The sequence below is a fragment of the Garra rufa genome, chromosome 11 (genome assembly GCF_049309525.1).
Source record: "Garra rufa chromosome 11, GarRuf1.0, whole genome shotgun sequence".
Taxonomy (NCBI): domain Eukaryota; kingdom Metazoa; phylum Chordata; class Actinopteri; order Cypriniformes; family Cyprinidae; genus Garra; species Garra rufa.
The window spans coordinates 31,068,156-31,139,990 of record NC_133371.1 but is presented as its reverse complement, the minus strand read 5'-3'; the positions used below and the strand labels follow the sequence as shown (position 1 = coordinate 31,139,990).

Genomic DNA, 71,835 nt, shown 5'->3' with positions numbered 1-71,835 from the left:
AAATTCTTTCAAAAAGATAAATAGAACTATAGTGAATGTGTAAATATGATTCACACTTTTTATTATTCTTTTTTAGAGCAATACAAGCTGCTGTGTGACCACATTGAGCAGATGGCTGCAGAGTGAATATCCGAAATCATCTAAACTCTACCGTCCACATCAGCACATCCATTCAAGCTCTAATGATCAGTATTTTACAGATGCCAACACAGTTTCGCCTCTATTATCACCCCAATGTCCTACCACTATCCTTACCAACCAAGAGCTGGCACAGATCAGCCACATCCCATGATCCTTCAGTGTCCAGCTGCAGTGTAAAACGGTTTATTTTTATCCAACCTACAACAATGTGAAAAAAGTATGCACATACTCTGGCATAGCAGTCTTCAGGCATCATAAGACATAAGTCTTTTTGTGATGCAAATCACCATTTAAAATATTTCCTGCTACTTTTATGTACAGAACTATAGTACTAAAAGTGTCTTTTGAGCAAATACAATAATGAACAAACAACATCAGTCTAACAATATCAGTATTTCACTATATCAATATAACAAAATCAGTGTATCAATATTAATAGTCATCTGCTCTCCAGAAATCTACTACTCTCATCCTGTTATGTGTTCCCATCTATTGCACTTTTCTGGTTTTGTGTTCTTCCTAGATGGATAAATTGAGTATTACCAGTGTTTGTGACATCTTCATGTGGAGACTATGTCTGTTCCCCAGTTTAAAGTGCCTTTAGTCATTTATTAAGCGGTGATCTTCCCATTTTAGTGCGAACAAACCTGTGTCAGCATGCTGTTATCCTCCCATGACTCTCTGGGGTAGTGCTCATAAGTTTGTGCACCCTGACAGTTGATGTGTTAGTGTTGTATGGATAATGCTTGCGGTTCGTATTTGAGTCAGTTGAAGAAAAGTATCATGCTGCAGCTGTTTTGATGTCGTACAATGTTGTGTCTTTAGCGCATGGTTTGCATGCAGATTGTTTACCATCTACTTACACTGTTGTGCAATTACATTTCAAGCCAATAGAGGGCAATCATAACCCTCCATTTCGACTGTAGATCGGTGGAGGTGAATGTCAACCACTGAGTGGGGTCTTCAAGAGCTTGTATCGAATCATACTTCCTCCATCTGAGGAAAAAGAAAAACAGAAGTTAATATATTTGGTTTGTAAATACAGATTGTTTTGTTCACAGAATAATGAAGAATATGGGCTGGTTTAAAGGGATCGTCAGGTTGTCGGTCAATTATTTATTCAGTGTCTGTATGTGTTGTTGTACATGAGCGCATGGTTGTATCAGGAATGTGATGGATCCAATATGGTCTAGTCTTTGCATTTCAGATGATGTTGTTAATATTGTGCTGTCTATGTAAATTTATATTCATAGTAAGCTCAATGGTCTGCATTGTATTTTTCCCAAGTGCCCTGAATTTCCTATTGGAACGTATGTGGAAACCAATAAGAGAGGTGTTGACCTGTCTCTGTGTAAAGTGTTTATAATAAAAAAAATACAAATGTAAATTTTTCTTTTTTGGTTATATCTGTCTCATTCTAGATTCTAGATTCGCCTATGGAGCGTGAAAGCATCCTTAAAGGAACACTCCACTTTTTTTGGAAATAGGCTCATTCTCCAACTCCCCCCGAGTTAATAAGTTGATTTTTACCGTTTTGAAATCCATTCAGCCGTTCTCCTGTTCTGGTGATATCACTTTTAGCATAGCTTAGCATAGATCATTGAATCCTATTAGACCAATAGCATCGCGTTCAAAAATGACCAACGAGTTTCCATATTTGATTGTATTTAAAACTTGACTCTTCTGTAGTTATATCGTGTACTAAGACCGGTGGAAATGCAAAGCTGCGAGTTTCTCGGCTGATAAGATTAGGAACTACATTTCCATTCTGGCGTAATAGTCAAGGAAGTTTGCTGCCGTAATATGGCCGAAGCAGGCGGAGTATTATCAGAAATGAGTTCCCAGCTATTTTAGCATTTGCACATGGGCTGCGTGGTATTACTGCTCCTGCTTCGGCCATATTAAACCTATAAGGTTTAATTCCTTTGATGGAGCCTCTGAATTTTTAGCAGCTATTATTTCTAGTCTTCTATGTCAGATGATCTTTAGATCATTCTATTATTCTGATTTGGTGCTTAAGAAACATTTCTTATTATTATCAATGTTGAGAACAATTGTATGATGGTGCTCTATGCCTGATAATGTGTTGCTGAATATGTCTGTGCAGATTCAGCTCAATGTGGGAGTGTTTAAGGCCTCTTCAGTGAAGAAAACTGCCAAATGGCTGCCACGGCTGGCTGTGTGTATAAATAAACAGCAGTCACACTGGCCTGCACTGATTGGACACACAGTAATGAGCTGTGAAAGGCCAAGCACTGGTGTCACACAATGAGAGCTCTACTACTGCTAATTAATCCCAGACCCCATCAAACAATGGATAAACTCTCCTTATCTTGAATGGTTAGTGATTGATCACATCCTTCTACACTTTTGGTCTTTTTTGGCTCATTTTTTTGTATTTTCTCTCTTTTATTCTATTTATGGGTAATTCTCAGAAAGCACGGCCATTTGTGCAAAAAAAAAAAAATATTTTCTTTTTCTTGATTATTTATGTATTTTCAATTTGTTAATCAAATGCATTTATTTATATGGAATCCTTAAAGGAATATGGTGATGGGGAAAAATTATGAGATAGGAAGATGTGATATTTTATGAATTTTATTTTTGGGTTCCTATTAACTTCCATTGTATAGATAAAAAAATACAGTGAAAGTCAACAGGAACCAAAAGTGTTTGGTTATCCACATTCTTCAGAATATCTTTCAGGTTCCGCAGAAAAAAAGAAAGTCATACAAGTTTGGAACATCATGAAGGTGAGTAAATGACGGAATTGTAATTTTCTGGGGAACGCGTTCACATCACAGATAATATCAACTATACAGTTTCTAATTTTTTTGGAATAGGGAAGTCCACACCACAACTATAATAGTGTATACACACTAAAACGGAATTTAATTATTTCCATGAGTAGACTGTATACAAACTCAATGCAAAGATGCAAATTGGCATTGGGTCTTTTGCACAGGTTGCGAAATTTCTAGTCCAGCAGAAAATTTGATATGTTAAAGGTGCCATAGAATGGAAAACTGTATTTACCTTGACATAGTTGAATAATAACAGTTCTGTACATGGACATGACATACTGTGAGTCTCAAACACCATCACTTCCTCCTCCTTATATAAATCTGGTGTTTGCAAAAGACCACTGAAAAATAGGCCAATTCCAACATAACACAGACTATTATGTAATAGTTGCGATCGTTAATAGTTATGCCCCCAACATTTGCATAGCCAAATTATCAGAAGTTCTGCAGCTAGGCTATTGTGAAAAAACAAAAACAAAACGAGGACAATAGCGAAGATGGCAGATCACCGGAATAAATGTTATGTTTCAGGTTGTGCAGGAGATGTTAAGTGCAGGGATGGGTTGGTGTCTGTACTGAAAAACAAATAAGGCGTTCTAATAAAACAAGGCGAGCCAGTGAAGGGACATGGTTAGCTTAATGCTAGTAGTAGCCTGTTACATTGCAGTACTTAAGATTTCACTTACCACATAAACGGAGAGATGACTGCGCGAACGACGGCGAATGATTTACAGATCCTGAGCGTCACTAACAAGTTTCTAAACTTGTAAAATATGTTAAGTACTGCCGCTGTAGTATAACGTTACACAGAGCATGTGCGATCACACAAGTAAAAGTAAAATGATGGTGCGTTCAAAACGGCAGTTTTATTGACCCACATAATAGCGGCTCGAGCTCCATGATTAAATATATATTTTCCTCCATGTGCAAACTACTGAAATGAGCTGCTCTGTGAAACAGCCAATCAGAGCAGAGCTCATCATTATTATTCATGAACATTCCAAATAAGGTAATAACAGACCATTTCATTCTAGGGACAAATCCTAGAGTTGTAAACGGACCTGTAAAACCGTTTCTGGAGCATTTTTGCCCTTTCCTATGCTATATACCTTCTATGTCGATATCAGAGAACAATTTAAAATATTGTATCAATGCATTCTATGGCACCTTTAAGTTTGACATGTCCGGATGCACCAGAAAATAAAGGACAGTATTATGCAATTACTTTATTCACACAAGTAGATTACATACAAAGTCAATGCAAAGACACAAATTCACGTCATGTGACGCAAATGATGCTAACATGCGAGACAAGCCAGTCAGCAAGTTTGATGTGTCCGGTTGTATTAGAAAATGAAGGACAGTATTACGCAATTGTTTTATTAGTGCAAGTACATTACATTTCAACTCGAGCAGAAAATTTGCATGACGCATTGTCGCACAAGCCAATCAGCGAAGAGTTTTTTGATATGTCAAGTTTGACACGTCCAGTTGTATTAGAAAGTGTAGGACAGCATTAAGGAATTATTTTATTTGCGCATGTAGATTACTTACAAAGTCAATGCAAATATGCAATTTTGCGCTGGTTTTACGCCTTAATTGCGCAAAATTTCAATTGGAGTGGAAAATTCACAACACATTGTCATGCAAGCCAAAAAATCTGGTGAATGATAAAAACATTGACGTTCATTTAGGTTAAGTCATAAATCCACCAGATTTTAACAAGCTTTAGCGTTTAAAATGGCAGACATTTTGAAATAAATGGAACATTACTGCGTATTGGTGTGAACGCTAATTTTGCAGTACCTTATAGTTTACAGTTATCATTCTTGGTGTGAAGGGGTCTTTAGGGGCTGTATATACCCTTTTAAGAAATCATATTTTTCAACAACATACTAAAAATACCAAGTCTGCCACCTTTATAGAAATATGTCAATATTCAGGTTAGTAATTATTAACCATGTGATTAGAGTTACCAAGTTATTTACTGATATTAACCCTGAAGTGCTACATTATTTCTGTTTTGCTGCAGTTTGGAATTCATCATTTTAATAGTCAACTGAGCAGAAAATCTTACTTTTTGGTAAAAAAAAAATTCATTAAGGGTGACACAAATGGAATACAAATGGCTCTGTTTCCTGACTGTACGTCCTGTGTTTATCCATAATATCTTTGTCTACCCCTTTTTTAAACACAGAATCTCATAAACACACATATACATCCTCTCATGCGTTCATAAAGAGCTTCTCTGTTTGAACCCCTGTGCTATTTACTCTGTTAGTGTGTCTGTGTGATGTTTGGCTACAGACAGTTTGCTGTAGTCGGTCAGTTGGAGTGGACCTCTGAGGTCAGCGTACTTTTCTAGCCCTCTTTGGGAGGCTAAACAGGAGTCAAGTTTCTCCCCGTAGGTTAAGTGTGAACCAGACAGCCGGGTGGTCTGTGACAGGGGCCACAAGCACACACTAATGGGTCTTGGGAGCTTTCATAGACACGTACACACACAACTGTAAAGGTATGTGTAGACATGCATAGACACTTTCAATTCAGACGACATTTGGCCAGCACATCTGGCTTTTAGAACTTGAAACGATTGTTTTCAGGATGGCTTATGTTGCTCAAAAAGTTTCCTCATTATAAGAAGTGTGTGAAACACATGTAGGTCTTCATGATAATCCCACCAGCAGACAGTATGGCAGATTTAATGTCATTTGTCTGTACGGTCTGCTTTCTTAGAGTTACACAGTGGTCCATGATGTGATAAATACAACCTAAAACCCTCATTTAATAGCATATGAGTCCCTCAGATGTCCTCAGTATGAAAAGACGAACCTCAAAATCATACTGTCATTGTTGGAAAGGGTTCAAATACACAAAAATGCTGAAAAGCTAAATAATTTGTTGGACCTGGATGATTTTTCTGAAGAACAGCAGGCAGACTGTTTAGGACAAACAAGGGACTCATAAACAACTATCACTAAACAAACAAACAAACAAACAAAAAACAGTTGTGGATCATTCAGGTAACAACACAGTGTTAAGAATCAAGTGTATGTAAACTTTTGAACAGGGTAATTTTTATAAATCCAACTATTATTTTTTCTTGTGGACTATATGTAAACATCTTTTCTGTGAAACATCTTATTCAGGTCAGTACTAAATAAACAATCACATGCATTTTATATGATCCCTCTTATTTTGGTAAAATTAACATTTTGCAGATTCTGCAAGGTATATGTAAACTTTTGACTTCAACTGTAATAGTGTAAATAGCAGTTAAAAACAATTATATTATGACAAAATATGACATTAAAAACACATTACGCAAATAAAATCAAAATAAATATGAGAATAAATAAAACTGTTTAACAAATATTAAGATTTTCTGAATTTATTTAGAAATGTAATTGTGTTTCATGTAGTTTACTACCCTTAATTAGGCTTACTATTTTACAATTTAGGCTCATTTTGCGCACAAAAGATGTGTTTTAGTCATATGGGGGTGTGCCTTCACCATTATAGCTAAGATGTGTGGAATTTACAGCTTTGTGATGGCAGAACTTTCCAGAACATTTAAAATGGTCTACAAGACAACCCCGCGCCCTGTTATAAAACATATACAAACAGAATTATTTTTATTTAACATTATTAGTTTGTATGTTTCTACCTTGAAAGCGATAACGATGTCTTACTTGATAATTGATGATAATAGTGCTCTCCTCTCGTCCAGATTCAGTTCTTCATCACTGAACCAGCGGCGCGTGTCCGTTCAAGTGGTCCAAGTAATCAGTGTAGATTGCAGCGCCTTCTGTTGGTGAACATTATCACTACCCGAATACTCCGATCAACAGACTTGGTCGATCCTTTTGCCAGCGGGTTATTTTGAAAATCCCATTTGCAGAAAACGGGAAAGTCTGGTGACCCTAATTTATACTGGTGTCTAAAAGGTTATATTTTCAAAATAACAATTTTGAGTGAAAAGAAAAACATTTCATAATTTTACAATAATTTTACCCGTGGCCTTTTTAGAGTGTTTTCACGAGGCATCATCAGTTGGCCATATTGGCAGCACTGAATGTAAACAACGCCACTGAACCGAACGAAACTCGCATATTTTGCTGATTATTGCTGCTAAAAAACGGTCAGTTATTGCCATGTTTTGAGCTGTACTAATTGCTCGGACTGGGAAAAACATTTGGAGTACTATAGACTGCCAAAGGTTACAACAAATCAAGGAGAAGAGTGCAAAAAACTGTCTGAGGAACAAAAGGCATTTGTGGTTGGCCAAACTGAACCAGGATTTCCAGGACAAGAATCTTAACATTCATGTTCGTTCTTATCACTTCCAGTCAGGTAGGGTAAAATATTAGGCTAATATCTTAATTAATACTGCTCGTACGTATCTTTACCACCTATTAACTTTAGTTTGTCTAAATATTTGACCCTTACATGCTTACGGAGTCATTCTCTATATGATTTAGCAGCTTCCACACGTTTTTTCCGTGGTTTAGACAGCATAAATTAGCAGAACAGTGTTTTCAGTAGTACATTAACTGTACCATGCTGTCGTTTACATCTGAGTATCGCCAATATGGCTGCACATCCAGGTAATTGACATATGTGCAAACCCTCTATTATCGTAAAGCTTCAGCTGAAAAAAATAGTCCATTACAACCATTGTTGCCAGGTATTTAGTTTTGCCTCAGGTTGAAGTAACCCAAGTAATGGGATGCGAATTGTACTCTGTCAAAAACTTGTATTTTACCGCCCAGAGCACGATTTTTATCAGGGGACACCCTGTCAAAAAAAATAGGGGTAGTTTTGGGCTACTTGTATGTAACAATTGAGTGAATTTGGTAGTGAAAACCTGGCAACCCTGATTGCAGCATACAAAACAATCTGCCTAGCAACAAAACTAACACTGCAACAGTGATACACTAATGTGCTCTGAAACACGCAGCGTTATTCTATGTGTTAACTTAATTTCAGCTGAAACAGAAAGACAGAGTGGAACATATCCAGCAGTCTCCCTTTTTTAAATAGCGTTTAGTTTATATCACAGCTTATATCAAAGCCGAATTTGACAGTGTATGACAGCCACAATCTCATCCATATCGCATTATCTATATATAAAATAGCATTCTGTGTGAAATTCAAATGTGTCTGATACGTTTTGTGGACTGGGCCGTCTCGTGCATATGATCCGCTTCATGCTATCCTCTCTCTGGACCAGAGCAGGCTGTTTGTGCATTGTGGCTGTTCTTGTGACACCCTGCGAAACCAGACTTCATTGGCCCAAATGGAATGCATATTTACACTGTCTGATTTGTTCCCTACGCCATATAGTGCACTACATGTCATTTACCATAGAGAAAATACAAATTCTGTAAACAAGTTAATGAATTCAGCTGCAGCTTCAGCGTATATTTATAGTGTAGGGGCGGGACACTCCAGATTCTAGACAGCATTTGATTGGACAGAAAGTGCAGAGTGATGTCATCAAAATCGCTGATCCATATTGGCGGAAGTCAGAGACTGTACGTTTCGAATGCCTTTATCTTAAATGTGAATTTGTCATTGTTTTGGAGCACACTAGCTTATAGATAACCTTAAGGCTAACATAAAACCCAAAAAACTTCAGTTGTGATTTCATGGGGACTTTAATACTGAATTCCTCTGTTTATTTTCACTACAGTAATTACAATAATTGAGATGCACAATGGTACCAGTTGCATCTGTAATGTGTAGGTAGTGCCGGATGGCGAATATTAGGAAATAGTTGCGTGATTGATCAATCAGAATCAAGTATTTCAGGGAGCTATGTAATAAATCTCAATAAAATAAGCAAAAATGCATGCTGTGAGGGAAACTGTATAACAGGTAGTAAATATTTAGTATCCTAACTATGATAGGTTGGCATAGTTAGCGAGCGCCTCTGTGCCAAAAGCCCAAAGAAATAAATAAAGAATTGTTTGAAATCAACAGAAAATACACTCAGTTAATAAAAAAAATGCAGGTGTGCCTAAACAAGGAAACACCTGAAAAGCTATAGTCGGATTGCTGGTCCTCAACAATGTATACGTTCCTGATTTAGTTTAGGTTTAAAGATAGGAATGCTCAGTGACAAGGGTGGGCTATTGCGAAAATTGAGATAAAAAGTGTTCATTCAGCAGCTGTTAGTCAATTTAAATTCCTTGGTTTGTGTGAGCTAAACTGGAGGAAAATGACCATGTCCAAGCCAGCTGGTGCATAATCCACTGAGATGATGGTTATATGTGTAATATTTAGTTTGGCGCATAGAACAACACTTGAAAGTTTATTTCTAAATGGCTCTTTGTTATTCCCTCAAAAATTGTATTTTCACGGTATGAGTCACATGAGTAATCATGTCAATTACTGTGCGCGGCCATATGTGCGGGTGAGAGAGATATTTATTGTGCTAACCTCCTATTACAGCTTCTCAGTCAGGCATCTGAAAAGATATGTAAACACATAATCATCAGCGAATACTTCATGACGCAATTTCAAACCAAAGAGAGCATTTTACATTTCACTCAAGAGCAGCGGGTGTCCATCTGGGTTTTTCATGTGGCATTTGCAAATATGGTTGATATGAGGATCACTCGTGCATCAACTACAGTGTGTCTCACCAGGCTTGCATTTAGTGCCCTGCTGAGTCTCAGCTTTTAAATAGCCGAATGAGGGCATGAAAGTCAAATAAACGCTAGATTCCTAAAATAAGCATCAAACATTTACATTATGATAAAAAGAGCGTTTGTGGTAAAACAGTACATATGGAGTCATAGGCCTGGTTTACCTCAAATTAAGATTACTTGCATGTGGTGCGGATGTTCAGAAAACGGAAGTGAGAAACATTATGTTTAGGCCCTAAACTCACTATCATTTTTAGGCTAGTGGCTTTTGTGTTGTTTTTATTTTATTCTCTTACATTTTGGCTCATCTTGAATTGTTATAGTTTGACTTGACTAAACTGTACGGTGAGGCGAAGTTTGGTTGATAGTGAAAGTGTTTGTTTATCATATTAAACAGAGATTAGTTAATGCATGAAGGTGTCTCCTAACATTGCTATCTCAATCGGCAGCACTGACTTGGATGTATGAGTGTGTTTCATAAGCTGGCCTGATAGCAAACATGGATCTCATGCTCTTTGCATGCAAATAGCGATGTATAAAACGGAGCGCCAGGAAACATAACTTGATTAGCAGCTAATGTTCCTCCCAGAGAGACCATCAATCTTCATCAGAGCCCCACCCCTCCCTCAGCGTTGAGAGCGTATTTGGACAACTGAGTTTGGTTTACGCTAGGAGTGAAAATATATAATAAACACACAGATTAAAACTCTTTTGATGCCGGCGGTTTGAAATTGTATGATTTAATGCTGCCTGGAGACGTGATTGCACATGAAACAAGGGTGATGACGCTTCTGCATTATATGGCTTCTTTTCTCTCTTTCTTGATTTGACCCCTGTCTGATCTATCAGGCCCTGTCAGATGAAATCCAAGTTCTGAATCATGGTTTACTGACCTCTTTATGACTGGATTTATGGTACGTGGTTTGAATCGTTCTATGTTAAAACAGTATATTTTATTTCTGAACTTATGTTCAGCTATTCTATTTAGAATTTTTTTGGATAATCAATCATAAAAGCTTGGTAAATACTGGTCACAGATATGGAGATTTACTTTAAATTTCACCAAGCTGATTACTCACTCACTAAAAATGTCCACATATCATGTTTTCATACCATTTTAGGTCTTATTTTGTGGTAACAAAGTGGTAATATCTAAGTATGCGAGTGTCATGATCTGGGCTGTGGGTTTTCCCTCAGCCACCTGAGGTCGCTGTTTCCCTTTCCCTTGCACTGCACTTCCCTGATTGTTTACACCTGTCTTGTTGTCATTAGCACTCATCAAGCTTACACCTGTTCACAATCATATGGACTATAAGAACTCTCACTGCCCACTATTCCTTCTGGCTGCATTGTCTTCTGTGTGATTTGTTTTCTGTCCTTCTCGTTCCTGATGTTCTTGATCTTGCCCTGCTTGTGTTTTGTTGTGCCGTGTTGGCCTTTTGTTTGTGTTTTGTTTGTTTATTTATATTAAAACTCCTTCCCTGCATTTGGACCCAGATCTCCTCCTTCCCAACGTGACAGAATGCAGCCAGCACAAATGGGTCCAGCGGGGAAGTTTTTTTTTTTTTCAAAGCGGCGATGCTGCTCACTCTGTTCCAGAAGCGGCGGCGAACGCTCACTGTGTTCCCGAAGCGGCGGCGACCGCTATCTCCGTGCCCGATGCGGCTGCGTCCGCTCACGCTATGCCTGAATGGATGGCGACCATTTACACTTCTCTGGCATCGGTGGACGTTCACTTGGCAGCGGCACGGGAGGCATACTTTCGGGGAATTGCAGCCGCTGATGTTCCTCTGGCGGTGATGCCAGTTCACGTTCCTGTGGCGGCGAGGCCCGTTGATGTTCCTCTGGTGGCGAGGCTCGCTGACGTTCCTGTGGCGGCGGTGCCCGCTGACGTTCCTGCGGCGGCGTCTGCCCACTCTGTTCCCGAAGCGGCGGCGACCGCTATCTCTGTTCCTGATGCGGCGGCGTCCGCTATCTCTGTTCCTGATGCAGCGGCGACCGCTATCTCTGTTCCTGATGCGGCGGTGTCCGCTATCTCTGTTCCCGATGCGGCGGCATCCGCTATCTCTGTTCCCGATACGGCGGCGACCGCTATCTCTGTTCCCGATGCGGCGGCGTCCGCTATCTCTGTTCCCGATGCGGCGGCGACCGCTATCTCTGTTCCTGATGCGGCGGCGACCGCTATCTCTGTTCCTGATGCGGCGGCGACCGCTATCTCTGTTCCCGATGCGGCGGCGTCCGCTATCTCTGTTCCTGATGCGGCGGCGACCGCTATCTCTGTTCCTGATGCGGCGGCGTCCGCTATCTCTGTTCCCGATGCGGCGGCGTCCGCTATCTCTGTTCCTGATGCGGCGGCGACCGCTATCTCTGTTCCTGATGCGGCGGCGACCGCTATCTCTGTTCCTGATGCGGCGGCGTCCGCTATCTCTGTTCCCGATGCGGCGGCGTCCGCTATCTCTGTTCCTGATGCGGCGGCGACCGCTATCTCTGTTCCTGATGCGGCGGCGACCGCTATCTCTGTTCCCGATGCGGCGGCGTCCGCTATCTCTGTTCCTGATGCGGCGGCGACCGCTATCTCTGTTCCTGATGCAGCGGCGACCACTATCTCTGTTCCCGATGCGGTGGCGTCCGCTATCTCTGTTCCTGATGCAGCGGCGACCGCTATCTCTGTTCCCGATGCGGTGGCATCCGCTATCTCTGTTCCCGATACGGCGGCGACCGCTATCTCTGTTCCCGATGCGGTGGCGTCCGCTATCTCTGTTCCTGATGCGGCGGCGACCGCTATCTCTGTTCCTGACGCGGCGGCGACCGCTCACTTTGTTCCTGACGCGGCGGCGACCGCTCACTCTGTTCCCGACGCGACGGCGTCCGCTCTCTCTGTTCCCGAAGCGGCGGTGACCGCTATTTCCGTTCCTGACGCGGAAGTGACCGCTCACTCTGTGCCCGATGCGGCGGCGTCCGCTCTCTCTGTTCCCGAAGCGGCGGCGACCGCTATCTCTGTTCCTGATGCGGCGGCGTCCGCTCTCTCTATCTCCGAAGCGGCAATGACCACTCACTCTGTGCCCGATGCGGCGGCGACCGCTATCTCTGTTCCTGATGCGGCGGCGTCCGCTCTCTCTATCTCCGAAGCGTCAATGACCACTCACTCTGTGCCCGAGGCGGCGGCGTCCACTCGCTCTGTTCCAGAGGCGACCGCTATCTCTGTTCCCGAAGCGGCGGCGTCCACTCGCTCTGTTCCAGAGGCGGCGGCGACCGCTATCTCTGTTCCCGTGGCGGCGGTGCCCGCTGACGTTCCTCTGGCGGCGAGGCCGGCTCACGTTCCTACGTTCCTCTGGCGGCGAGGCCAGCTCACGTTTCTCTGGCGGCGAGGCCAGCTCACGTTCCTCTGGCGGCGGCACCCACTGGTGTTCCTCTGGCGGCGAGGCCAGCTCACGTTCCTCTGGCGGCGGTGTCTGTGGGTTTTCCCTTAGCCACCTGAGGTCGCTGTTTCCCTTTCCCTTGCACTGCACTTCCCTGATTGTTTACACCTGTCTTGTTGTCATTAGCACTCATCAAGCTCACACCTGTTCACAATCATATGGACTATAAGAACTCTCATTGCCCACTATTCCTTCTGGCTGCATTGTCTTCTGTGTGGTTTGTTTTCTGTCCTTCTCGTTCCTGATGTTCTTGATCTTGTCCTGCTTGTGTTTTGTTGTGCCGTGTTGGCCTTTTGTTTGTGTTTTGTTTGTTTATTTATATTAAAACTCCTTCCCTGCATTTGGACCCAGATCTCCTCCTTCCTAACATGACAGCGAGTTGTTTACTTACTTTTTTAAAGTAGTCTTCCCATTAATGCCATTATGTTGTTCATTCAAACATGAACACAAAAGGCGGGATTTATCGTATGAACCAATCACAGCTGAACAAAACCAGTCATATCCAATCATATCACGGTGGAGGCATTGCCTCTTCTCATGTGACTTTCCCCCATTCATTCTCAATTACCTCTCCTGCTTGTGCCGCTGTTGGACAATGGTTTTTTTTTAGAAAAAAAGAATGATTTGTACATTATTTAATGATACATTTTGTAATTAGGGATTCAAGCGTGTAGCACTGAAAGCTTATTGTAATTGTTAGAATGGACAAGGATCAGCAATCTCCATATAAAACTGATCGTGCAGACCAAACCATAAGTTGCAGAGACTTGAAACTTGAAGGGATGGTAGTACTCACACAACCGACAACGTCGCCAACAGCGATCAAAAGTATAAATTTGCTCATAACTCCTTATAACTGTCATTTGCAGGCTCAAGTGTGTTACACTGCCCTCCAAAGGTTTGGAAACGCCCTAGAAAAGTGGGGTTTTGGACAATATTGGCATGAATCCTTTTTAATTTGTGATAATTGCACTGATAAGCGACAAACTACAAAAAAATTATTAAAGAAACAGTTTATAGCCTACATAGAAAAAACTTACATTTTCAAATCATCAAAATATCCACCATTAGCAGCTATTACAGCTCTGCATAATCTGGGCATCCGAGCTGTCAGTTTATTCAAACATTGACTTAATATATTACTCCAAGCCTCCTGAAAGATTGCCCAAAGATGATTCACACTATGCTGATATCGTCCAAAACCACACTTTGCCAGGGGTGTTTCCAAACTTTTGGAGGGCAGTGTATGTTGGAATCTTTGGGTCGTGATCCTGGCGAAACTTTTTTAAATCATTGACATTACTTTTAATATATGCTTATTCATTTATGATGAAGTTATATTCTCAACTTGTGGGTGAATAAATAAATTAATTCATTTCTTCCTATTTTATCACTTTATCTATATTTAATTAAATACTGTTACACCATACAATGACACCTTACAGTAAACAACTACTATTACCACTAATATTCTAATGATGCTATAATACAAAAAAAAGTAGGCTACATAAAAAGATATTCTTATTACTTTTAATATTACTCTTAAATACATCAAACTGGAAATATATCAAACTGAATGGTAATGATTTCATAAAATGAACCTCTAAATTATATTGAATTTACTGCAAGGCAGTGTGCAAAGCATTTTACTTTACTTGCTTGTGGTCTGAAACAACTGTGGATCTAAATCAGTGCTGGTTTTTGTCATTTTCAGTAAACAGAAAAAGAAGTGAGTAATTGTCTGAAGTCAGCCAAACAATATGTTTGTGTTTCTGTGACAGAAATATGTTTTTGTTTTTTAATTAGACGACTGCTGTTTATCAAAATCTGCTCTATAGTCAACGCGCCTTCATTTGGCGCCTCTCGCAGTAGAGCACTTGTGGTTACGGCCACAGAAAGTGTGCTCTATTTCCAGTCAAAATAAATGAAAATGTGGCGGCGGTCCGCTCTCGGGTGTGAATTTTTTACACTTTAAACACTTAGGAAGATAATCTTTCTCCTCGTGTTTATTTTAATATAATGCTTGAGAAGGACAGAACACAAACTGAGAATGTTGTCATTAAAATTCACATCCAGCTCTGCGGTCCATCAGCTTCAAGCTGTTGAGGCAACATTTGCCTTCTGTGATACTGTTTTTGTGGTTAACAAACGAAAAAAAATACCAGTCTAGCCAGATATCCAGCAGTTAGATATTTAGCAATCCATCTGTATTACATAACGACATCTTTGTAGAGATGAAAATTAAAATGTATTGATAAAACACAGACTGGTATGTAAAATGAATGAAAATGTGATGAGAATTTCCTCAGCAATACCTCTGCAGTGAATGGGTGCCATCAGAATGTGAGTCCAAACAGCCGATAAAAACATCACCATGATCCACACGATTCTAGTCTATGATTTAACATCTTGTAAAGCTGAAGAATATTGAGGCATTTTAACTCTAGCCAAACTATTAAGATGTTACTAAGATGTGAAAATTCATGAGATCTATTTTTTTAGAACTGTTCTGGACTATCTTTACTTGTGAACAGTATGTGATCTGTACATACAGTCAAACCAAAAATTATTCAGACACCAAATACAATTTTAGATTTTTTTTTTACTAGTGGGTGCAAGACACTATTTATTAATTTATGTAAGTAAGGATAGCAAAATAAAGTAAACTGTGACATATAATACCCAAAACTTCATCATGTTGACTTGAGTTCTTGCCATATTTTATTACCATTTTTTAAACTATAGCGAATAAACTGAAAATGTGAGAAATGTTAAAGATGTTGATGAGACAACTTTTTATTGGGAAAAGTAATATGGATAAGAGACTTTATTTTTAAAAAAATGTCTTAATGATAGATTTGTTTATTAAAAAGGAGAGCTTTTGGATTACTTACACTATTTGTGGATTATTGTGATGCTTTTATCAGCTCTTTGGACTTTTATCTGACGGCACCCATTCACCGCAGAGGATCCATTGGTAAGTAAGTGATAAAATGCTACATTTCTCCAAATCTGTTGAATAAATATTAATTTTTGGTTAAACTATCCCTTTAACCATTTCATTCAGCATGTGTGTTAATTGAGGTTGAGTATTGCAACTGCATTATAACACTAGAGGGCACAATTATCTTTAGCAATGTAAAGAGACAATGAGATATTTATTTTTGTATGCATTCCTCACTGTAAGAAAATAAAATAGCTTAATAAACATTAAACAACCTGCACTATATATGCAATACTTAATGCAATAAAGCAGTATCAGTAAAGGTCACACTAAAGCTCATACTTAAAATGTATCCAGTATTCTATAAATTATGAGAAATATTCTAAGAAATTCCGCTGAATATGAAAGAGCATTCTTTTTATAATCTTAAAGATCACCTTAGAGATAGCAGTGTTTTATAATGATCATGGATGGCAAGTTCAGGGCTGCGGTCCAGCAGAGTCCTGCGGACTGCTCCATCTAAGGAGCCCATCTGTGAAGAGGAGGACAGATGGAGGCAGCAGATTGAGAGATGTAGTCTCTTTCTCTCTACAAACCTTCAGATGGATGACGCTCTATTTACACTTCTGACCAAAAGAATCCTATACACAGGAAATGCTTGTGGATGTGAGTTCCTCTGCTTGAATGTGGGGAAGCTTATTTATTTCCACAAGCATTCCTGATTTGCACTCAGTGAGGCTTAGACCTTTCAGTTCAAAAACCACTTATGGCTATATATGGTGGCAAGGAATACATGTGGTAGACTACTTTCACAGTTTGGGGTTATGCAAAGTCCTAGCAACAGGTATAGCTGTTGAGTTTCATTCATTGATAGATACATACACACTCACTCACTCACACACACACACACACACACACACACACACATACATCAGTTTCAGTTTGGGTTAATATTTTCATATATATAGTATATCAGGTTCAGGTTTGTGTATGAAATTGATGTTTATTTCAACAAGGTTTTGCTCATACTCACTGTTCATTTAAAGAATTGAGTTCTCTTACAAGGTACAAACCTATTGATTTTCTTTCCTTTCCACAAATGCATTTGTAAGCAGTAAATCAAGTTTGAGTTTTTGTGTGTGTATATACAGTTGTAGAGGAGAGGACAAGAACAACAGCACATTGCAATTTGTCAAGTATCTGTCATAAGCGCTGAGAGGAACATATAAAACCCTTGCTCACATAAACATTATCATTTTACAAAGACATCTGTGCTCAGGATGATTTGCAAAAGTGCGTTCTTGATCATAGTACACACATCATTAGAATTAACTACTGTTAGTATACTGTACAGTATACTGTTCTTCAGAGTGGCCACCCATGCTGAATTCCATAATAACGACAACAATAATAGTAGTAGTAGAAATAATAATAGACCTAATAGTTTCAGTCTGAACGCTTGATAGATGTGTTTTTGGTTGCAATTAATAATTAAAAAAGAGAAAATACGAATATTACTGAGTCTGAATTTGTTCAATCTTTCTAGACATAAAACGAATGGTTCGTTGAGTTTGTTTGCTATGTCTGGGATTCGAGTCATAAAAAAGTCGTCAAAAGAATAATTTCTCATCTGCTTTCTCTCTGAAGTTCAGTATTTTGTCAGGACAGGTGAGAGACAGGTAGGAGCAGAGCGGGAACCCGCGCGGGTACAGCTGTGGATGCGCGTGTGCGATCAGCGAGGACGAGAGCGCGTAACCGCGGGACTCCAAACACGCTACAGGCGCTCCTCCGGCAACGCTGCACCTTCGTTGGAACTGGTTTTCCTTTTTTGACAGAATGCTGTCAATGCTAAACTCTTTTGATTTGTCTGTCGTTTTTCGTGGGTGCGTCTGAGCATTCGTTTCTTTGGATTTGGCGTCTCCGGTTTGCGCGTTTCCAGTGTCATTCATCACGGGTACCGGCGTCTCTTGCGCGTTTAAAGGCGCATTTGTGCCATTTAGATTGTTTGAGGACACCGCACTGGTTTGTTCGGGCGTCGGGCATCTTGGGTTAGTGCCTGCGGTGGTCGAGGAAGCCAAACACCAGTCTTTCGTGGAGTCTGAAGCGTCGTTACTTTGTGGTTGGATGTTTACATCTCTCTCGGGATGTTTTTTGCTTATATCTGAGTCCTTCAGCGGTGCCTCTTTCTCCAAATGGGCGCTTTGGTGAAGTTTAGAGTTCAGCGCTCGGGTTCTCCTATGTCCCATTTTGGTCTCTCCCATCTCCTGAGACCTGCACTTTCTCTTCCGTCGCCGGTAGTTTCCGTTCTCGAACATGTCCAGGCATTTGGTGTCCAGCGTCCAGTAGCTGCCCTTCCCCGGTCGTCCCTTTTCTCTGGGCACTTTGATGAAGCAGTCGTTGAGCGAAAGGTTGTGTCGAATCGAGTTCTGCCATCCCTGCTTGTTGTCATGGTAATAGGGGAAGCGGTCCATGATGAACTGATAGATCCCGCTCAGCGTGGCTCGCTTGTCCGGTGAGTTTTTGATCGCCATGGCGATGAGCGCGATGTAGCTGTAGGGAGGTTTCTGCGGAGGTTCCTGGCGGCTTGACGCGAATCCCAAGGCGGGAATGATGCCTCCGACTTCGCCACCGTAAACATAGATTAGGGAGGAATTCGATAGAGTGAGAGCCGATGCAGCCTGTGGCACGGAGCTGTGGTATAAACTCATGACTTCGGAGGAGAGTTTCAGTCTGGGGAGATCGCCACCGGTGTGTCCGCTTCATGAGTCTAAAATGTTAAATAATTGTTGTCCGTTTTGCTGTTTTATGTTGACTTAGCGCTGGAAAATAAATTGTCTATGATAAACACTCGTTGTGTTCCCTCAGCCCACCCACATTAATTAAATTTTCATTGCCGAAAGCCTAGAGTCTCTCTCTCTCCCCGCGTGTCCCCTGCCTACCAGCCAATGGTGTGCTCGCTTATTCCTTCATTTGTTTATAGAATTAGTCTGTTGATAAGTCTGCCCACCCAAGTTGAATCAAGCTGTGTTTATTTGGAAAAATTTCCGGGCACCCAATACATAAACGCACTGATCTGATGTTTGAAATATCACGTCCACCCTTAACGCTGAAAGTTGCTCGCACAGAGAGAACAAGCAAACATGACAGAGCTCTTTCTGGGAGTTGCTTTGGGTTGCTAGAAAAGAAAACAAAGCAGGCTATGTAAAGGAAAATAACTTCATTTCTTTGGAACTCGGATTGTGGACACCACAATGGACATGCATTTGCTAAGTCCATTTAGCCTAATTTGACATTTTTGTGTCAGATGAATCTGTAATTACACACATTGTTTGTAACGCATTGGAGTTGTATTTTGTGGAATTCTACACTATTAAACATGCACTATTTGCAAGTTTAACAGTTAGATTTTTAATGTTTTTAAAGAAGTCTCTTCTGCTCACCAAGCCTGCATTTATTTTATCCTAATTTAAATATTTTTTACTATTAAAAAATAATTGTTTTCTATTTGAAAATATTTTTAAATGATTTATTTCTGATTTCAAATCTGAATTTTTAGCATCATTACTCCAGTCACATGATCCTTCAGAAATCATTCAAATATTTTGAATTGCTGCTCAACAAACATATTGTTATTATGCTGAAAACAGCAGGGTATTTTTCAGGTTTGTTTGATGAATAGAAAGTTCAGAAGATCAGCATTTATCTGAAATATAAATCTTTTGTAACTTTATTATAATTATTTATTATAACTTTTGATCAATTTAAAGCATCCTTGCGAAATATAAGTATTAATTATTAAGTATTAATAATAATTTCTTTCCACAAAAAGAAAAAATATATATACTGACTCCAAGCTTTTGAATGGTATAGTGTACAATGTTACAAAAGCTTTTTATTTCAGATAAATGCTGATCTTTGGATCTTTCTATTCATCAAAGAATCCTGAAAAAAATTTACTCAGCTTAGGGGTGTGCGATCGTCTGTGATAATATCGTAATTGTTGTTTCAACAATGTGCGATTTGACATTATCAAGTATATCACAAAAAACAAATAAACCACACCTACAGAGTGATGCTAGTAAGTACGCATTTCCAGTGCGTTCTTTCACTGTATGATTCAGTTTATTAAAATGCATTTAAAATGATCACATAATTCAAGATATGGGGGCAGAAAATGTATATATTTATATCTTTTCATATAGTTAATATCACACTAAGAGTGCCGTTTTTTCCTTCAAAAATAAGCATGACTACAAATGTACCGGAATATTGATTTTATACAACAGTTCAATAAACAAGAAGTTAATATTAAAAGCATATTTGCTGTTTTTGCTCAATTTTGTCAACAAAAATCATTCCAAACACAGCCACAGTACTGTTTTGCGTCTCTGAGCAACATGGCGGTGTTTTGTTCCTGAATGAACAGCCTAAATGTATTATCATTATAATTGACTGATTAAATGTAAGAATTTGACTAAAAAGATGATGCACACTTTTAGAAAAAAGCTTCATAAAGGTAAAAATGCCCATAAAAATTTACTTAAACTTATTGGAAAAGAACAATTTCTATCACTGCTGTGAACTGACCACATAGAATATGAAGAATATCAAAAACTTTAGGAGTCAGTCCTTAAGCACAATAACACACACAGCAAAATATTGTCTAATTATCGTTATCAATAAAATCCCAGAAAATATTAAGATATTTTTTGTCATTATCGCACACCCTTATAACTCAACTCTTTAAAATATTGATAATAATAATTTTAAAAAATGTTTCTTAAACAGCAAATCAGCATATTAGAATGATTTCTGAAGGATCATGTAACACTGAAGGCTGGAGTAATGATGCTAAAAATTTTGCTTTGATCACAGGAATAAATTACATTTATAATATATTCAAACAGAAAACAGTTATTTTAAATAGTAAAAATATTTCAAAATTGTACTGTTTTGCTGTACTTTGAATTAAATAAATGCAGGATTGGTGTGCAAGAGACTTAAAAACATCACAAATCTTACTGTTCAAAAACTTTTGACTGGTAGTGTATCTGTTTATGAAATGTACATATTTTATGATTTTATCTTATAATTTACAGGGCAATATGCACTTTAACAGAAATATATTGGTAAAACATTAACGTTTTCCTAAGTAAAAATAAGAATTGCCTTATTTTTGGTATTTTCTGAAAAATCGGAATTTTAGAATTTCCTGCACAAATCATCTGCTTTGTTTAGATTTTAATTAAAAAGTTTTATGGAGTGTTTTATGTTGTTACTTATATCTTTATTTTATTATTTTAGCATTCTGTGTCTTCCCCAAAAGGAAAAAAGGTACAAGAGCTGTCACTGGGATGGTACCCTTTCAACAGGGAGGCCTACTAAATTGAACCTTTTAAGTACTAAAATGTACCTTTTAGGGATACATAAGGTACTTCAACCACCTGTGTTGTTATCGGTGCATTTTACAATAACTGTAAAAAGATTTTAGGTTAAGATTGTAGAATTTAATAACATGAAAATGGCATCGGGTAAAGCTTGTAATATTTTCACAGAATTTTTGTATGATTTAGTTCTTTCAACCACAGCTGCTAGTAACGGTATATAGCTTTTTTATAACATAAAATTTTAATCAGTTTGCTAACAATAGATGAAAGAGCAGTGATATCCAAAAAAGGAAAACTTGGCAGGACGTTAGGATAAACTGTATTATTTGTGGATGCACGGATGATGCTTTATATTATGTATTTTCCTGTTTATAGGACAGAGAGGGATTATAACAACTTTACAAGTGCACACAGCTGGCCTGTGATTACATTACGCATTTGGAGGTTTCTGTGGATAAACTTGAAAGTTTTTCCTGAGTTTGTACTATCCCTCTGAAGATGGTGATTCATAAAGTTTTAGACTAAAGATCCAGACACCGAGAGTATGCCACTATGATAATGTAGGTTTTTAAGATTTTAATAGCAGTTCTATTCAACTTTATAACAGAAAAAGCAGTGGCATATTAAAAAGTATGTTAACAATTCATGAAATGCCATTGTTTTTTTATATACTACAGTATGTTGCCTCATTATTGATAGGTCTTAATACGATTAACATTTTATTTGAGTTGTCTTCATTCTTTCAACATGAATTTTTCATCAGTGAATCTGTCTTCAGAGCTCAAAACAAGGAGAGAAATGTGGTTTTGAATTGTTTATATAAGTAGACACAGATTTTTCTGTTATTTTTAACCGTTAGGAACATGTGTTAAAATTCCTAACTCTTTGTTTTATTCATCATGTTCCCATCTGAAGGATAAAAACAAACAAAAAGCCCTGTGAAACAGACTGGCAAGGTTTGTTACCAAACACAATAAATAAAATCAGGGCCAACAATTTTTCCACAAACAATGTAATTGGAGTTTTGATCTAGGCTATTGGTGCAGAGAAAGTCAAATTATTCACAGAGCTTTGCAAATCATTCACAGTGTCTCGTTCCGTCTTTTCAATCAATTTGTGTCAAATGTGAATATATTGCATACTCTTTTAAAAGGCTACCCAAAAAAATCTGTCATTCTATTTGCACAGTTGTTCCTTACCAGACCTTTTTATCCGAAGCTACTTACAAAGCTACTTAATTACGGAAAAAGGCCCAATGGGACAATACGGGGTTAAATAGGGTTTGCTCAGACACACAAAAGCAAGTTTCATATAATAAACAAACATAGTTTGTTACATATACAAACTCTCAAAGAACATGCACACACTGTGCCGCACATACACTGGCATATGATCAAGAAAAGGAGGTTCAAGAGGAGCTATAAATGTGTCTTAAATGTACTGTATACATTCAAACAGTATATTATACAATTCTTAGATTTCTGAGTCTTAAGCTTTTGAACACTGGTGTTATTCTGTTCTATTCTATTCTGCATCTGCATCTGCATCTGCCCAACAAATATTTTTGGCTCTTTATTTTTGTTTATTGTATTATTGTACACACAAGGATTCATGCAAACACAAAAACGTTTCGTTCCAGATGAGCATGTGGCGAATAAAACTGAACAGAGTAGGCCTTGTCACACAAAACACAGACATGTGTAAATTAAATGAGAACAATATAGTCAAACACCAGAGGAACATATCATTTTATGTCATGTTTTTTAGATTTAATCATAATACATTCACCACATTGTCTCTCTGTATTATCATCACCTGCGCTGTTATGAAAGAACTCGCCAGTCACTTCGTGCCTTCAATAAACGACGCCATCTGGTGGCTTTTTATCAGTATTCTCAATCTATAACTTTTTCAAATTACTGTGTTCGTTGGTGTGGCTTTTCCTGTGTGTGACCACAAGCTCAATTTATTGATTTAGCTGTCAGATCTTGCCTTAGGCTGGTATGAACAAGAAAAAGTAAAGAGCTCCATATTTGTCCCTGCCCATATAAGATACTTCTTAACTTTCTCTGGGACAAACACAGTAGGCATAACAGACTTTAATCAGGGTAGAAACCATATGTGACCCTGGACCACAAAACCAGTCATAAGTGTCAATTTTTCGAAATTGAGATTTATACATCATCTAAAGGCTGAATAAATAAGCTTTCCATTGATGTAAGGTTTGTTAGGACAGGAAAATATTGGTCTGAGATATAACCATTTGAAAATCTGGAATCTGAAGGTGCAAAAAAAATCAAAATACTGAGAAAATCGCCTTTAAAGTTGTTCAAATGAAGTTCTTAGCAATGCATATTACTAATCCCAAATTAACTTTTGATACATTTATAGTAGGAAAATTAGAAAATATCTTCATGGAATATCTTCATGATCTTTACTTCATATCCTAATGATTTTTGGCATAAAAGAAAAATCAATAATTTTGACCTATACAACGTATTTTTGGCTATTGCTACAAATATACCCCAGCAACTTAAGACTGGTTTTGTGGTCCAGGGTCACATATGAGGCTGTGAGGCACAGACTTACACTAACAGTCAAAATACAGCAAAAGCTGTTTTACTATTTAAAATAACTGCTTTCTATTTGAATATATTTTACAATGTAATTTATTCCTGTGATCAAAGCATCATTACTCCAGTCTTCAGTGTCACATGATCCTTCAGAAATCATTCTAATATGCTGATTTGCTGTTCAAAAAACATTTTTTATTATCATTATTAAAACAGTTGAGTAATTTTTTTTTTCAGAATTCTTAATGAACAGAAAGATCCAAAGATCACCATTTATCCGATCAGTAGAAATTAATAATTTTATTTATCAAGGATGCTTCAAATTGACCAAAAGTTGATGACAAATACATTTATGTTACAAAAAAATTATATTTCAGATAAATGCTGTTCTTCTGGGCCTATATTCACAAAACATCTTAAGGCTAAAAGTAGCTCATAACTTGCCGATTTAGGAGAAACTCCTAAAATTTTGCTCTAAGAGTATTTCAAAAAGCATTTTAGCGCTAAAACAGCTTCTAAATCTGTGAAACAATATGAGTAGTGAAGAGGACTCCTAAGTCACTAAGACCAAATCCCAACTATCCTAAAATGGCTGTTGCTGGCAATCTGCCTTGGAACTTAAACTTTTTAGAAACACTCATTTATTTCCACACGTTTTCCCACACAACTTTTTTGGTTTTGGAGGTTATCCCAACTCCAAATTTTCCTTTGATTATATGCTTGTTTTCATTAACAAGTTGGGCAAGAAGTAACAGCTGTTCTTGTGTCCAGTTTGGTTTTATTAGTTTTGATTATTCTATTCTGTTAATAAAAAGGTTGTTTATATGCATATCAGCTAATTGTAACATGTAAAAGGCTGACAATCAGCTAAACATATACTTGTTTAATTAATGACACTTAGCCTGCATTTTAAAATCTTTATTTGAATGTGGCAACATTACATTTCACTCTACAATATTTCTATGAACAAATCTCTGACAGAGACCCCTTTCCTCTTAGCCAATCACTGTGTGCAATAGGCATGCTGACATCATCTATAGCAATGAGGTCAACCCCGCCCTTACTCTTAGCTTAAGACTTCTCTCTATTCCTTAGTAAATATTTGTCTCAGCAGCTTTGTTAATAGGTTTTAAGTGAAAAACTTTTAGCTAAAAACTTTTACTGCTATTTAGGAGAACTCTTAGTGGTAAGATAAAATGTTTTGTGAATACGGGCCCTAAACTTTCTATTTGTCAAAGAAACCTGAACCATTCTGCTTTTTTTTTTTTTTTTTTTTCAAATCAGATTTCTGAAGGAGCATGTGACACTAAAGACCGGAGTAATGATGCTAAAAATTCAGCTTTGAAACCACAGGAATAAATTACATTTCAAAACATATTCAAGTAGAAACCAGTTATTTTAAATAGTAAAAATGTTTCAAAATGTTACTGTTTTTGCTGTACTTTGGATCAAATAAATGCAGGCTTGGTTAGGAGAAGAGACTTCTTTAAAAAAAAAAAACATTACAAATTGTAAAAATAACTTACAACTAGTAGCGTTAATTAAAAAAAAAAATGACAAGCATTGTTTTATGGAGTTTTTGAAAGTCTATTGTAATTGTTTGGGTTTTTTTTAACAACAGTGCAATCCAAAACACCTCACTTCTATCCCTGAAAGCCTCGGATACGCGGTCATGTTGGAGATACTCGGATGTAAACAACAGCAATGGATTGCACCTTGTTCTGCTAATTTATGTTGTCACTCTAGTCTAAACCATGGAAAAAACGTGTGGAAACTACTAAATCATATAGAGACGGACTTAATAAGCAGGAAAGGGTGTAATATTTTGACAAACTAAAGTTAATATGTGGTAAAGATACATACAAGCAGTATTAATTAAGATATCAGCCTAATATTTCACCTACCTGACCGGAAATGATAAGAACAAACATGAATGTTGCCCTGGAAATCCAGGTTTAGTTTGGCCAAACACAAACGCCTTTTGTTCCTCAGTTTTTTGCACTCTTCTCCTTGATTTGTTTTAACTTTTGGCAGTCTGTAGTACTCCAAATGTTTTTCCCGGTCTGACCGATTAGTACAACCCAAAACATAACTATAACGGACCTTTTTCAGCAGCAATATTGCCCGAAATATCCGAGTTTCGTTCTGTTCAGTGGCTTTGTTTACGTTCTTTGCCGCCAATATAACCGATTGATGACGCGTCGTGAAAACACTCTATGAATAAATAAAAAAGGACTGTTTGCTCTCATTTGAGTTTATTTGTTTATAATTTAAAGAGATTTTACGTATGTGGTTTTTGTATCCCGTTTTCTTTATCTTTAAGCCTATCTGTTCAGTTTATTAATCATTTTATTTATTTACTTCCTTTATGTTATTTTAGTTAATTTATTTTTTAGCATCTTGTTACGTTTGGCTATGTGTGAACCCTTGAATTTTACCTATTGTTGTTTACGGACTCCGCTCGCTTTTCGACTTTTATTTTGAAAACTGCCGCCAGGAAGTGCTATCTCGTTCGCATAGGAAGTTGAATTATCAGCTGATCATGGTGTTTTGGATGGAAGTTGCTTTTGGCACGGAGGGGCTCTTTCTTTATCATCTTAAGCAAATCTTACACGTCAAAGACACCGGAAAATAAAGCTGCATGTAACACTGCGCCATCTCCAACAACCGAAACGACGAAACCCGGAGAAATCCGCGTTATTATGAACAGATGATAGTCTTAAGTGGAGATCTGTTTGCTTGCTGTTAAATCATCGGAAAGAAAGAAAACAACGCCAGGCGAGGCTCGTGCGAGTCACTGATAGTCTGATGTGTTTATGTTGACTTATCTCGGCCTGCGGTCTTTGCCATAAATAGCGTAAATACATGTAATGTAACTGGCTGGACACGAAATGCAATTCGTTCAGTGTAATAATCAGTAGCTGTGTGTTTTATGCGATTCAGGAGTGAGTAAAAGGTCAGATCAAAGTGTTTGTTTTTATGTTTTCGTTTTTAAAACAGACAGTAGTTATATACTTTATTCGCCTTTATATTACATATAAGATAAATAACGTGTTAAATTAATTCACGTTTATGGAAGTTGATAAAACAGCTACCTGTAACCAGTTATTCCTTCTTGACATCAGCTTGCTGTGACTGACATACCGTTTACTTGTTTAATTTATTTAAGCTTCGTCATATTGACCTTTTTATAAATGTGTATCTGTTATTCGTTTTCTAGTGTTATTTATAAGCATGGTGACAGTGGAATGCGTTGATAGCTGGATTGCATCACTTGTGTTTTGACATATCTGACGTCAGGGGTGTCGTCTGTCACTCAAACTGTGTTTAAAGTGTGTGGGAGCTTGTTAAACACACCACTTCGCTATATTTGGACTTGTTTGGCGATTTAACGGTGGATTATTCAAGATATTTCGAGAGGGAAGACTCAGATCTGGCACAGTCAGAGATCCTCGTTGATATCCCCAATTTCTCCCCGCCAATGCTGGATCTGGAGGTCGTTCCTGAGCGATCTTTGGGAAATGAACAATGGGAATTCGCATTAGGTGAGTGTGAGATCAGTACAACAGCTGAAGCCAATTGCATGTTGAAATATAATGCTAGAGCATTTGAAAATGAACAGCAATATTTTGACATTGTAGTCTGTTGACATCTGGATTTCATAAGTGCATTGCATGCTCTTTGACACGTTCACATCTGAGGTTCACTTGACCCGACAAAGGTCTGTTTCACTGAATTATTTTGTTTCACTAGAGAAGATACAGAAATATTCAAAGGAAACCCACTATTATCGCAAAGCAAGAGTATATTGCAACACACTGACTAAATGTATTTGTTTTGACATTTGTGAGTCAAAATGATCGACTTTTTTATGCCAAAAATCATTTAGATATTAAGTAAAGATCATGTTCCATTAAGTTATTTTGTAAATTTCCTACCGTAAATATATCAAAACCTAATTTTTGATTAGTAATATGCATTGCTAAGAACATCATTTAAACAACTTTAAAGGCAATTTTCTCCGTAGTTTTTTGCCCCCTCAGATTCCAGATTTTCAAATAGTTGTGTCTCGACCAAAAATTGTCCTATCTTAACAAACCATACATCAATGGAAAGCTAATATATTCAGATGATGTATAAATCTCAATTTATGACTAGTTTTGTGGTCCAGGGTCACATTTGCTATTGACATTTTACAGTTTATGTACTTCCTACATAATAAATACATAAATACACAAGAAAAGTAATATTTAAAGTTAATTATCAGGTTATATAGTTTTAATAATTTATATAGTTGTTAATGATTTTGTAAATTATGTTAAAACTTCCGCAAAGAAAAGAGTCTATTGAAGATAATATTACTACTTGGGCACGTTCATATCAACGGACGATAACGTTATGTCTGCTTATTTATGCTATCCACCTTTTTCTTCAACATGGAAGATAGCTTATGGGTGAGACTTCTGGTTCATTAGCCGCTACAGGGAAATAATAAGAAGAATAACAATGTAAAGCGGTAATTAGTTCCTAATTAAGATAATACCTTAAAATAATATGGTAAGACACGCCAATTTGCAATATCAAGCAGCAAAACAAGCTGTTTTATTTAGGTAAAAATAAAAAAAATACCCATAAAATTTACAAATGGCTGCGCCTACCCTTACGGGAAGAAAAAGGTTGATTAAAAGTGCTTTAAAATATATATTATTTTCATTAACTCTCAGTGTTTTTATCGTTCATAAGCTTGAAATGCTCATGCTAATATTTTATTGTTAGTTATTGTTATTCTTCTTGGTGTGATTCGATCTTTAAACTTCAAAACAAGTTACTTTTGGGTGGACTTAGCTATGCCGTGTAATAATAATGTTATTCCAAACATTGCCAAGTTGTTGTTTTAGTCTATATGATTATGCATATTATGTCTTGTAATTATCATGTTTTTACTACATACCTTATAGTTGTACAGCTGTTTACGCCACTTGTTTCATCATCACGTTAATGTGAACTGATCTGTTTGTCTGGATTTGTTTCCAGGGATGCCATTGGCCCAGGCCATTTCCATATTACAAAAACACTGCCGAATCATCAAAAATGTCCAGGTGCTCTACAGCGAACAAGTACGGATCTGCCTTTATTATTGACTATGAACAATATTAAGTATATGGATTATTTGGATTATTTGTGCCCTTATCTTACCTGTTTCTCTCTCTCAAACAGATGCCACTCAGCCACGACCTCATTCTCAACTTGACTCAGGATGGAATTAAACTGCTGTTTGATGCCTGCAATCAGAGACTGAAGGTGAGAAATGACACGTGTGTTTGTGAGAGAGAGATATTTTGGGTTGAAATATGTTTATTTCTCACAGTACGTTGCAAATACATCTCCACTGAGTCAGTGTTGTTTTTGCAGGTAATTGAGGTGTACGATTTGAGCAAAGTGAAACTGAAATACTGGTAAGTCGTCTTGTTTAGCCACACTAGTTGTGGATTATATTTTTGACCCTGGACCACAAAACCACAAAAAGGATGTATACATCATCTGAACACTGAATAAATAAGGTTTCCATTGATGTATGGTTTGTTAGGATAGAACAATATTTGAAAATCTGAAATCTCAGAGTGCAAAAAAATCAAAATATTAAGAAAATCGGCTTTAAAGTTGTTTAAATGGAGTTCTTAGAAATGCATATTACTAATCAAAAATTAAGATTTGATATATTTCTGGTCGGAAATGTACAAAATATTTTCAAGGAACGTGATCTTAATATCCTAATGGTTTTTGGCATAAGAGAAAAATCGATAATTTTGACCTGTACAATGTATTGTTTGCTATTGCTACAAATACACCTGTTCTACTTTACACTGCTTTTGTGGTCCAGGGTCACAATTGTGTTTGTCCGATGCTGATATGCTAACTTAACTACTGATAACGTTTGTGTCAGCCACAGAAATGTAAAATGACGCATTCCTCTGTTTATTACAGTGGAGTACATTTTAACTCTCAGGCAATAGCACCTACTATTGAGCAGATTGATCAGTCTTTTGGCGCTACTCATCCAGGAGGTAAGATTTTTTGTCTGTGTCAGTTATTTTTCCAGACTCTTTTTTTGCTGTGTGTGTGTGTATATTTATTGCAAACCTAATTTTCTGTCTGTCCAGTCTACAATGCTGCCGAGCAGCTCTTTCACCTGAACTTCCGAGGGCTTTCCTTCTCCTTCCAGCTGGACTCCTGGAGTGAAGCTCCTAAATATGAGGTGAGACTTTTTTGAGCTCTTTACTTTAGAAAAAAAAGTATTGTGACTGTGTGTACCATTAGATAGATGGATGGTCATGGTATTTAGATGGAGCTTCAAAGAATATTAAGGTATAGCCATGGTATTGCATTTGGCATGATGTATAAACATGGTATTTCCATGGTATTATTCCACTTTTTTGTTAGTGTGTGTGCTCTTCCTTTCACATAGTATTTGTTCTAACAATATACATATAGGAAATTGATCACTGCTTTAAAAATGTGGCTTATCTTTTGTTACATTTGATTGCTTTATAATAAAAACATATAAAGCTACGCACTTTATGTAGAATGATTTTGAAAAATAAAACTACTGCCTTAATATTAGTAATTAAGTCAAGTAAAAGTAAACTTAAAACTTAGGTATTTATTACTTACAAAGTATACATTTGACTGTTAATAATAATATGAAGTATTTCATTATTTTATGAAGTACATAATATACATACAGATAACAATATTGCATGTACACAAATGACACTTATGTCCGTGTTAAAGTAGTGTTATTTATGTAGTATTATAGTTTATTATTTTTATAATTTATTCATGTTAAATTAGCTTAAATTTTTTTTGTTCATTTTAAAATTATTTTTTTTATTTTTTTATTACTACTTGAGTTAATTACATTTCTTTTTATTATTTCAGTTTTAGTTTTAGTTTAGTTATATTGCTTCAGCTTAAACTTGCACCACCAGTCAAAAGTTTTTGAACAGTAAGATTTTTGCTGTTTGTTTGTCTCTTCTGCTCACCAAGCCTGCATTTATTTGATCCAAAGTACAGCAAAAACAGTAACATTTTCAAATATTTTTACTATTTAAAATAACTGTTTTCTATTTGAATATTTTTTCAAATGTAATTTATTACTCTGAATTTTCAGCATCATTGCTCCAGTCACAATCCTTCAGAAATCATTTCATTTATTATTATGTTGAAAACAGCGGAGTATATAATTTTTTCAGGTTTGTTTGATGAATAGAAAGCTCAGAAGAGCAGCATTTATCTGAAATAGAAATCTTTTTTAACATTATAAATGTCGTTATCATTACTTTTAATTAATTTAAAGCATTCTTGCTAAAAATATTAATTTCTCTAATTTCTTTCCTCCCAAAAAAAAAATTATACTGACTCCAAGCTTATGACTGGTATAGTGGGTAATGTTACAAAAACTTTTTATTTCAGATAAATACTGATTGTTGGATCTTTCTATTCATCAAAGAATATTGAAAAAATGTACTCAACTGTTTTAAATATTGATAATAATAATTATGAAACTTTGAACTGCAAATCAACATATTAGAATGATTTCTGAAGGATCATGTGACACTGAAGACTGGAGTAGTGATGCTAAAAATGTAGCTTTGATCAAAAGAATAAGTTACATTTTAAAATATATTCAAATAGAAAACAGTTATTTTAAATAGTGAAAATATTTTAACATTTTACTGTTTTTGCTGTACTTTGAATCTAATAAACTCAGGCTTGGTGAGCAGAAGAGGCTTCTTTAAAGAACATTAAAAAACTTTAGGCTGTTAATTGTATTTCAACTTCAAACATATTTTAATCTAACATTTGTATTTCACTGTAGCTTTATATAAATTAACAAAAGTGTTTTAATTTTACCCCTGACCCATGTATGAATTATACATAATCTAAAATACATTACTATGATGATGTAAGCATCTTTTCACCAAAAGAGACACCTGCACAGACACCACATTCTACTCCTAGTTGTTTTGCCTTGACAGCCTAACTTTGCCCATGGCTTGGCCTCCCTGCAGATTCCCCATGGGGCCACAGTCAAACGGATGTACATTTACTCTGGAAACAACCTTCAAGAAACCAAGTAAGAGCCGTGCATGTGTTTGGATATTTGTGGTGTTCATGTGTAAGTAAGATACCGTATCACCACTAATGAATGATTACAGCTGCATACAATTGAGCATGGATGTGTTTACTTACCTACCCTAATGTTCAAAGTCATTATGTCTATTTGTAATTTTTACGTGACCCAGGGGCACATTAATCTCCATTTAGTCTGAGACCTTGAGCCTCTAATTTCGATTGTTCAGTTTAATCACTAAAGAGTGCCGTGGGTTGCATTGCCTCAAGCAGCGTACATTGTAAATTATATATTTCTTCACAGGGCTCCGGTGATGCCTCTGGCTTGTTACCTTGGAAATGTGTATGCAGAGAGTGTGGAGGTGTTGAGAGATGGGGTGGGGCCGCTGGGTCTCAAACTTCGTCTTCTCACCGCAGGTATTACAAGCAGCCCAAATCTATTAAACTAATGTCAGACATTATTATACAATGTTTCTAAATTCATTTTAAGCATGGATTTTAATAACATTACCTTTAAAGTATTAATAACGATGCTGAATATAGTTAACTCAAGTACATCTCAGTACAGTGAGAGTCATATTCTCATGAACATATATTTGCAGTTAACAGAGAGATGATGAGAGCAACAGTTCCCTGTTTTCTGGCATGCTTCTGTGTTTAAAGGCATGTCATGACATGTTATTCCCAAAGTTAAGCAATGCTTAGCAAACCAGAATAAGTAATGTGTGCTTCTGGGATAAATAAACATTTGTGCTGATTATTGTTTGATTGTTAGTCATCACCGGCATAAACAAACAACATAGGTTTATTTTATCACTATAGCATAAACCACAGAGCTGGCATAATCATAAATATATTGATCTTAACAGAGATGTTTATTCCTTGGAAATGTTCTAGGTAATCAGTATTGTGTAAGTTTAACTGTATAGTTCAGTTGTTCTCACCTGGAGGGCCGCGATCCAAAAATGGATTTCAAGTCTGTTCTAATAGGGCTCACAGACAGCAGAGAAAAACAATAACAATGCAAATCATAAACTGCAAATATGTATTATGCTTTTTTAGGATAGCAACATACATAGGCTTCATACATAGACATCAACTTTTTATTCAGTATTTTATGGTTGATAAATAATATTAATTGTTTAATGTATCATTAAACAAACGGATTATTAACATTTATTGATTTTTAAGGACATTTACACCACTGTTAAAAGTTTGGGGTCAGTAAGAAAAAAAAAACATGTAACACTGAAGACTGGAGTAATGGATGCTGAAAATTCAGCTTTGCCATCACAGGAATAAATGTAATTTTTAAATTACATACAATAGAAAATAGTCATTTTAAATTAATCAAATAAATGCAGCCTTGGTAAGCATTTTTGAGACTTTAAAAACAAAACATCTTACTGAGCCCAAACATTTTACTTTACTTTATTTATAGAATTACTTATTTGTTTATTTATTTATATTATTTCCACTACCAGTCAAAAGTTTTTGAACAGCAAGATTTTTTTATGTATTTAAAGAAGTCTATTCTGCTCACCAAGGCTGCATTTAAGCTAAAAGTACAGCAAAAACAGTCAAATTTTGAAATATTTTTGCTATTTAAAATAACTTCTTTTTGAATATATTTTAAAATGTAATTTATTCCTGTGATTTCAAAGCTGAATTTTAGCATCATTTCACATGATCCTTCAGAAATCATTCTAAGATTCTGAATTGCTGCTCAAAAAACATTTAATATTAATATGTTGTAAACGCCTGAGTAGAATTTTTTCAGGTTTCTTGATGAATAGAAAGTTCAGAAGAACAGCATTTATCTGAAATAGAAATCTTTTGTAACATTATAAATGTCTTTATGATCACTTTTGATCAATTTAAAGCCTCCTTGCTAAATAAAAGTATTACTTTCTATAATTTCTTTCCCTGAAAAGACGGCAAGCTTTTGAATTGTATAGTGTATAATGTTACATAAGCTTGTTATTTCAGATAAATGCTGATTTTCGGATCTTTCTATTCATCAAAGAATCCTGACAAAATGTACTCAAGAAAAATAATGTGACGCTGAAGACTGGAGTACTAATGTTGAAAATTTAGCTTTGATCACAGGAATAAATTACATTTTAGAATATATTCAAATAGAAAGCAGTTATTTTAAATAGTAAAAATATTTCACATTATTACTGCTTTTGCTGTATTTTGGATCAAATAAATGCAGGCTTGGTGAGCAGAAAAGAATTCTTTAACAAACATTAAAAATCTTAATTAAAATGTCCAATCCTTTGACTTGTAGTATATTTATTTACTAATTTTATCCAATGATCCAGTAATAATATATATTGAAATAGTAAACAAAAAACTGCTTTTTCACATTGTGTTGTTTTACTTTCTCAGGATGTGGCCCGGGAGTTATGGCTGATACGAAAGTGCGAGCCGTTGAGAGAAATATCTTCTTTGGAGATTCTTGTCAGGATGTTTTGAGTGCTCTTGGCTCCCCACATAAGGTCTTCTACAAGTCAGAGGATAAGGTAATGACCAAACCTATTTATAAGGCACATTATTCTCAAGATGAGCAAAGCTATGTTCTCAAAAATAAACTAGCACATTCTGTTTGTCCTGAAATATCTTTTTCTTTTTTGTATGTCTCAGATGAAGATCCATTCACCCTCCCCTCACAAACAAGTCCCGTCCAAATGTAATGACTACTTCTTTAACTATTATATTCTGGGAGTGGTGAGTATTATTTTTAAATTACTCTATTAGTTATATTACTCTATATCATGCTGTTAGTGTAGATTTAGTTTGTTCAGTTTACATAAAACCATTTAACTATTTTCTCGATATCTTTCAGGATATACTGTTTGACTCTACAACCCACCTGGTCAAAAAATTTGTTCTTCATACCAACTACCCTGGCCATTACAACTTCAACATGTGAGTCCCATTTCTCTGCTTTCATTGTATTATGTATTGTAGTGTTGTAAATATTTGTTTGAATATCAATTTCAATTGGTCACTGCTGTTGGGAAGGTCATGCTGGAGGATTGGCAGTCTGGGAATATTGATTTAATATTGATTTTCATTTCATAATGCTTGCAGTGTTTAGCAGTGTGTGGTTTGAGTATCATATTCCACTTTATTTAAACGGATCAGAATAACTGCCCTTTATTCCCGTCTCAGATATCATCGGTGTGATTTCAAGATTCCTCTCATCATTAAAAAAGGTCTGTATCACAATCTCTGGACTAGATGATTATTGGTGTTTTGTGTTTGTTTCATTCATTAAATTGTGTTTCAGATGGGGCAGATGCTCAGAGTGAGGACTGCATTCTGACCACCTACAGCAAAGTAAGTTCATGGACACACATTATATACACATGCATTAGATGTTATGTTATGCACTACTGTGTGTATAAATAATTCAGAGAAGTTATTAAGCAAGTACTAATTGTTTTCAACTTTTGCACTCAGTGGGATCAGATTCAGGAGCTGCTAGGACACCCCATGGAAAAACCAGTTGTGCTACACAGGTGAGAGCCATATGGGTAGAGATTTGGTCACAGTGTTATTTTAGTATTATTTATATACTAGTTTATACTAGCCTTTATTTGCATGTTTTAATTTTTCATTTGAAGGCATAGTTTACCCAGAAATGAAAATAACCCCATGATTTAGTCACTCTCAAGCCATGCTAGGTGTGTATGACTTTCTTCTTTCAGACGAATACATTTGGAGTTATATTAAAAAATGTCCTGGGTCTGCCAAGCCTTATAATGGCAGCAAATGGGTGTTGAGATTTTGAAATCCAAAAACGTGCATCCATTCATCATAACCGCACAGCTCCTGAGGGTTAATAAAGCCCTTCTGAAGTGAATTGATTCGTTAGTATAAAAGAAAATATCCATATATAAAGCTTTATAAATCATAAACTCTAGCTTCTGCTAACTGTCGTATGCTCTGTAGGCTCTGGGTTTTTTTACAGCAAAGGAAAACCAGTCTTCTCTTGGCTTATATCGAAATCCTCTGACATTTTTGTTTACAAATCTTCGTTTTGCACTTCTAACTCGTGACCAGTGTTTTGTTTTGCTCTCTTACGTCATCCACTGGAATGTCACTCTCTCATGAACACATGTACAACAGTTAGAGGAAGCTAGACATTACAGTTTATAAAGTTTTAAATATGTTTTTTTTTTTTTTTTTTTTTTTACACAAACACATCGATTCACTTTAGAAGCCTTTATTAACCCCCAGAGCTGTGTGGAGTACTTTTTATGACGGATGGATGCACTTTATTGGACTTCAAAATCTCAACAGCCATTCACTGATATTATATTACATTTTTTAATATAACTCTGACTGTATACGTCTGAAAGAAGAAAGTCATATACACCTAGGATAGCTTGAGGGTGAGTAAGTCATTTTCATTTTCATTCACTATCCCTTTAAGTCTGTGGTCTAATTCAAATTACAGCACACAGACACCTCTGCGTATGAAAACCTGTTTATAATCTCTGATTAATTGATTAATTGTGTACTGCTCTGCAGGTCATCATCTGCAAACAACACCAACCCTTTTGGTTCCACATTTTGCTTTGGACTACAGCGGATGATATTTGAGGTATGTGACTGGGTCAGCTGTGTGTGTGTACTGTTTGTTTTACTGTCAGCCTGTATAAAAAGGTGCTTTTTAAAATAAAAATAAATATCTTAACTAAAATACATTTGGTATTCACACAGCTGTTGCAGCTGTGCTATGTTCGCAGTTGAGTGAAAATATCTTTGGCTTCTACTAGGAATGTACTGGTATTAAAATTCTGGTAGCACTTTATTTTGCAGTCCTATTCCACAAAAAATGTAGTTAGGACATTGTAAAATAGTCCATGTGACATCAGTTTATGAAGCTTTGAGAATACCTTTTGTGCGCAAAGAAAACAAAAATAAAGACGACGACTTGTTTAAAAAGCTGTTTCTTTTAAGACAATACTATCACAAATTTCATTTTATGCCTGACAATAATTTTTTTTAAATAAAGCCCCTAATATTGGCAGATAACCAATATGGTACTGATGAATTTGAAGTCAGAATCTGCTAAATGTTAATTATGTGACCACAATAAGAGGAATCATATAAAAAATGCATGTTATTGTTTATTTAGTACTGACCTGAATAAGATATTTCACATAAAAGACGTTTACATATAGCCCACAAGAGAAAATATTAGTTGAATTTATAAAAAATGACCCCGTTCAAAAGTTTACATACACTTCAGATTCTTAATACTGTGTTGTTACCTGACTGATCCACAGCTGTGTTTTTTTGTTTAGTGATAGTTGTTTATGAGTCCCTTGTTTTTCCTGAACCGTTAAACTGCCCACTGTTCTTTAGAAAAATCCTTCAGGTCCCACAAATTCTTTGATTTTCCAGCATTTTTGTGTATTTGAACCCTTTCCAACAATGACTGTATGATTTTGAGATCCATCTTTTCACACTGAGGACATCTTGGGGAATCATATGCAGCTATTACAGAAGGTTCAAACGCTCACTAATGCTCCAGTAGCAAACCCGATGCATTAAAAGCCAGGGGTGAAAACTTTTTGAATTTGAAGATCAGGGTAAATTGAACTTCTTTTGTCTTCTGGGAAACACTATCTTCTGTAGCTTAAAAATGGAAAATGGAAAAAAAAAAAAAGACAAAATAAGAAAATGTACACATCTTCATTCTGTTCAAAAGTATTCAATGCATTTTTTAATGCATTGTTTTTCCTTCTGAAGCATCAGTGAGCGTTTGAACCTTCTGTAATAGTTGCATATGAGTCCCTCAGTTGTCCTCAGTGTGAAAAGATGGATCTCAAAATCATACAGTCATTATTGGAAAGTGTTCAAATACATAAAAAAATGCTGAAAAACCACAGAATTTGTGGGACCTGAAGGATTTTTCTGAAGAACAGCGGACAGTTTAACGGTTCTGGACAAACAAGTGATCATTCAGATAAGAACACACTATTAAGAATCAAGTGTATGTAAACTTTTGAACGTGGTCATTTTTATAAATTCAACTATTATTTTCACTTGCAGACTATTTATAAACACATTTTTATGTGAAATATCTTATTCAGGTCAGTACTAAATAAAAAATAACATGCATTTTATATGACGCCTCTTATTTTGCATAAATAATTCACATTTTGCAGATTCTGCAAGGTGTGTGTAAACTTTTGACTTCAGCTGTATATTACGTACCCCACAACTAAGCATTTAATTAACCATTGGATCTCAATTGTTGCAATGTTCACAGGTCATGCAGAATAACCACATAGCTTCTGTGACTCTCTACGGAGCGCCTCGTCCAAGTAGCCTGGTCCGCGCCGAGCCGAGTGCCCACTGAGGAAGCCGTCACCCCCACGGTGCCCGTCCAGCCCTGCAGAGCCTCTGAACTGACCAGTAGAGTGTGCCTTCACTCACTGCTGCCATCACACAAGCTAAAGCAAGACATGCTGGGAGTTTCTCTGGAGTTGATCTCGCCCCCTTCCCCCTTCACATCCTAATAGAGGCCCCAATTCGGTCTCCTCCTCCTTCTCTTGCCCTCGGCCTGCTAATTATCCCACCCCCAAAGCTTTAACCCAGACATGCATCAACGTCAGCATCGTTATAGTACTTGTGGATGCACAGTGATCCATTTCCACACATATTTGCGTTGTGTTTTTGCCTAACCTTCTAAAAATCTCCATACCTGATGCACCAAAGGGCAAACATCGAACCGATTTCTCCTCTGCACACTAAACACTTTAACAAAAACGCATTCATTTGCTTTCCGACGCGCAGAGGATGAGAGCAAAGTCAAACGAGGACAGCATTAATTCAACGACGAGCGTGTTTTGTATGCATTTCCGCAAGGTTCCAAGCACAAGCTAGCACAGTATGGATCCGGTGCTGTGAAAAAGATGTTTTTGTGGCACATGAGCAGGCTCCCATACACACATAACGATTCATAAACTCATACCAAGTCAGCAGCACAGATTACCTCCCATTTCAATACCGTACATCCGCTTGATGGTTGATCCTGTTATTGTTTTGTTGTTCATGAGCGCATTAGTTTTGAACATTTGCACTAAAATACACCTAATTTACTTGATAATTGTCTCCTGTCCACTGAGGAATGTTTTAATTGCTGAGGACGGCGGGGAAGGGAACGACGACGTGCAATCTGGATTTCAAAGCTAGTTGCGACCCTGACTGGAGAGCAAAGCCATCCACCCATCGCCGTCTTTCTTTGTCCACAGTACAAAGAAGTGAAGTTCTTTTACCTTTTTCAGTATCTTAAAGTCTTAACTGTCGCCTGATTGCCAAAACATTAGCCAAAGAAGAAACAAGTTAGCTCTGTCATTTTAAACTCGCATCGAAAGAACATTCCCTTTTGATTTGATCCATACAGTTCCTGATCAGTTAATGCTTTCTCTTGCTTTCTACTGACGGATTTAGTAGAAGTGTTTTCTGTAGCCATGTCAATGTCTGTATAGATCTGTAAATAACACAGTTTTCATCGTTCCAGTCATCAGTCTAACGGTACCGTATTAGATCTGCTGACATTTGAAAGCGTTTCTGGCTTTCTTTTTGTTGTCCTAGATGAAGTCGTCTACATATGACTTTAATGGTGACTAGAGAGGGTTATAACTTTAGTAGATGGTTTGGTCACGTCTAACTACTGTTCATTCGCAGCTGTAGCCACCCATGGCTGTCAGGCTCCAGTTCTCTGGTGTCATTCCCACCTCCCCTCAGGCTTCTGCAGTGTGTGGTTCAGGCTCATTCGGGCATTTTTAGCTTTCTGTTACATTGACTTCTCATTAACTGCGCTGGAAGGCCGTCAGTGGTGTTTTTAATATTTTTTACCCCTTAGCCCTTTGTCATTTGCAAGGAAGTTGCTATTAACATTGTGCCTCATCTCCCACCGAGCCTGTCTTGACTTTTTCTCTGTAAATGAAATCGTTTTGAAAAACTGCTTTGTGTATGTCTGAGCATGTAAAGCTAAATTGATAGTTATAGTCCTTTCGTTTTCGAAAAATGTACCTGATTATTAGAGGAACTAAGGAAAAAAAATGGACTTAAGGATTGAACTCATGAAGGGCTGGTTTGCTGTAAAAGAAGCCTGTTTCTGCCACGGAATAAATAATAAAATTGACCTTTAATCGCAATTCGCAAAGTTTATATCTTAAAATTCTGACTTTTTGCTCCCAGTTCTGAGTTTATATCTTAAAGATCAGACTTAATCGCAATTCTGAGTTTATATCTCACAATTCTGACTTTTTTCTTGCAATTCTGAGTTTATATGTTAAAATTCCAACCTTTTGTCTCGCAATTCTGAGTCTGTGTCGTAAAATTCCAACTTTTTTCACAGTTCTGGTTTTATATCTCACAATATAAATAAACGCAATAAACACTGGATATTTTTCTCACAATTCTGAGTTCATATCTTAAAATTCTGTTTTCTCGCAATTCTGAGTTTATATTTAAAAAATGTAACACTTTTGTGTTTTTCGCAATTCTGATTGTATTTTAAAATTCAGACTTTTTTATTCTCGTAATTCCAAATTTATATCTTAAAATTCTGATTTTTCTTACTTTATATCACACAATTCGTATTTTTCTCGCAATTCTGAATTTATATCTCACAATTCTGACTTTTTTCTTTCAATTCTGAGTTTATATCTTAAAATTCTGACATTTTTCTCGCAATTCTGAGTTTATATTTTAAAATTCTGACTGTTTTCTCACAATTCTGAATTATATCTTAAAATTCCTTTTTTTTTTTCTCGCAGCCGTGAGTTTATATCATAAAATTCCACTTTTTTTTTGCAATTCTGAGCTTATATTTCAAAATTCCGACCTTTTTTCTCGCAATACTGGGTTTATATCTTAAAAGTCCGACTTTTTCGCAATTCTGGGTTATATCTCACATTTCTGACTTTTTTACCCTAAATTCTGAGTTTATATCTTACAATTCTGACTTTTTTCTCACAATTTTGAGTTTATATCTTAAAATTCTGACTTTTTTTCTCGTAATTCCAAATTTATATTTTAAAATTCGGACCTTTTTTACTCGCGATTCTGAGCATATATCTTAAAATTCCGACTTTCTTTACTCTCAATTCTGAGCATATATCTTAAAATGTGGACCTTTTTTCTCGTAGTTCCAAGTTTATATCTTAAAATTCAAAAAAAAAAATCGCAATTCTAAGTTTATATCTTTATATGTTTATAACTTTTTTCTCAGAATTCTGAAAAAACATCAGAATTGGGAGGAAAAAGTAAAAATGGTGAGATGTACACTGCTGTTTAAAAAGTTGGGAGTCAGTAATGTTTTTTTTTTTTTTTTTTTTTTTAAATAATAAAATAAAAAATAATATTGTTAAATATTGTGGTGTAAAATAACATTGTTCTATTTTGATATGCATTAAAATGTAATTTATTCTTGTAATCAAAGCTAAATTTTCAGCTAAATTTTCAGCATCATTACTCTAGTATTCAGTGTCACATGATCCTCCATAAATCATTCTAATATGCTGATTTATTATCAGTTATTGCTAAATGTGTTTTTGGAACCTCATATACACTATATTCAAAAGTTTTTTTTTTTTTTTTTTAGAAATTAATACTCTTATTCAGCAAGAATGTGTTAAATTGATAAAAAGTGATCGCAAAGACATTAGAAAAGATTTATATCCTGAAAAAAGTATCACAGGTTCCAAAAAAAAAAAATTTGGCAGCACAACTGTTTCCAACATTGATAATAAATCAGCATATCAGAATTATTTCTGAAGGACCACTTACGAATTGAGTAGTGTTCAGATTTGCATCACAGGAATAAATAATATTTTAAGTATATTAAAACAGAAACCATTATTTTATACTGTAATAACATTTCACAATATTACTTTTTTTTCTGTATTTATTAAATAAATGCAGCCTTGATGAGTATAAGAGACTTTTTACTGATCCCAAACTTTTGAACAGCAGTGTAAATAAAGAATTTAAAGAAAAAGGTTATGATTACCTTTTTATTTTGTATTCCACAGCGAAAATATGCTTCAAAGTATTAAACTAATTGAATGCAGCGTACAAAAAACCTAATAAATCAAAAATATGACAGAACATATAGGTGGCCCTTCATGGTTTGAGGCTCACAAAGAGGTTGTGGTGTTTCTATCGAAATACAACCTGTACTTTTTGAAAACGGTCTAAAGTTCCACGTCGGTGAGTTTAAGTGAAATATGGTTAGATCGTAACTGTTTAGAATTAAAATGCACAATCGGAACCTCCGTTGTCAATGAGAAATAACACAACCGCTGTTTTAGTGTCATTTAGGAAGTGTGGTCTGATGGGCTGATTGCCTGCCCAATCTCAGGTGGATGTTTTTTTTTTTTTTTTTTTTAATGCCTGGAGCAAGTGAATGCTTAATTTTCATCAAATGGGTTTTGGCTGTATTGTTTCCTCTTCAGACTTTCTCCTATTTTTGCATCGGAATGAATGAATGAATGATCGTCCTGAGGATTGTAATTAGAAATGGACAACCTCCATACAGTGTAATGCGCATATTAATGCTATGTATTGTATCCCTCTATATTGTATGTTCTCCCCCATCCTCCAAAGTGATTATTATTTTTGTGGATTCAGTACATTTAACCCATTTCTGGAAATGGGAGTTATCCTCGATTTAAAAAAAAAAAAAAAGTGTATCTAAATTGATTGCAACGTGGTGTTTTGTATCTCGGATATTTTTACTTCTGTAGATTTAAGAAACAAGTACGCGGAAGATCAACATTATCAGCCATTTTTCGTTGTTGTTGTTGTTTGTTTCTTTTTGTTTTGTTTTTAAAGCAATAACCGTTGCGTTGATGGATAATAAATCAGAATGGTCTGGTATATGTTTGTCAATAGCTCAGAATGGTGCAACAATGCTGTGACCATTGGATCTACTGAAAGCGTTATCATTTTTTAAACTGCTAATTTAGCATTTTGCTCATTAAAACTGTTACAGTGTGTTCAACAAAAAATATTTAAAGAATGGATGTAATAAATATGGGGGGAAAGAATGCACTCGTCATTTGTTTTTTGTTACAAAACATTTTATTCACTTTAAAACAAGCTCAAAGTGTAGTAGTATGTCCATGTTCACAGCAGGCTACTTTCCGAATTCAATCATTTAATTCAGTTTTATCTAAATCTAAAAAACAGCAGATCATCTAAAACAATACAGCACACTAATCAAACAAAAAAAAGTGTTCAGTTTGATAAATAGTGCCATTTTTCTAATAAAGAATATATACAGTAATAGTTCTATGAGACGTCAGTATGACGTAACATTTTGTGAATACAAAATGTGTCTGATTTCCTTGGTATTCTTATACAACAAAATCTTTATCATTTTGCTAAATTCTACAGATAGGAATAAATTGATACAGCCATGCAATTATTTGTTCACAGAGATCATTTTTTTTACATTTTTCAAACCTTTTGGAATGGATAATTCACCTCAAAATGACCATTTTGCCATTATTTACTCATCCTCATGTTTTTCAAATTCTGAAATGTTCAGATAAATTCAGATATTGCATGTCAATGCTGATGCCAAGACTATTTCAGTGAATAATGACTTAAATATCTCACACACTGCTCTGGCTTCCTATTAAACATCATATAGATTTCAAAATCTTGCTAATTACTTATAAAGCCCTCAATGGTTTAGCTCCTCAGTACTTGAGCGAGCTCTTATCATATTATAGTCCCTCACGTCCGCTGCGTTCTCAAAATTCCGGCAATTTGATAGTACCTAGAATATCAAAATCAACTGCGGGCGGCAGATCTTTTTCACATTTAGCGCCCAAACTCTGGAACAATCTACCTAACACTGTTCGGGAGGCAGACACACTCTTGTCAGTTTAAATCTAGATTAAAGTTAGGATTGTTAGGCTGCATTATTTAGGTCAACCGGAACCAGGGACACTTCCTATAACACCTGGGGCCTCATTTATAAAGACTTGCGTAGAAACCATCCTTGATTTTATCTAAGAACTTTTCTGATTTGATCGTAAGAGCGATTCAGAGAAACGAACGTACACACGAAATCCATGCGTATGCCAGTCATTCGGTTATAAATCACAAATGATCGTGGAATTGTTGTGTGCAGCTGAATGTTCCGCCGTCGAAACGCCCCTGCTTAATTAATTAACATATAAAATGAGCTCATTCCTAAAGCAAAAACTCTGTGACAATGGCAAGTAAAAAGGAGCGCAAGAAATCAAATTATAGTGAGGCTGAACTATCTGCAATACCAGGCATTACCACAAGGAAACGGTCGTACGCCAAGCTGGAATCTGACGTGGAGATAAGTACTTTTCCACGTCAAAGACGGTTTTTATAAATCTGTACTTTGACGTGGATTTGATCGTACGAACACTCTAAGATCAAATCAGTGCGTAAGAAAGTTTTATAAATGAGGCCCCTGATGTACTCGTTGCATCAGAATAAGAATGGCATCTACGCTAATATTAGTATCTTTCCTTCTTATTCCGAGGTCACCGTAGCCACCTGTATCCAGGTCAGACGGTCACTGCAGTCTCCCGGATCTAGTCCGTGCCCATCAGCACCCAGAGATATCCTCTACAGCCCTGAATGTCAGCAGAGACCACATCAGCTAGATGAGCCCCAGAGACAGATCATCAGTGAAGACCTCATCACCTAGACGGCCATCGACGCAAGACAGCGAAAACCAGATGAGTCTTCTCCAATCTGATTTTGTGGCAACTTGGAACTCTACATTAATATTAGTCTGTTTGATTCTTATTCCCAGGTCACCATAGCCACCAGATCCAGTCCGTATCCAGATCAGATGGTCACTGCAGTCCCCCGGATCCAGTCCAAACCTAGACCAGATGGTGGATCAACACCTACAGCCGAATGTCAGCGGATACCGTGTCAACTAGTTGAGCCCCAGAGACAGATCATCAAGAAAGAACTCCTACCCTAAACGGCCACCGGCACAAGGCCATGGGAACCAGATGAGTCCTCCCCAATTTGACTTTGTTGCAATATGGAACTCTTGCATTATTATTTTAATACTGTAAGGTTGCTTTGACACAACTTGTATTGTAAAAAGCGCTGTATAAATAATCTTGACTTGACTTGACACTAGTGGTGGGCCGTTATCGGCGTTAACGTGCTGCGTTAACGTGAGACTCATATCGCGCGATAAAAAAAATATCGCCGTTAATCTATTCTCAAAGTTGGGTTGGGAGCTGGGTCTAAACTACGTAAGATATGATGACTTTCACTTTGATATTTTAGCGCGGATAACGTGCCTACCTAGTTGAATTGCACTGTAGGAGGCGAGAACGAGTCTTCAACTTCTGTGAAATTACCACATCAAATGAGACGCGCAGACATGGATGCAGTTATGAAGCCGCTTCAGGGCAGGTGCGTGCGTTGCTAGACCCTTTTTACCGGGGCACGTGCCCCAGTGAAAATCTGCTGTGCCCCAGTAAAATCTCAAGTTTGAGTTATAATTTACTTTGATAATCCCGAAATAAAGACATTTAACTATATGCAACAACTGAATTGACGCTTCTAAAAGCAACGCAGTTTATTGGAAGATGCACGCAGATAGGCTATCCATACCTGCGCGCCTGTGTATATTTTACAGGAACGCGCACGTCGTACAGCCTTTTGCGCAAAAGTACTTGGTTACACAAGTTTGTATAGTTAATTGTGTTGTAAATGCAATTGTCAAGAAGTTTGTAATGCATTTTGGAAACAGGAGATGAGCGCCTGGTCTAATGCGCCACCTGGCTTGAGAAACCCGTTCTCAAAGACTTACTTTTAGTCATTATTTGGGTAGCACACATTTTCTGAATGCTTTCAAATTAGCCATTTTAATCTAGATTAATCTAGATTAATTTCAAGATTTAATCTAGATTAATCTAGATTAAAAAAATTAATCTATGCCCACCTCTACTTGACACAAAGCTATTGTGTTCTTCAAAGAACTCGGAATGTATGAGTTGCACAAACTACTTTTTTTGTAATTTTTTTAGTATGACAATTAAAGATCATGAGGATCTCTTTTTGTATGAAAAAAGCAGTCCAGCATCCTTAAACAAACAATTATTTACACATTATACACTCTTCAAAATAAAGGTGCTTTAAAAGGTTCTTCACAGCGATGCCATAGAAGAACTATCTCTTTTTTTTTTTTAAATCTGAAGAACCTTCTTTCGCCACAAAGAACCTTTTGTGAAACAGAAAGGTTCTTCAGATGTTAAAGGTTCTTTATGGAACCATTTTAACAAAAAAGTTTCTTCTATGGCATTGTGAAGCACCTTTATTTTTAAGAGTGTATGCAGGGAAAATATTGTGGCCACAAATTAAGAAATGTGACCCTGGACCACAAAACCAGTCTTAAATAGTATGGAGGAGTCAAAATTACCGGATTTTTAAGTAAAGATCATGTTCCATGAAGATATTTTGTAAATTTCCTACCGTAAATATATCAAAACTTAATTTTTGATTAGTATTATGCATAAGGCAGATTCCAGATTTTCAAATAGTTGTATCTCGGCCAAATACTATCGTATCCTAACAAACCATACAATGGAAAGCTTATTTATTCTGCTTTCAGATGATGTATAAATCTCAGTTTCAAAAAATTGACCATTATGACTGGTTTTGTGGTCCAGGTAGTTCTGAATAGTTCTGACAACTTATTAAATCAGTCCTTCATTTCACTTGTGGCCAAGTTGTATTAATTTATTCCTTTGTTGTAATTGTTGAATTGTGGTTGTGATTTAACTAAAATAAAACAATTGAATGAAACATGTCACAATTTAAGAAGTCATTCTCACAACCTAATAGAAAATGAAAATCAGGTTGACCTCAGTATTTGACATCAATTTGACGTTTACTTAACGTTGGATTTTGGTTACACAATCTAAAAACAACAAGTATTAATGTCAGCTGATGTTGATATTGCACATCAATTTAATGCTGACATTAGACGTTGAATTTGCTTTGACTTAGCAACCGAAATTTAACCAAATTATGGCATTGTGTGCCTTCTGGGAGAGTTAACCCAAAAAATGAAGATTCTGTCATTAATTACTCACCCTCATGTTGTTTCAAACCTGAGATTTTTTAATGAAATTCGAGAGCTTTCTGAACCTGCAATGCAATTACCACATTCAAGGCCCAGAAAGGTAAACGCGCATCAAAGACCGACAGTAAAGAGAAGAAATTGTTGAATAAAGTTGATATTTTGTATTCTTTGTGCAGAAATTCAGTTTTCTCGAAGCTTCATAAAAATTAAGGTTGAACCATTGATGTCACATGGACTATTTCATCAATGTCCTTACTATCTTTCTGGGCCTTGAACGCATCAGTTGCGTTGCTGTCTATGCAGGGTCAGAAAGCTCTTGGATTTCATCAAAAATATCTTAAATTGTGTTCCGAAGATGAATGAAGGTCTTACGGGTTTGGAGTGACATGAGGGTGAGTAATTAATGACAGAAATTTTATTTTTGGCTACATTCATTTTCTAGGCGTTAATGTTCCACAAACACTTTCATCCCATAGTCGTTGTTCCTTTTCTTCCCTTTTGCTTTGCTCTTAGCCGTCTTCCCGATCTTGTCACTCCACTGAAAGGGAAAACCCGTGGGATCCTGACTGCTGTGACACTGAAGGTCAGGGTCATGCAGAAGGTTCCACATGAGCCAGATTTGTGGGACCGTCAAGCTGTGCACCACCATCAGCTCTCTGTAGAAGCAGGGGTCGAAGACCTGGAGGTGCGGTGCAGCGGACGGTCTCACGATTCCAAAAGTGCGAAAGCCCTCATGGCGAGTCGGCTGAAGGCCGATCCTTAGTAGACACATGCCTAGAAAGACATCGTCAATGGGGAAGAGTTCCACCTCTTGGCAGGCGAGGTGAAGCTTTAATGCGGTATGTCCTGACATGACAAAGCCACCTCCACCAGCATAAGATGGGTAGATCCCCTGGCCATAAATAAATTCTGGGACATAGTATTTACTGTTGCGTCTGCGAATTGGTTTCGCATGGACGATGATGTCTCCAACAAAAAGATCCTTATTGATTTCCTGACCCTCAAGCATCTCCAGGATATTGTCGATGTTCACATACACATCCGCATCACCCTTAAAAATAAACTTCACTTTGGGACAGCTGACATTGATCCACTGTAGAAAGTGGATTTCTTTTAGTGTCAAGTTGAAGAAGGTGTCTTCAAAGTCCCATAGAAGTATATCTCTAAATGTGTGGCTCTCATATCCCAAGAGTTTGTCCCATAACGGAAGCGCTGTTTGATTTTGAGGCACACCGAGAAGAAAAACTCTCTTGATGTTCATGTTTTTCTGGGATGCGCTTTCTCTTCCCCATGTGCGTCGAACGACCTGACGTTTGTCGAAGTCCATTGCTACTGATTTTATGGCGATCAGCATGTAGGGGGCTTTATCTGGTCCAGAACACTTTGTTGGTTGATCAATAAGCAGCCTGAAATCCCGTTGGTCTTTCTTTCGAAGGTAATCGTCAAAGTCAAAGGAAGCACGTGTTGGTAGCAAACTTGCTGTCGTTGAGGGCTGGCGAAATTTAGATTTTGTTTTGCTATGTGCTTTCTGAGATTTGACCTTTGATGGTCCTTGTGCTTTAGGCTTGACCTGAACCTCAGGTTTGCAAAGAGGTATGTCTGGAGGTTTTGAAGGGATTGGCTTTGTTTGGTGTCCTATTGATTCTCCGCTGAGGAGTGTTCTTGAGCTGGTGGACCCCTGTTCAATGTGCAAAGTCCCCCATACGGGCGTTATTCTTTGATGTGCATACAACAGCAGAAAGAGAAGCACCAGCAGAATCAGGGAGCAAAGTACGTCTCCCTTTATGTAGACCCTTCTCATGGTGTGATAGGTTTCAGTGTTATCTTCCCATGAAATTCAGTAGAAGTTTCATATTCCTCCTGAAGTATTTGGATTTTCTCACAGCCATAGTAGATTCTGCTACACAGAAGTACAAAATATACATATTTTAAATAAAATTTGCAGTTATTCTTATTCTTATTAAGTCGTTAAAATCAATTTCCTATTGTGTAAGATATGTCTGAGTATGACTTACCACAGTCATCCTGGATGCCATGAAAGAACAGGAGACACAGGATATTACTTGACCAAAGTTATGTTCCATAAACAGCCAGGACTGCATACTTCTATGAAACAGGATACGCAAACAATTTATAACAGGATCCACATCTGACATCTGTGACAATCTTGCAACCTTTTCTGGCACTTCAAAGTAAAATAAATGTTGATACTGTTGAAATAGCTTAAACTGGTGTCTCTTTCCTGAGCGATATCCACTAAAAATACCTAAACAAAGTTGCTTTCCAAGTTCCCAGTCAGTTTTTAAAAATTAAAGTAAAGAAATAACCCTGCTGAAAAAACAAAACAAAACAATAGACACCATCACAAATATTGTAATGGTTTTAATGGTTATAATGGGACTTGTATAGATTTTAATGGAAATTGTAATGGACCCTGTAGGTTTTACTGGTAATTGGTCATCTTCTATAAAGTGTTTTCACTATGCATTATCAATCAGCCATAAAAGTGGTACTGAATGTAAACAATGCCACTGAACCAAACTTACAAATTTTGGAGTACTACAGACTGCCAAAAGTTATGACAAATCAAGGAGAAGAGTGAGAAAAAAGCATTTTTGGTTGGACAAACTGAACCAGGATTTCCAGGGCAAGAATCTTGAACATTAACTGTACAATCAATGCATTTGTTTACATCCGAGTAACTGTGACCTCTATCGGTGGCTTGTTAAAAATCCACTACAAAAAACACTATTCCCCGGTTTCATAGACGAGGCTTAAGCCTAGTCCTATACTAAAATGTAAGTCTGAGCTGTTTCAACTTGCACTGACTGATCTTAAAATATATCAGTACCTTTGTTTTGTCTCAAGATGCACACCAGTAATGATTTTTTTCTAAGCATGTTTATAAAAAATTACTTAAATGTCCTAATTGAACTATGGCCTAATCCTGGCTTAGTCTAAGCCCTTTCTGTGAAACCGGGCCTAAGAAAACCATTTTTAATGGCTTTAATGGTAAGAAAGTTGATGGTTTGTAATGTTTGTAATGGTATTTAATGGAAACCATTAAAATTTCTGTGATGGTTTCTATTGTTGTTGTTTTTTCAGCAAATAAATAATGCTTAATAATCCTCAAACCATCTCTAAAATGATTGAGAGTAATTCCAAGTATTGTGTGAGCTTATTATTGAAAGATTTCCCCTCATGTTGGTCAGACATTTGTCCTACAGTCCAATAATAAAGCCTGCTCCTGGAAAATTTGATTCGTTTCCATCTGTAAATGAATGTCGTTATGTAAGTAACGTTAGGTGGCGTTTTTTTTTTGTTATGAGCCATTGAATCGTTGAGTCAACTTATTCGTTAAAAAGAACAATGTCCAGTTGAGCGTCTAGAAATCTACTAAAGCACCCTCTGAAAGAGTTTTGTAACTGACTTTTATAATAATTAACAAAATCTGGTTCAGTTCGAACAACACAAGTCATTATTTGCAACTGAGAGCTTCGAAATTCAAAACAGCGACTCGTTCGTTTAAAAGATTCATTCAAAAACATAAATACATATTTTTAGGCAAACTTGTGTAATTCTAATATTTGAAATTCATTCTAAACATTTGGATAAATCTTTTACAAAGTACTAAACACTGCCTCATAGAGTTGAATTTGCAAACTTAAACCCTTCAGGCATACAAGCTATGAAACTGCGCATCTTTTTCTTTTCCAAGTGCATTCATTTTGCATTACATTTTCGCTTCATTTACACTTTCGTTTACAGGTCTTACCCAGATGAAGGCGTACCAGGACAGCAATGACAAGACAGATCCAAACATCTGCTTCCACTATTAAAACTGCTGCAAAGCAAACCACTGCTGCGTGTGCATGTTTCAGAAAAACTTTTCCAACTCGCTGCAAAGCGCTACGTTACAAAATACATAAATTCTCTTCATGTCAGCCATGTTCCGAAGACTGTACCAGCAGTCATAATCGCAGGACTTCTTTCTAAATACACATTTTCAAAGCACAGTTCTTTGGTTAATCACGTGACAGCTCTGAGACTGTTGGATGCGTTGCTCGCCTGATGCCAGCGCAGCAACTGGAGACTTTTGAGAGACGGGAGCGCGGACAGGGAAACGGGAACGCGCAGTAGGTAGCCTCATGTCCCATAACCGCCCCTTTCTATTGTCCATAATGGAAAACAAACCATCACAGAGGAAGAAAACACACACATTTATATAATAATTTAATTCAGATCCTGCTTGTATACAGATAATACCAGACATTTTACACACAAACATTGCCTGGTACACAAAATACAGTCTCTTTGGCTATCACATGTCTAAGACTTTACAGTACTGACAGACCAACCCAGTTCTAACACAAAACTGCTGCCAGTGAGGGCTGGAATCCAAATATATCCCCTCATGCAGGCTTTTCCACTTCCCACCAGGCTACTGGGCACTTTCCAAGCCAGTTTTAGGCTCTCCGTGGTCTGATATGCCAGATTTTTGTGCTTGAAGGTCATTTAAGACTTTAGGATTTTCCTCAGGACGGGGCAGTCCCTGCTCTCATAATCTTGAAAAGAGCATTGATGTTGTTGTTCTTGATAGCATCCCGACAGGCAGTGATAACTTGAGTTTTAGGTTTTCCCACTGAAAAATATTTAATATATATTAAACAAACCTAGCACAAATAGCAGACAGCAGAGGAAATCCTTCATAGTCATGAAGTAGAGAAAAATCCACCCACCTCTCAATCTCCCTGCCCTTTGGATGGCCTGGTTAACTGATTTTAGCCGGGCAAGGAGGGCGTTGTGATTATTAGATCTGATTTTATATTCATTAATCAAATCTCTGTTGAGGTCATACAGCTCAATGTAGCGTTTTTTCATGTGTCTCCTAGAAAACAGAACATTATTTAGTGTGAGTACATGATTAGGACTGTTTAATTTAACTAGGGATGCTCACCAATCACCCATGAGTCTGGCATCTTCTGCCTGCACCAGCATATTTCTCACGTAGTTGGAATGATCTGCCATTGCCGCTGTGAGCTTTTGATGCACGGAGTGAAACTCATCCACCTAACGTGAACAGAAAAGGTTATTTGTGGATAACCTGGACTACAAAACCAGTCTTAAAGGAGTAGTTCACTTTCAGAACAAAAATTTACAGATAATGTACCCCCTTGTCATCCAAGATGTTCATGTCTTTCTTTCTTTAGTCGTAAAGAAATTATATTTTTTGAGGAAAACATTTCAGGATTTCTCTCCTTATAATGGACTTCCATATACTTTTTAATCTCTACACAGAGTACACACAGAGCTAGACAAGACGAGCATTTGAGGTTAAAAAGTATATAAATTGTATTTTTTTTTTATAACCGATCGTTTTGCTAGATAAGACCCTTCTTTCCTCGGCTGTGATCGTTTTGAGCCCTTTGAAGCTGCATTTTGGAAGTTCAAACTCGGGGGCACCGTAGAAGTCCATTGTATGGAGAGAAATCCTGAAATGTTTTCCTCAAAAAACATAATTTCCTTACAACTGAAAAAAGAAAGACATGAACATCTTGGATGACAAGGGGGTGAGTACATTATCTGTAAATATTTGTTCTAAAAGTGAACTACTCCTTTAAGTAGCACGGGTATATATGTAGCAATAGCCAAAAATACATTGTATAAATCAAAAATATCAATTTTTCTTTTAATGCTGAAAAAATTATTAGGATATTAAGTAAAGATCATGCTCCATGAAGATATTTTGTAAATTCCCTACCATAAATATATGAAAACTTAATTTTTGATTAGTAATATGCATTGCTAAGAATTTCATCTGGACAACTTTAAAGGCGATTTTCTCAATATTTAGATTTTTTTTTGCACCCTCAGATTCCAGATTTTCAGTATTAGCCTAATATTGTCCTATCCTAACAAACCATACATCAATGAAAAACTTATTTATTCAGCTTTCATCTTTCTCAATTTAAAAAATTGACCCTTATAACTGTGTTCTCAGAAACATATGGTGATGTTGCTATTTCTAACCTCAGTGAGAGTGGCTCGTAGCTCTTTGAAGTAGACAGGAAAGTCAGCTTCAGCCTGTAAGTCTTCTATAGCCAGAAAAGAGGCAAGTGACTGGACTAGATCTCCTGCCAGATCAATGTCATCTGTTCTCAGCATGATCTGATGAGACAGAATTAAGTTAGAGATTTTGAAAACAAAATAGTGACAAACACACACAATAAAAATACCTCTCCACTAGGCTGCATGGTGATTTTCAGGAGACCTTCTCCACGTAGTGCGGTAAAGGTGATGTCTGGACTGTCAATGCCATCAGGTAGCAGAAAGTTCTGGTTTAGCCACATGACCACCTGCAGATATAGATGTATGCCTCATATTTCATCATAATTCAGTGATATAGAGTTTTTTTGTAATGTCATGCACACAGTTCAATTATGAGTGTGTCCTTTTACCCTCTGCGGTCTGTCATTGATACTGAATGTGACTTTTCCTGTGGGTTGTGCGGCTGAGGGGTCAACGTTAAGGTCATACATGGAGAAGCGAGGCAGCTGACGTGTGATCTCAAATACGTGGAACTGTGTACTGGAGTAAATGGGGAAGAAAAGAGAAAAAGGAGAAGCGATTGACTTTTTCATAAAACCATCTTAAAGGGATAGTTCACCTAAAAATGAAAATTCTGTCATTAATTACTCACCATGTCATTTCAAACCAATGAGACGTTCGTTCCTCTTCGGAACAGAAATTTAGATATTTCTGAGTCCGAGAGCTTTCTGACCCTGCATAGACAGCAATGCAACTGAAATGTTCCCAGGCCCAGAAACATAGTAAGGACATTGTTAAAACAGTCCATGTGACATCAGTGATTCAAAGAAAACAAATTCATTTGCGCAAAGAAAACAGAAATAATGACTTTATTCAAATAACCAAATAACGTATGGACTGTTTTACTGATGTCCTTACTGTCTGGGAACATTTTAGTTGCTTTGCTGCCTATGCAGGGTCAGAGAGTTCTCAGATTTCATCAAAAAATTCTTCATTTGTGTTCTGAAATGAATGAAGGTCTTACAGGTTTGGAATGACATGAGGGTGAGTAATTAATGACATGAATTTTCCTTTTAACTTAAAATAGCCAACTATTTTCAAACATGTTTGGACACTGAATGAATCCTTAAAATGTAATATATGTAATAAAGTTTGTCAATCGTATTTGTGTACCTTGTCTTCCCTCCAACGAAGGCTTTTATGTGAAGGTCCACTGGAATGTCTTTTGGAGGAATGATGGGGACACGGACACAGCCGGATAGATTTTGAGCGCTAGGATGAACCACGTGACTCTCGCCTTCGAAAATCCCTTCAGCAAATATTAGCACGGCTCTAATGATGGTTTCTGAAGGAAACAATATTGTAATTTAAAACTTCATGTCTATAGAGCACCACACATGACATGCAGGTGCAAATAAATACTATAACAATGAATTAAGTTAAAAGGTTAGTTCACTCAAAAATGAAAATTGTCATTAATTACTCACCCTCAAGACTGACACAGAAAAGAAGAAATTGATTTCTTTGTGCACAAGTATTCCCAAAGCTTCATAACATTACGGTTGAACCACTAATGTCACATGGACTATGTTAACGATGTCCTTACTACCTTTCTGGGCCGTTGCAGTCTATGCTCGGATTTCATCAACAATATCTTAATTTGTGTTCCAAAGATGAACAAAGGAATTACAGGTTTAAAAAATGGCATGATGTGAGTAATTAATGACAGAATTTTCATTTTTGGGTGAACTAAAAGGACCTAAGGTGGATTAACCGTACCATTCGGAGTGGAGATGTTGAGCTCTATGTGTGCTCTCTGGCTGTCTGTGGCTCTTCGTACAGACAAGGCTGTCTGGAGCTGTGTGTTGGCTGGAATTACTCCCATCTTAGATTCCCCCTCCGAAACACCAGGAACAGCCTATATCAAACAAATATCACTGCTTCTGGAACATCAATGTCCATCAATAACATTTTAACTTTATTAATTGTATAACCTTAGCATTTTCCTCATAGTTTCGTAATTCCAGCATCAGGTTCTGTTTACGTTGACTCAGCTCTCTGATCAGGTCTTGTTCTACACTCGCATCCATTAGGTTTCCCTTCATCTCCTTACTGGCAGGCAGATAACCACGCACTATAGGATGACACATACAGTTTATAAGCCAGTTCTCATAAGCAACATGCATTTACATGCATTATAAGTTCTGTCATCTTACCTTCTCCCTCCACAGAGGTGCATATAAGCTGGATCTGTCCATCCATGCGGTAGTCTCCTTCAACAACCCCAGCCACAGAAGACGAGAAGTTATCCTTGAAGATCACCTCACCAGTGCGATCACTGCGAGCATCAATCTACAGAGAATCATCTCATTTGATCAGAACTGCAAAAACCTTGTTAAGAAAAATGTAAGACTTTCCTTGTTAAGGAAAAGACTGACCTTTCCATTGGACCACCCAGTGATGAGCTCAACAACACCATCAGCATTAAGATCAAAGGCATGGATACTCATAGCGTGATTTTTTGACTGTGAGAAAAAAATAGGAACACTATATTAATATAATTTATTTTGGACTCATTTAGAGTTGCTATCGAAATTATTCAATCCCCCAGAGACTGCAGTACTTTACAAATACAAGCTTTCCTAAAGATCCAGGACACAAAAATTGCATTTTTATTAAAAGTGATAATGTCAATATATAATGTAAAATGTATAGGTTATAAGATTTTTTCACTAACACAGCTATGTCATAACTATTCAACCCTTAGTCACTTATGTTTTTTTTTGGTGGGGAACAAAATTGTCTTAAAACACAATTAAACCTTTAGAAACTTTTTAGAACAGAATTAGCTGGAGCTGTTACACATACATACAGTTAGCCCATGCATATGCTGAAGTTTGAGTTGCTAATATGACAAAGTCAACAGCTCTCACAAAAGATATAGAGAAGAAATAGTAGTATTACTTTAGAAAGTCTAAGGCTATATGATGATTTTCAAGACATTAAAAGTTCATAGAGAGACAGAAGGCAGCCTTATTCTTAGCTAAAAAAGAGTTGTACCAGAAAACCTTTCAGGGTGTTGAAGGAAAAGCACAATATCATAAAATGTTTGATCAGAACAACAGAGGAAAACCCTGCAATGTACAGCCAAAGACTTTCAAGATGATCCAATGAAAAGTGGAAAAACATTTCAATGCAGAGTATAATTTCATGTTGGGGCATCTTGCCGAATGCCACTCTTGACCAAGAAGAACATAAAACGCTGACTTGAATGTGCTCAAATTCATTTGAATAGACCTGTGGAGTTCTAGAAGAATGTTTTATGGAGTGATGTGACCAAACTGGAACTTTCTGGACCCATGGATCACCGGTATGTCTGGTGCAAAAAAGGCAAAACTTCTATTGTCAAACTTGGAGGTGGATCAGTCTTGTTACGGAGGTATTTTACTGTTGCAGGAAGTGGAAATCATGACTATTTGAAGAATATCTTGGATTCTTTAAAGTATCAGGCCATTTTGCCAAGAATTGTGACACCTTTGGTGCAAAGACTGAAGCTAATGATCAATGGATTTTCCTGCAGTACAATCCAAAGTATACATCCAAATCCACTTATGCTTGTTTCAGGGATCAGTCATAGAATGTTCTTGAGTGGCCTGTTTAGTCTCCAGATTTAATTCTCATTGAAAATATAAACTGGTTGAATTTGAAAAAAGCAGTGGCAAAGTGAAAACCAAAGATTATCAGTATTCTGAAAGCTTTCAGGCGAGGAATGGGCCAAGATTCCAGTGGACAGGTGACAGAAGCTTTTAAGCTCTTCCAAGCAGTGTTTATTGGTGGTTTTAAAGAATAAAAGATTCTGCACCAAATTTGAATTTTGGGGGTTGAATAATTTTGAACATGAATTTTTTTTTTCATTATTCATCAACTTACATTCTCAGAATTACTCAAATGTGTTTTAATAAACGTTCTCTAATAATCTACTGATGCCTTTGTTGAATTGTTTTCACAAAATGTTCTCTGCAGCAGGTCAAGGGGGTTGAATAATTTCAATTGCAACTTTTGCAAAGTATGTTGAAGCATAATCATACTCAAAGAAAAATGGATGATTCAGGTTTATTTTTGAATGGACCACAATGCACTACCTTGATCCTCCAGTAGCGGGCAGTGCGGTCATACACTCCTACCGTACCATTGGCCAGAGCATAACCAAACCTGCTGCCATGCATGTGACAAAGTGACGTGACTGTCTGAAAGGAACAGAAAGCCACAACTGTAACAAGAAAAAAGTTTCCCCACAGAAACCAACAACTGTATAAATAAGAAAAAGTTCCTAGAAATTGCACAATAATTAACCAATAATATCTCATACCTCATTTTCTGCCATTTCAGTCACCAGTTCATCCTCTCTAAACACCCTGATGTCAAAGTCATCTGAGCCAACAAGAAGCTGGAAAGACGTGATGTATAGTGAATTTATAAAAGCAGTACTTTTGCAATAACAATAAATGTATTTTGTCATTTTTAAAGTGAAAACGAAAAGTATAATGCCTCACCTCATTCTTGCCATCTGCAGTGAAGTCACAAAGCACAAGCGATCGTACATTATCTCCCGTGACCTTTAAACAAATGAAGATATGTCTATAAATATCCTTTTTTCTCAAATTAAAAAAAAAATTTAAAAACAGAAACTGAAATGATCTTACTGTCCAGAACTGGTCAATTCCATTAAAGTCAAAGCCTTGCAGAGCGCAGTTTCCTCCAATGATTGCGAGGGGGGACTTGATATCTCCTAGTTTTCCCAGAACAATGGCATTGGCCCCATCGCTCACCTATTATACAATAAGCATATGACAAACATTTCTGTCTTACTTTGAAAAGAACCACTCATACACTACCAGTCAAAAGTTTTTTAATGTTTTTTTAAAGAATTCTCTTCCTGCATTTATTTGATCCAAACATACAGCAAAAGCAGTAATATTGTGAAATATTTTTACTATTTAGAAATAACTGCCTTCTATTTGAATATATTTTAAAATGTAATTTATTCCTGTGATCAAAGCTAAATTTTCAGCATCCTTACTACAGTCTTCAGTTTTTATAATAATTTATTATTATTATTATTATAATTATCATTAATATTTAAAACAGTTGAGTACATTTTTTCAGGATTCTTTGAAGAATAGAAAAATCCAAAGATCAGCATTTATCTGACATAAAAAGCTTTTGTAACATTCAAAACCTTGGAGTCAGTATCATTTCCCTTTTTTGGGGAATGAAATGATAGAAATTAATACTTTTATTTAGCAAAAATGATTTAAATTGATTAAAAGTGATGATAAAAGATTTCTGTTACAGATAAATTCGGTTCTTCTGAACTCTCTATTTATTAAAGAAACTTGAAAAAAATTCTCCTCAGCTGTTTTCAACATTTTTTTTTTTTTTTTGAGCAGCAAATTAAATATTAAAAGGATTACTGAAGGATCATGTGACTGAAGTAATGATGCTAAAAAATCATGTTTGAAATTATATTCAAATAGAAAACAGTTATTTTAAATAGCAAGTTTAATCAGTGACCTAAGAAATCCTCTCTAAATTAAGGATTTTATTTCAACAAAATAAACTTTGTTGATAAATAAAGCTGTATATTGTATATGAGATGTGCCATATGAACCTTGCCTTACCTCCTTGTAGAAGATGTCAGTGTTGTCATGTACGTCATAGGCCAACAGGTTGGTTTGAGAGCCGACGAGCAGTGTGTGTCCTGTGGTGTTGGGTCCCAGAGTACCAGCCGTCAGACAGCTGACTGCCTGATTGATATTGAGGAGTGAGATATCGGAGTCCTGGGTACTCTGACTCAGCCGGTGGGCTGCTGGCCTCTGGCTTCGAGTGTGAGGGTTATGGATAAAAACCTGCATGGGTTTAGAAGTTAGACGTGATGGTGATGTATGGAAAAACACAAATAGATAAATATGTAGAAGATACTGTGGAAGCTTGCTTTCCATTTGCTATAGACACCATGGGAAGAATAACAATAAGTTATTAGGTAATAATAATAAGTAATCCAAAATAATATATTGTTACATAATATATAATACTTTTAACTTACCTTCCCTGCTTGTGTGGCTGCTGTGAGGCATGGGTGTATCCCATCATATTTTCCTATAGCAACCATCCGAGGGTTAATTTTATGGTTCAGTTTAAGAGTGAAGATGGGCACTAACATGGTGGCACAGCTCAAAAGCTAGATCAGGACTGTTACTATCAAAAAAGATTCCTGTGAAAACACCATAAACAGATTTTACAACAACTGCTTGGTGAACATTCACAGCATATACTAGAAAATGGGGAAAAATCTACTTTTCTTTTATGCAAATATCATTAGGATGTTATGTGCTCCATGAAGATATGTTGTAATTTTCCTTCCATAAATATATCAAAACTTAATTTCTGATTAGTAATATGCATTGCTAAGAATATAATTTAGACAAATTTAAAGGCGATTTTCTCAGTATTTAGATTTTTTGGCACCCTCAGATTACAGATTTTCAAATAGTTGTATCTCAACCAAATATTTTCCTATCCTAACAAACCAGAGGACCTTAATGGAAAACGAATTTATTCAGCCTTTATATGATGTATAAATCTCTATTACAAAAAACTGACCCTTTATGACTGGTTTTGTGGTCCATGGTCACAAATAAAAAAAAGAGTTTTGTTCTGAGTTTTGTCAAATTTATCAAAAATGTTCATTTCTATTATTTATTTATGAGTCGATAGTCAATTTACAGTATAATGAAACAAGAAAAAAAAATGGAAATTACTACAAGGGGGGTGCAAAAAGTAACAATTAAGGTACTAAGAAGTAAACCACCCTTTGGGACTACAGTTATAAAATGATTTAAGGAAAGGAGGTGAAGTGAGGCCAAGTATGGTGACCCATACTAGGAATTTGTGCTCTGCATTTAACCCATCCAAGTGCACACACACACAGTAGTGAACAAACACACACACACGGAGCAGTGGGCAGCCATTGCTGCAGCGCCCAGGGAGCAGTTGGGGGTACGGTGCCTTGCTCAAGGGACTCACCTCAGTCGTGGTATTGAGGGTGGAGAAAGCGCTGGTAATTCACTCCCCCCACCTACAATCCCTGCCTGACCTGAGACTCGAACCTACAACCTTTGGGTTACAAGTCCGACTCTCTAATCATTAGGCCACGGCTGCCCCCAATTCTATTTTTACCAATAGAATTCAAAAGACAAACAGAATTGAAACATAATTAAATATAGCTATTAAAACTGGCTTAAACAGAATTGCATAATGGATCATTTGTTGATTTTTCCCCACATATATTACTATATTGGAATGTTGATTGGCTGCTGTATTCTGTAGGTCCATACTAAAAGCAGGGACAAGTGCTTCAAATTAGCTATTAGCAACATGCATACAGTGCCCTACATTATTATTGGCACCCTTGGTAAATATGAGCAAAGATGGCTGTGAAAAAAAAAATTGCATTGTTTATCCTTTTGATCTTTTATTCAAAAAAAAAAAAACCTCACAAAATTCTAACCTGTCAATCAAGTTAACAATGGAAATTGGAAAATCTCATTATGAAATAAATGTAGTTTTCTAGTTCGTGTTGGTCACAATTATTGGCACACAATTATTGCAACACCCTTTTCCCAAGATAACAGCTCTGAGTTTTCTCCTATAATCCCTGATCAGTTTGGAGAACACCTGACAAGAGATCAGAGACCATTCCTTCATAGAGAATCTCTCCAGCTCCATCCTCTTCTGTTTACCCTACTCATTTTCTAGGGTTCAGGTCAGGAAACTGTGATGGCCATGGCAAAAGCTTCATTAAACCCATTTTTGTATTCAATTTTGGTTTGTTTTGGATCATAATTCTGATGGAAATCCAACACGGCCCTTTACAAGACTTCTAACAGAGGCAGTCAGGTTTAGATTTTTTATCTGTTGGTATTTGATAGAATCTATGATGCCATGTATCTGAACAATAAAGATCCAGCAGTATATTTAAACCGTGGACATGGGGTACTTTAGATCCATGTTCACACCAAACCCATCTGGAGGGTTTGCTGGCAAAATGCTCTATTCTTAGTTTCATCTGACCATAGAATCCAGTCTTGTTTGAAGTTCCAGTTGTGTCTGATGACTGAATTTGGTGAAGTTTGTTTTTGGATGAACAAGGATTTTTCTTAAAACCCTCCCGAACAACATGTGGAGATGTAGGGACTGTTTGCTATTTTTTTAGGCTTTCTGACCCCAAGACTCAACTAATCTCTTTAATTCTCCAGCTGTGATCCTTGGAGAGTCTATGGCCACTCAGACTCTTCTCCTCACCGTGCATTAGGACGATATAGACACACGTCCGCTTCCAGGCAGATTTACAACATCTTTAGTATTTGATTGGAACTTCTGAATTATTGCCCTGATGGTAGAAATCAGGCTTTCAATGCTTTAGCTTTTTTCTTACAGCCACTTTCTATTTTGTGAAGCTCAACAACCTTGTTCTGCACATCAAAACTATATTCTTTGGTTTTACTCCATGTGTTTCTCATATTTATAATCCTGTAGAACAGGAATTCATGGCTAGACAATTTCATACTCCTAGTCACCCTGGTGTGCTAAAAAATATAAATATGAATGGGAACATACAGCGTTTGCACTTACGCCATGATTTGGTCAGTTTCCCGGATGTGCGGCCATACTGGCGATACTCGGATGTAAACAACAGCATGGATTGCATGGTTAATGTTAATGCTCTTTATACCACAGATAAAAAACACATTGAAGCTGCTAAATCATATAGAGTAGGAAAGGGCACAATATTTTGACAAACTAAAGTGGCACTGTTACGTTGAGTGCTGCCAATATGACGCATCGTAAAGGCACTACTTTTCAGGGATATTTTACTCATAAGAATTTCTAGGGGTGCCAATAATTGTGGCCAACATGCATTGGAGAAAATCATTTATTTCATAATGTGAGTTTCCCCTCACTTGCAATTGTTTTACTTCTATGAAAGGTTAAAATTTTGTACATTTTTGGATATAAAGATCAAAAGGATAAACAATGCAGATTTATTTTCACAGCTGCCTTTGCTCATATTTACCAAGGGTGCCAATATTAGTGGAGGGTACTGTATATTACAGCATCTGCTGCTCAACACTTTGCAGTAATGTTACCCTTTCTGTCAAATAAACAATGAAAAGCCTATTTGAGTAAAGCAGGATTAGATATCCAACCAGCTGACTGTATTTAGGCTTTAGTAGTGCTTTTGTAGCCCATCTAACTACCCGTTCTCTGGGTAAGTTAATAGAATAAACAGCTTACCGTGCTTCTCGCCCCATGGAGCTTCCGTTGCCTAGCAACAGTGGGCAGCTTGTCACAGCATTATGAAGCCACTTTTGCTAGCATGCTATTCTTGCTAATCCTTTTAGTTTACACGTCTGCTCATCATGTTATTTTATCAAATTAACGTTTACTTTGTTTTTCTACTTTAACAAATTAGCTATGTCACGTTATTTGGATTGAAAACGAAGCATTTACATGCTATCGATGTGATAGCTAGATTCATGCTACAGTGTATTCTCTATGTGCTAGCTAGGGGTGCTAACTCTGCGTAGCTACACAGAATTCGTGCAGAAACACTTTATAATGCGCTGGGAGTTGTGTGCATATTGATACTGCCTTCACTGAAATAACCTTTTGAGTTTTTGTTAAATGGAAAATTGTCTTACCGCAGCCGCTAGCCAGGTGGTGTATCAGCCTGTTACCTAGCAGGACAGACTGATGCCCATAACTTGGAGAGGATTGTTTTCAGGATGTGCAGTGAGCACATGCGCAAGGGTCCTGATTTGAGAACTTGACAGAACGACCACAATAAAAGCTGACAGTTTGACATTAACTATTAAAAATTAACTATTTGAATCATATTTGTGAATAATACGTTTTCTGAAGTATCTGTATTGAACATCATAAAACTTTTTTTGCCATTTCCTTCATTCATAGACATGGACTGGTATGTGAAATGGTGGAAATGTGGAATGATTTCTGTCAAATCAAGTCCATTCAAAGTCACTTTCCTGCTTCTGATCCTATGATTTTGTTCGCCCAAGAATGAAAAGTCTCTTATCAGTTACTCACCCTCATGTAAATCAAAACCCGCATGACTTCCCCCCCTTCTGTGGAACGCAAAGATAAATATTTTGAAAATTGTCTGTTTTTTTTATTGCATACAACAAAACTGGTTTCCAAAATTCTTAAGAATGTCTTCTTTTTGTTTCTACAGAATAAAGAAGGTCATGCGAGATTGGAATGACATCAGGGTGAATAAATGACAGATTATAAAATAGAATATTTTCTAGTTTATTTACATCACATACTGACATGGTACCTATTTTCAATTATCTTAAACTTCCCTAGGCAAAAAAGTGCACTTCCATAATGTACTTAAAGTACTCTATTTTCAAAAGTTTCTAAAAATCCTTCAGGTCTCACAAATTCTTTAGGTTTTTCAGCATTTGTATGTAGTTGAACCCTTTTCAACAATGACTATGATTTTTAGATCCATCTTTTTACACTAAGAACAACTGAGAGAATCATATGCACCTATTACAGAAGGTTCAAACGCTCACTGATGCTTCAGAAGGAAGCACAATGCATTAAAAGCAGAGGAGTGAAATACTTTTTGAATTTGAAGATCAGGGTAAATTGAACTTATTTTGTTTTCTGGGAAACATGTAAGTATCTTCTGTAGCTTCTGTAGAGAACTACTAAATGAAAAAAATATGATATTTAGGAAAAATAATCAAAATGTACATGTCTTTATTCTGTTCAAAAGTTTACACCCTTGGCTCTTAATGCATATCATTTCTTTCTGTAGCATTAGTGAGCATTTGAACCTTCTGTACGTTGCATATGAGTCCCTCAGTTGTCCTCAGTGTGAATGGATCTCAAAATCATACAGTCATTACTGGAAAGGGTTCAAATACAAAAAAATGCTGAAAAACCAAAGAATTTGTGGGACCTAAAGGACTTTTCTAAAGAACGGCGGACAGTTTAACTGTTCAGGACAAACAAGGGACACATGAACAACTATCACTAAACAAAAAAACACAGCTGTGGATCATTCAGCTAACAATTAACAATCAAGTGTATGTTAACTATAGAACAGGGACATTTTTATAAATTCAATTAAATTCAAATAATATTTTCTCTTGTGAACTATATGTAAACATCAGGTCAGTACTAAATAAAAAACAACATGTATTATCATTTTTTTGCGGTTTCTGCGGGGTGTATGAAAACTTTTGACTTCAACTGTATGTGTTTAAGTGTACTACTAGTGCTAACTAAATAAACGTTTTAATACAGTATTAGTATGTTAAAAGCACATTTTCTATAAAAACACATCAAAAGCAAAATTAGAGTGTAAAAAATGAAAGCGCTCTTTTTTTTTATAAATTCTACAACACCCTAACCTTACATTTTCCTGGCAGTGTTTTCAGAGTATTTTGGGCGGAGGTCTGTTTTGCCAATGTCTGGTTCGTGAATGAATCATTTTTGAAGTGGTTGTTTAACAAAAATGAATTGAAATTATATATTGAAACATTGCTTTTTAAATTTACATTCCTTATATTTACTTTCCTTTTTCAGTACAGTGGTTGTGTAGCTAGCTACATTTTTAATAACTTGCTCAACACTGGATATAACAAATCATTAAAATGACAGATTAATAATAATAAGGTATTTCACAGTAGCATAAGACATCCACTTGTTGAGTAAACATTGTGTTCTAAATGCGCGTTTGTTTGGCATTTTAACGCTTGAATGATTTATCTTCACCCCCCAAAATTCAAAGACACTCTGCACTCGTTACTTTTCAGTTATAATGAAGTGGAATGGTAATGGAAAAATACCCCCGGTCTGCAGCGAGTGAGTGCAAATCAGTTCTTCTGTTTACTGTCCACTCGCCAGCATCCTCGCCGAGTGCAGACAGGGGGAGCACGTGTTGTCTCTCACACGCAAGTCATCGTTAGTTTCACTTCAGAGCCGTGTGCAAAAAGAGACAAAGTTGTTGACAAACAAACATTGGAGAGAATAAAGCTTTCTTAATTTGAACAAATGCCTTTTTGCGAACATCTTCGAAAAGTTCCAAAGATGAGCCCGTGTCTGCTTAAGTGATCACTTATTTATGCTCAAATGCGCGTCTCACGTTTTAATATTTAATTAGGTAGTACGACGTTGCCTTCTCACAATCTTAAAACCATTAAAGACGCTCAAAAACTGAACAAGTATGATCAAGTATGCCTCCTTGATTCAAAGTAGTTTAGTAGCTGCTATTCAAAACAAGGACAGCTTTCATTTTCCCAAAACGAAAATAACATACAAAAACATCGAATTATATAAGTACACAAACACACAATCAATATTCAGCCAGTGGATTGGAAACGCTAGTTATATAATGTGTATAAATAACACATTGATGTGACAGGGTGGGAATGGCGATTCTTGATTGTTTGATAGTTTGCACCCAGTTTCAATAATGAATCACCGTGTGCAGGCTGGAAACGGGCGGGCTTTTGCACTCGGGCTGCGTGCAACCAGAGCTGTATAAATACAGCGCTCGTCAGTTCTCTGGTACCTTCCACATCAACTCATTCACAAGCTGAGTTAAGCGAGATTTCAAAGGAACTTTCGGACTCTTTAAGGATACTCCTGAGGAAAAATGGATCCTTGCGATTGCTCCAAGTGTAAGTGTTTAAGATATTTACTTTACAGTGATGAAGTTACTTTTTGTGTTAAGGACGTGTCAACAACATGGAATTTTAATTGTTGCTTTTTTGTGTGTGTAGCTGGAACTTGCAACTGTGGTGCCACCTGCAAGTGCACTAATTGCCAGTGTACAAGCTGCAAGAAGAGTACGTAAAGCAATACAGCCAAATATTAAGTTATTTATCCTTTCTTTAAATCTGGTTGCTAATTTCTTTTCCTTTCTCGCCACAGGCTGCTGTCCCTGCTGCCCCTCTGGTTGCAGCAAGTGCGCCTCTGGCTGCGTGTGTAAGGGCAACTCCTGCGGCTCCAGCTGCTGTCAATGAGGAGGTCAACGTGATGGTTTTTCTACAACAGTGTGAAATTGTTCTTCTGTGCTGCGCGTCTTCGTTTTTGCATGGCATGGATCTTGTCTTTTTACAAGATGATTATGATGATAATAAATGACCTCTGGTTGTTCTCTCCGAATCTTGACTGTTTAATTTTGCGAAACTGTTTAACAAATACTTAACCGGGAAATCAATGCACTGATTTGTACTGATACAAAAAAGACTATCACAAAATGTCTGTTCGTTATAAAAAGACAACTGTGATTATTTTTGCTTTGTGCTTAATTTTCAATATATAAATGTCAAGCAGTTATTGGTGTGTGTCTTTATTTCACCTTTCTTACGTTGGGGACTATATATCTGACCCTGGACGTTGGCAACTGACATTTATAACCGTCTGAAACCTGAATATATTAGCTTTCCATTGATGTACACTCTTCAAAATAAAGGTGCTTCACAATGCCATAGAACTTTTTTGTTTAAATAGTTCCATAAAGAACCTTTAACATCTGAAGAACTTTTTGTGGTGAAAGAAGGTTCTTCAGATGGTAAAAAAGAGATGGTTCTTTAAAGAACATTTGACTGAATGGTTCTTGGAGGATCCAAAAATGGTTCTTCGACATTACTGTGAAAAACTTTTTAAAGCACCTTTATTTTTAAGAGCGTATAGTTTGTTAGAATATGACAATATTTAGCCAAGGTCAAACCAATTGAAACTCTTGAATTTGAGAGTGCAAAATATTGAGAAAATTGCCTTTTAAATTTATCCAATACAAAATCCTTAGCAATGTGTATTACTAATCATATGGTTATGACAGTAAACTTACAAAATATCTTCAAGGAACATGATCTTTACTTAATATCCTAATGATTTTTTTTTTTTTTTTTGGCAAAAAAGGAAAAATCAACCCTTACAATGTATTGTTGCAAATATACCTTTGGTACTTTTGAGTTGTTTTGCGGTCCAGGGTCATATTTTCTTAGCTTACTACCATAGGCAGAGGGTTGGCTCTTGCCAGTGGTTGCAAAGTACTATTTAGTAATGCAAGTTTCATTTATAAAGTACATTTAATACACAAGTGCTGGGAGTTTTGCTTTAACTTAACTCAAAACTTGCCTGATGTTTCTAGTATTACTACTAAGACCTTAATTGGCTGGTTTTGGGTGTGTTTAACTGGACAGCGGCCCTCCAAGAACAGGATTGGACACCCCTGGACAAGTAGTTAAGTTGTTTACATGAAAATATTTGTAAAATCACTGTTGTGAACTGGGAAAATGTAAATAATAGCCTACATAGATGACAGTGCAGTAATGTGTTTTTAGTCTGGTTTTAAGTGTGGTGACTATTGGTGCATCTGGAACATGGCTCCAGCTGGATGTAGCATAATGGCTAAAAACAAACCCACCTTGTGAGTTTTTAACTGGCGTGTGTTTAGTCTCCATCAGTTGGCCACATCGGAGTCACGGAATGTAAACAATGCCACTAAACCGAACGAAACTCGCATGTTTTGCTTATTATTGCTGCTGAAAATGGTAAATTATTGTCATGTTTCAGGCTGTACTAATTGGTCGAACTAGGAAAAACATTTGGAGTACTATAGATTGCCAAAAGTTAGAACAAATCAAGGAGAAGATTTCTGAGGAACAAAAGGCGTTCGCAGTTGGCCAGACTGAACGAGGATTTCCAGGGCAAGAATCTTGACAACATTCATGTTTGTTTTTATCATTTCCAGTCTAGTAGGTGTATGATTAGGAAAATATCTTAAATAATACTGCTCGTATGTATCTTTACCACCTATTAACTATTGCACCCTTTCCTACTTACTAAGTACTTCTCTATATGATTTAGCAGCTTCCACACACATTTTCTATGGTTTAGACAGCTTAAAATAGCATAATGTTTACATCTGATCATCTCCAATATGGCCGTGTATCCGGCTACACTCTTAAAAATATAGGTGCTTTAATGCTATAGAAGAAGGTTGTTTTTCTAAATGGTTCCATAAAGAACCTTTAACATCTGAAGAACCATTCTGTTTCACAAAAGGTTCTTTGTGGCGAAAGAAGGTTCTACAGATTATAAAAAGGTAAGAAAGAGATGGTTCTTTAAAGAGTTCTTTGTGGAACCAAAAATGGTTCTTCTATGGCATTGCTGTGAAGAACCTTTAAAAGCACCTTTATTTTTAACAGTATAACTGACCAAATTGTGACGTAAGTGCAAACCCTCTATTGGTGAATCTGGAACATATAGTTTCAAGCTGTATGTAGAACATGGCTAAAACAAACCCACCCTGTGGGTTTCTAACTGATTCTTTCTAACAATCTGATTTTTAATATGAAAAATACCACCAAAGTGATGAGTGATGTGAAAATACACTGTTTTTTCCCCCCCTCAGCTTATTACTACATGCAGAGGGTTGGCTTTTCCCAGTGGTTGCAAAGTGCTATTTAGTAATGCAGGTTTTGCTCTAACTTGCCTCAAAAATCCTGCCTGCAAGTTTATAGTATTCATAATTAGACTTGATTAGCTGGTTAAGGTGTGTTTAATTGGGGTTGGAGGATAGTGGCCCTCCAGAAACAGGATTGGACAGCCCTGCACAAGTGGTCGCAAAGTGCTTCACATGAAAAGATTTTAAAAAAATCACTGCTGTGAACTGTGAAGATGTATATAAAAGCCTACATAAGATTACAGTGGAATAAGATACACTACAGTACTCATTCAGTAAATACTGGATTTAAGTGTGGTGACAATAGAGTTTTTTCACGACGCATCAGAAATCGGCCATATTGGCGCCACTAAATGTAAACAATTCCACTTAACTGAACAAAGCTCACATATTTTGCTGATTGCTGCTGCTGAAAATAGTCAATTGTTGTCATGTTTTGGGCTGTACTAATCGGTAGGACCGGGAAAAACATTTGGAGTACTATAGACTGACAAAAGTCTTAACAAATCAAAAAGAAGAGTACAAAAAACTCTGAGGAACAAAAGGTGTTTGTGGTTGGCCAAATTAAACCAGGATTCCCAAGGGCAAGAACCTTGACAATATTCGTGTTTGTTCTTATCATTTCCAGTCTAGTGGGTGAATGATTAGGATAATATCTTAAATAATACTGCTTGTATGTATCTTTACCACCTATTAACTTTAGTTTGTCAAAATATTGCTTACTTAATCCTTCTCTATATGATTTAGCAGCTTCCACACATTTTTTTTCCGTGGTTTAGACAGCATAAATTAGCAAAACAACATATTCAGTAGTACATTAACTGTGCAAGCCATGCTGTTGTTTACAACCAAATATGTCCAATATGGCCACACATCCGGGTATCTGACGCAAGTGCAAACCCTCTATTGGTGAATCTGGAACATAGTTTCTAGCTGTATGTAGCATAATGGCTAAAACAAAACCACACTGTAAAAAGTTTTCACCAGTTTCAATTAAAAAACTTAAGTTTAGCAGCTGCTTAAAATTTAAAGTTAAATTAACTTAAGTCATTTCAACTCACAAGTTAAATCAACTCATTTTTATTGTAATAAGTTAAAATTACTTGCTGCTGAACTTAGGTTTTTAAGTTGAATCTGGTAAAAACTTTTTACAGTGCACCTTGTTTTGAGTTTCTTAACAGTGTGTTTTAATATGATAAATAGCACCACAGTGAAGGGGAAAATAAATTGTTTTGTGAACTCCAACATATTTTCTTAGCATATTACCATAGGCAGAGGGTTGGCTCTTTGCAGAGGTTGCAAAGTATTTGTTTAGTAATGCAAGTTTCATTTATAAAGCACATTTAATACACAAGTGCAGAAAGTTTTGCTCCAACTTGCATCAAACAACCTGCCTGCAAGTTATTCCTAGTAAGACCTTGTTTAGCTGGTTAAGGTGTGTTTAATTGGGGTTGGAGCTAATCTCTGCAGGACAGTGACCCTTTGGGAACAGGATTGAACATAAGTGTTTCACATGAGAAGATTTGTAAAATCTCTGCTGAGAACAGGGAAGATGTACATAAGAGCCTACATAAGATAACAGTCTAATAAGTAGGATACGCCACAGTACTCATTCAACAAATGTGAAACTAAAGAGTCGTGTTTTTAATCTCAATCGGCTATTATACAAAACTCACATATTTTGCTGATTATTGCTGCTAAAAATGGTCAATAATTGTCATGTTTTGGGCTATACTAATCGTTCAGACCAGGAAAAACATTTGGAGTACTATAGCCTGCCAAAAGTTATAACAAATCATAGAGAAGAGTGCAAACAACTGACTGAGTAACAAAATATGTTCGTGGTTAGCCAAACTGAACCAGGACTTCCAGGGTAAAAATCTTGACAACATTCATGTTTGTTCTTATCATTTCCGGTCAGGTAGGTGAAATATTAGGCTAATATCTTAATTAATACTACTCGTATGTATCTTTGCCACCTATTAACTTTAGTTTGTCAAAATATTGCACACTTTCCTTTTTACTAAGGCCTTCTCTATATGATTTTAAAGCTTCCACACGTTTTTCCTGTGGTTTAGACAGCATAAATTACAAAGACAACATATTCAGTACATTAACCGTGCAGTCCATGCTGTTGTTTACATCCAAGTATCTCCAATATGGCCACGCATCCTGGTAACTGACCAAACTGTGACGTAAGTGCAAATCCTCTATTATTGAATCTGGATGCTGGGTCCAGCTGTATGTAGCATAATGGCAAAAAAATTAGCCATATTGTTTTGAGTTTCTAACTGACTTCTAACAATCTAAGTTTTAAAATGAAAAACACCATCACAGTGATGGGCTGTGTGAACTCCAACATGTTTTTTTTTTTTTAGCTTTTTATCATAGGCAAAGGATTGGCTCTTCCCAGTTGCAAAGTATTAATTTAATAATGCAAGTTTCATTTATAAAGCACATTTAATACACAAGTGCAGGGAGTTTTTTTTAGTAGCTATTCTTAGTAAGACCTTGATTAGCTGGTTGAGGTGTGTTTAATTGGGGTTGGAGGATAGTGGCCCTCTGGGAACAGGATGGGACAACCTTGTACAAGTGGTAACAAAGTGCTGGATGTAAGTGTGGTGACTTTTGGTGCATCTGGAAGCTGTATGTAGCATAATGGCTAAAAAAACAACAACCTTGTTTTGAGTTTTTATATGAAAAATACCACCACAGTGATGGGAAAAAATAAAACGGTTTTCAATTGATGGGTTGTGGATATCTGGGAAACAGCATTATAAAAGCAAATTTTAACGGATCTGATTATACTATAATTACACAAAATGACAGAAAGGACTTTATTGATTGCTGTATCAAAAGAGAATAATCTCCTTCTATGCCTGGGTGTGACCAATGAACTTTACTTGCTTAATACTTGTTCTTTTTTTAATTTCCCATACTTTTTCCATGACCGTGGGAACTCAACATTTGGGGTGGATCACAACCTTTCATCAAAGCTATCCTTAAACAAACAATACCCA

General features: G+C 36.6%; 5 protein-coding genes and 1 long non-coding RNA gene across 7 annotated transcripts in view; 3 read left to right on the top strand and 3 right to left on the bottom strand.

Moving 5' to 3' along the window:
- The window catches only part of LOC141346116 (uncharacterized), a 7,552-nt gene extending 7,430 nt beyond the window's left edge, over positions 1–122 (top strand). Inside the window, exon 5 of the long non-coding RNA XR_012357145.1 lies at positions 77–122. This is a non-coding gene — a long non-coding RNA (uncharacterized lncRNA). The remainder of the gene's footprint in view (positions 1–76) is intronic.
- Positions 123–17,363: 17,241 nt separating this feature from the next.
- On the bottom strand, positions 17,364–18,813 carry LOC141346111 (uncharacterized). The gene has a single exon (XM_073851027.1). It carries the CDS (start codon positions 18,664–18,666, stop codon positions 17,569–17,571), a length of 1,098 nt encoding a protein of 365 aa, XP_073707128.1. The 5' UTR covers positions 18,667–18,813; the 3' UTR covers positions 17,364–17,568.
- A 7,666-nt stretch (positions 18,814–26,479) lies between these two features.
- Positions 26,480–39,084, top strand: LOC141346115 (phagosome assembly factor 1). The gene is made up of 16 exons (XM_073851030.1): positions 26,480–27,463; positions 28,953–29,035; positions 29,136–29,219; positions 29,331–29,374; positions 29,904–29,983; positions 30,080–30,174; positions 31,991–32,055; positions 32,356–32,468; positions 34,446–34,579; positions 34,701–34,784; positions 34,903–34,985; positions 35,232–35,275; positions 35,350–35,399; positions 35,523–35,581; positions 36,597–36,669; positions 38,347–39,084. Exons 1-16 carry the CDS (start codon positions 27,400–27,402, stop codon positions 38,434–38,436), a joined length of 1,245 nt encoding a protein of 414 aa, XP_073707131.1. The 5' UTR covers positions 26,480–27,399; the 3' UTR covers positions 38,437–39,084.
- Positions 39,085–46,143: 7,059 nt separating this feature from the next.
- LOC141346108 (UDP-GlcNAc:betaGal beta-1,3-N-acetylglucosaminyltransferase 9-like) lies at positions 46,144–51,347 on the bottom strand. Of its 2 annotated transcripts, none has more exons than XM_073851023.1 (3): positions 50,969–51,347; positions 49,209–49,299; positions 46,144–49,093 (listed from the first exon to the last, which is right to left on the bottom strand). In XM_073851023.1, exon 3 carries the CDS (start codon positions 48,992–48,994, stop codon positions 47,639–47,641), a length of 1,356 nt encoding a protein of 451 aa, XP_073707124.1. In that variant the 5' UTR covers positions 48,995–49,093; positions 49,209–49,299; positions 50,969–51,347; the 3' UTR covers positions 46,144–47,638. The 2 variants fall into 2 exon arrangements, with proteins under 2 accessions (XP_073707124.1, XP_073707125.1); XM_073851024.1 differs by having other exon boundaries at positions 46,144–49,090.
- Positions 51,348–51,689: 342 nt separating this feature from the next.
- On the bottom strand, positions 51,690–63,084 carry LOC141346114 (BBSome complex member BBS2). Its single transcript, XM_073851029.1, has 18 exons — positions 63,006–63,084; positions 59,348–59,515; positions 58,923–59,150; positions 57,945–58,070; positions 57,795–57,857; positions 57,611–57,688; positions 57,384–57,488; positions 55,680–55,766; positions 55,458–55,593; positions 55,236–55,375; positions 55,021–55,159; positions 54,415–54,586; positions 53,652–53,781; positions 53,430–53,549; positions 53,224–53,361; positions 52,151–52,263; positions 51,933–52,081; positions 51,690–51,835 (listed from the first exon to the last, which is right to left on the bottom strand). Exons 2-18 carry the CDS (start codon positions 59,462–59,464, stop codon positions 51,729–51,731), a joined length of 2,148 nt encoding a protein of 715 aa, XP_073707130.1. The 5' UTR covers positions 59,465–59,515; positions 63,006–63,084; the 3' UTR covers positions 51,690–51,728.
- A 2,839-nt stretch (positions 63,085–65,923) lies between these two features.
- On the top strand, positions 65,924–66,681 carry LOC141346112 (metallothionein-1). Its single transcript, XM_073851028.1, has 3 exons — positions 65,924–66,020; positions 66,123–66,188; positions 66,274–66,681. The coding sequence occupies exons 1-3, from the start codon at positions 65,996–65,998 to the stop codon at positions 66,363–66,365; spliced, it is 183 nt and encodes a 60-aa protein (XP_073707129.1). The 5' UTR covers positions 65,924–65,995; the 3' UTR covers positions 66,366–66,681.
- The last annotated feature ends 5,154 nt before the right edge of the window (positions 66,682–71,835 follow it).

Coding starts and splice junctions, on each gene's coding strand:
- LOC141346111 (XM_073851027.1), bottom strand. CDS start 18,666: ATGAGTTTATACCACAGCTCCGTGCCACAGGCTGCATCGGCTCTCACT.
- LOC141346115 (XM_073851030.1), top strand. CDS start 27,400: ATGCTGGATCTGGAGGTCGTTCCTGAGCGATCTTTGGGAAATGAACAA. Junction 32,469..34,445: donor ACTTCGTCTTCTCACCGCAG/GTATTACAAGCA, acceptor TTACTTTCTCAG/GATGTGGCCCGGGAGTTATG. Junction 35,400..35,522: donor TTCTGACCACCTACAGCAAA/GTAAGTTCATGG, acceptor TTTTGCACTCAG/TGGGATCAGATTCAGGAGCT.
- LOC141346108 (XM_073851023.1), bottom strand. CDS start 48,994: ATGAGAAGGGTCTACATAAAGGGAGACGTACTTTGCTCCCTGATTCTG.
- LOC141346114 (XM_073851029.1), bottom strand. CDS start 59,464: ATGTTAGTGCCCATCTTCACTCTTAAACTGAACCATAAAATTAACCCT. Junction 53,362..53,429: donor CCATGCAGCCTAGTGGAGAG/GTATTTTTATTG, acceptor CTGTCTCATCAG/ATCATGCTGAGAACAGATGA. Junction 52,264..53,223: donor TACGAGCCACTCTCACTGAG/GTTAGAAATAGC, acceptor TGTTCACGTTAG/GTGGATGAGTTTCACTCCGT.
- LOC141346112 (XM_073851028.1), top strand. CDS start 65,996: ATGGATCCTTGCGATTGCTCCAAGT. Junction 66,021..66,122: donor TCCTTGCGATTGCTCCAAGT/GTAAGTGTTTAA, acceptor TTGTGTGTGTAG/CTGGAACTTGCAACTGTGGT. Junction 66,189..66,273: donor GTGTACAAGCTGCAAGAAGA/GTACGTAAAGCA, acceptor TTCTCGCCACAG/GCTGCTGTCCCTGCTGCCCC.